The 53,249-nt window shown below is 34.5% G+C and overlaps 1 protein-coding gene across 1 annotated transcript; it reads right to left on the reverse strand.

The window, feature by feature from the left end:
• Positions 1 to 18,529: 18,529 nt before the first annotated feature.
• LOC138696932 (ras-related protein M-Ras-like) lies at positions 18,530 to 47,530 on the reverse strand. The gene is made up of 5 exons (XM_069822435.1): positions 47,348 to 47,530; positions 35,557 to 35,842; positions 30,390 to 30,543; positions 29,029 to 29,191; positions 18,530 to 20,569 (listed from the first exon to the last, which is right to left on the reverse strand). The coding sequence occupies exons 2-5, from the start codon at positions 35,741 to 35,743 to the stop codon at positions 20,480 to 20,482; spliced, it is 594 nt and encodes a 197-aa protein (XP_069678536.1). The 5' UTR covers positions 35,744 to 35,842; positions 47,348 to 47,530; the 3' UTR covers positions 18,530 to 20,479.
• Between the last annotated feature and the right edge of the window lie 5,719 nt (positions 47,531 to 53,249).

Below are 53,249 nucleotides of genomic sequence, written 5' to 3' on the forward strand. Positions count from 1 at the left end.
CCTCTCAAATGCAAGTCCAATAGAATGGTCTGAACTGTTAGTTACAAATTAGTAAGTGTGCTTCACTAGGTGCATTCTCCAGTCTTTGTGACCAAACTCTCCTTTGTTAGATTTCAGTGTGTTGTGAACAAACCTTGAAATAATCTACATCACATTCATGCAGGTATATGTGGTGTTATTAACTTTTAGTACATAAAAACCTGATCTCTAGTCATAACACTAATGATGAACTACAGTTCGACACACAATTTACATAATATAATAATATTCATGGCAAATACTGTAGTTAGTATATCAATATTTTTGTATCTGAAAATCGCTCTGGGGTAGAAATATATATGAGACCACAAACATAGACCTACTGTTATTTACCATATCTTATAACTGTGTAAATGAGGTAGATTAATGCATATGATCAGTGCTTTTCTTTCGGAGAAAAAAGTGGTGGAACTCTGTGTAGCAGATGGGGAGAGTATTACTCTCCAGTGCACTGGAATTTTGTCGTTTCTAATCTCCTTTTCGTCCAACTTTGAGATGCTTTCAAGGCCTAAGGGGATTTCAAAGAAAAATTATATTAAAAACATAATTATTAACACTTATCTCAGTTCCATTACGAAAAACACAACGAAAAGGTGCTGGAACACCTTTCCAACATGTTCTGCAGAAAAAAAGCACTGAATATGACAATTTATGACGATCTTCAGTCACTGTAGCAAATATTATTTACTGATGATCAGATATGTATATAAAAGCAATATTTGATAACGAAATATTTTTAACACACTATAATTTACTAGGTAGGCTACATTTATCTTTCTAAGTAATGAAGTTTTACCATATACATAATATAATTAAACCGGCATTTTATGGTAGACTGTATATGCAAATAATTTACAAATATTACATTTTTACTTACCTGAAGCAAGTTAATAAATGACTAAGATAGTGTGAAACAACGTACCTGCTTTTTACTATCATTTAGTGAACTTACACTTATTCAGGTATAACTTTCGACATTAAGCTGAAGATGAAAAATTAATTAAGTATAATTTAAGACTTTCATGAAGCCTCTGGGTTTTGTATCATATCATAAGTAAAGATACAGTTAACATTTCAGAGCACCATTAGGATGAAGAAATAGATAAACACCACTTAAACAACTGCATCGCTGTCAAACAGGAAAATTCTAAGACCTCAAAGTATTGGAGAGCAAGACTGCTAATGACTTCAGTGTTAGATGCAGCACATTAGACAACAACATTTCGGAGCTACATATTGCACCCACCACCTTGGAAAGCAAGGAAAGAAGAAGCTATTTGTTGCAGCTAGTTTTCATGACAGAAAAAAGTGGATATACCTACTGGAGGAGAGAAACTGGCCACCCTACCCCATTATCTCCTGGTCTAGTTGTCTCATAAGTGGTGCTTTTTGGTATCACTTGTGACATTCAGACCTGTCTTCAGACAGTTAACTAAACAACAACCATGGAAGGAATGATGCATCTTCCATAGCCCTGCATGCATTTTTTTGGTCCTCATAGAAGCCAATAGCAATGTTTCGGTATGATCCCTAATTGGATGCCTCAAAAGCCAAAGCCATCAAAAGGAAAAAAAGAGAAAATGAGGTTTTATTAGATTGTTCTTTCAAAAATCCTATTAAGATAAAAAAAATAACTAATCAGTTATTCATATGTGAAAATAACTGAAGTAACTTATATATAATTAAATAAGTGTCAAGTAATAAATGTTAACTAATACAAGCAAAAACATAAAAAATTACTGACTTATTGTTTTTGTCCACCGAACTTTTTTCAAACATCTTTCTGGCAAGTCTAATTGTAGGTCTTCTACACACAATTGTCATTGATATCATCACTGTCGTCACATCTCTATTGGGGGTCTGCAGAAAGTACTGGTAGTGGTCATTTACAGAATAAACAGAATAAACTTAATGTTGTGATATTCCATTTGCTATTTCAGTTTTTCTATTTGTCATTATATCTCTTGTTGTTCTCAGTTTCGTTTTTATTAATTCATTTCATATTTTCTCTGTATTTAATATTAATATATGTAATATTTTTGTTTTCTCTGTCATTTTAAAAGTTGGGTGATATAAGTGTGTGTATGTGTTTCCAATGCCTACCCACTTCACTTGTGTGATTCGGGTTCCGTGTATTGCGGATAGATGGCAGGACTGTGATTTTCAAGTTGCACACCACTTCAACAGACCACGCATTATGTGTATCTGTGGAGAATTATGTCGTGTACTAGGGTGAGTGTACGTGTAAGTGTAGTGTATGAAATGGGTGAGAATGATAATGAAGATGAGGAATGGAGAAGGGGAAGCCTACTCCTGCAAATAGCACCAAGGGGGCTGCCAGGCTTAATGTCACCATCTGGCAGATGAATCATTATAAACAGTAATATATGCCTTCTCTTCATATGCACTCTAGAGAGATTTGGGATTTAATCCAGACATATTGTGTACCACCATCTCTCCTAATCCTGAGGTAGAAATTTTACACGAAAATTTCTAACCTCGCTGGGAATCGAACCTGGGCCAGTTAGTCTGGAGGTAGACACGCTAACACAGCTAACTCGGTGGCCAAGTGAACTAAGTAAATAAATAAAATACATGCCAAAAAATTTCAAATTAATTCCAGTGTATATTAGTTCATTTGAAAGTTGGCTGGAGTTATAGATTACGATGACTGCAGAAACATTTGAATCAAATACATGAGTCTCAACACAAGAGTACAATATTTTCTTAACTTGCTTTGAATGACCATTGAAATTTTGATTTTTTCAGAAACAACTAATTTGAGCTGCTCTCTTCCAGTCAAACATGTTACTACTGATTTAATTGAATATGCCACTGAAGAAATGTGTTCTAAAAAATCCCTCAAGCTCAATATGTCAGAACTGGACATTAATTTAGTGACACACTGATTGGCTTCTGAGCCATCCAATTAATAGACAATAACATTGGTAGCTTTTTTTCTTTCACAACCCTACATAATTTCTTAGCTCTGTAGGAGGCAAAATTTATGGTCAGTGTGAATAAAATGTGTTAAGTGCATTATTACTTTTTAGACATTGTTAGATGACCCTATTTTTGGATTGATTTTTGACAACAGTCATACAATCAATGTACCATTTCACTCTTATGTTTACTTATTGGGATTAGTTGATAAACTGCTGTTCAATTCGACAATGAAGATTAAAATTAGATTTACTAAAAATTAAGGAATCTATAGTTACAACATGTGTGCGCTAAGCCATCGCAATGATAATTCTTCTCAGCAGGGGCAACTACTCCTTATGAACTATGAACTGTAGCTCAATAATTATTTTGATTTAACTGAATAACACTTTTCCTCCAAACTGTGGGTCTATAAACAAAATGGGGCAAATATTTGAAGCAATCTCTTCTTAACTAGCTATGCTCATTTGAGAATTTGATTGCATCTGCAAGTATTGAGACATCACCTCTCTTTTCTTCTGAGTACAAATTGTATCACCCAACTTTGCTGTTTTTGCAACTGATGCTGAACTCTAGCCATGATTCAGTGTTCCAACCAGTCCTTTTTTTTTAGTGAGCCATGATTGTGGATTTTAAAAATGTCACGAAGAAACTGCACATTCCCCAATGCAATGAACAGTACTTATCAATTAGTACTGATAACCTATGCAATACTTTCGTTAAAGTCCTGATTCTAATTCTTCTAAATAATGGTAAAACAGTTGATCCCAAACTTCTTGAAGGCACAATCCACTTTTGGGCAAGTCTTAAGGGGAAACTACTCCTACTACCAAACAATGATAATTTTACTCAAAATTAGTGGATACCACCCAAAGGATAACTAAAATAAAAGAATATGGTGCAACAATGACACAAAATATTACATGAAAATTTAATTTGCTGATATTTTCGAATAGATTGAGTAGTAATAGTTCGCAAGGCCAATATGTTAATATAATAACCAGGGGTAAAATCGAAGGATTCATAAAGAAACTTGATTTCTGATAGAAATCACTTGACAAGAAGGACTGTGATGCATTCCAGAGTATTAAAGAACTCGTGGAAAATTTAGCTACGTGTGATATGATAAATACCGAGTTTGTTTTTGCGAACATGCAATTAAGTTCGCACAGTTCTGAAAACACCTTGTTGAATATTTTCCGAAAGACATTCGAAACAATACGTCACAGATGGTTACTAAATCCATTTTTAGACAAATGCGTTCAAACGGCTGAAATTAAAATATTATATATATATATATATATATATATAACATGAAGGGAAACTAATTTAAATTTGTACATACCTACCTATTGATAGAATGTTGAAAGTAGGCTTTTCACAGATTGTGGGCCAGCTTTGAATCAAAAGAATGCATGAAAACCCCGAGCTTGCAAAAGAAGGTCTGAAATCTTTAATAACATTTACAACTTCATATTTATGAAAATAAATTTCTCGTCTTTGATTGCCATCAAAATAAAGACGAGAAATAACATAGAATTTGAAAACAGAGTTCAGATTTGAGAGCTACTTTCTAAAAATAGGCACATTTGTCGTATTAATAAAATCATTTTTTACTTTAGTATGTAATTACTGAGACTTTTTTATTTTTATGTTAAATGTTTTTTTCTGATCACATGGTAAGTGTATATTAATAAGGTGCTTTTTTGTTTCATTTTGTAAATCATTTCGCGGATCACCCTCAGCTCTTTACGCGACCCTCAGTTTGGGAACCACTGTGGTAAAGTTATCCCTAATACAAGCAATTGGAAGCCCCAGGCAAGGTTAAGGCTCTCATTTTTGCAGACAATCAGAATCATTAACAGTAGGAATGTCAGTCTTACGTGCTTGCTGCTTTACCCCCCAAGGAAACACCTCTGGCAATAATTTCTACTACACTGAGTGAACTTCAGAGTCATAGTGCAGACAGGAGGATTAAATAAACGAAGACCCCAACAGATATCAAACCCACGGCCTTCTGAACTGCAGCGCAATGCTGAACCACGAAGCTACTATGTTTCTCAATTCTCCTAAATACCATTCTGAAATGTATTTGGTTCCATGGGTTTTGAATAAGAGACTGTGTACTAGACCTCTGCATTCTCATGAAAATGACTGACTGAAGCTCAACGATCAGTCTTCGATTGTAAAGAAGGCACCCAGGAAATTATTCACTCGAGCATATGCAGTTGAGAATTTATAACCTTTCGGTTAAAACATTTACTTGGTCGGTTGCAAGTGCTCGAGATTGTTGCACTACATCAGCTTTTAAAATGCCTGATACCCAAAACAGCCTACCTAAGAAGTTTACCATTTGTTTTTATTTCAGATAGCACGAAAAGTTGGAAGTATTTGAACATTTAAATAATGAACCATAATTTTAAATAACACAGTTCTTTAAATGAAATAATACTTTATGTTATCAATAATGTTATTTAGCATCCTTCTTGTCAAACTCATCATAAAAGTAATGAAAATGTTTAATGTAGCTTAGTAAATAAATATGTTGTTGTTTTCTAATGCCAGGCATTTGACAATAAAGTCATTTGACCTCTTGCACTCCAATATTTTTCAAAGATATTGTCATAGTTAGCCACTGACGCACAGATTTTGAGATGTTCTGAATCCATTTCTTGATTTGAGTTGCACAATGGACAGTTAGGAGACTGATATATTCCAATTCTATGCAGATGCTTGGCCAAACAGTCATGGCCTGTTGCCAATCTAAATGCAGCTACAGACGATTTTCGTGGTAAATCGGGAATCAACTGTGGATTATGATGCAGAGAGTTCCATTTTTTCCCTTGGGATTGTATTATCAAATTTTTGTTTGTTGAAGTCTAAGGATGTAGATTTAATAAATGTTTTCACAGAGGAATACGTAGAGTTAGTAACAGGTCTGTAAGTAGCACTGCTGCCCTTCTTTGCTAAAGCATCCGCATTCTAGTTTCCCAGGATTCCACAATGGGATCCATTGAAATACAATTCTTTTATAGAGTGTTATTAGTTGAGAGAGCATTTTATTTATTTCTGCTATTTGAGATGGTGTGTCTCTAGAGACTATTGATAGAATAGCTGCTTTGGAGTCTGACAATATAACGGCATTTTGAAATTTATTGATGTGGCAATGAAGATTCCTGAGACTTTCACTTATTGCAGTGATTTCTCCATCAAAACTTGTTGTTCCATATCCAAGAGATCTATAAAGTGAGAAGAGACAGCACGTAACACCTGCACCTGCACCTTGTTCCCTGGAGATCAAGGATCCATTGGTGTATAAATGAAGCCAATTTTGTGGAGGGTACCTAATATTAATTGTCTCTAAAGACAATTGTTTCATAAATATATGATTGCATAAAAAGAACAGAGATTTTGTGATGTGTCTCAAATTTCTTCAAAAGCAGACATAATCTATTTCAATCACAGTATTTAATAAAAATAAACCAAGTCTACATGTTCATTTTGCTTAAAATGTTTACAACAGTATATATTAAGAGATGCTTAATAGCAGACAAGGATTGATTGATGTTGGAGCTAGTTATGGTAAGGTAGATGCAGATTCTATTATTCCACATCCAACAACCATATCATGAAATATCAAGGATGAAGTAAACAAAATTCGTGCTGAAGTTATTCCAAAATTAAAAGAATCAATAGAAAAATCGCCATTTGGTTTTAAAATGAATAATTTTCGTTCAGTCTTATCTAGAATTTCCTTCTTGGTTCCTTTAATCCTAGATCATATATGTAACAGATAGGTCATCGCTATGTTAAAATTGGCAGCACTTTGAAGAGAACAACCGCCAGAATAGCCACCCGTCCACTGTAAACGAACAAGAGATGGCAATACAGTCGCTAATGCAATTCAAATGGGAATTATGACGTGACTCCTTATGTGTAACAACTAGATGGCAGCATAGTAAACCTGACAAAAGTTGTTAACGTCAAAGCCTATAAGGCCGACCTATCTGGGATATAATAAATGATCTAGGCTTTAATGTACTCTGGACATGTGGCAGCCAGCCTGCTGCATATAGTATGGAGCGACTAACTGACCACATGTATATCATGACACTAGGTTGGTCTTTTTATTGGAATGCAGAGCTCTAATGTGTACCTGTATTTTATGAGTAGTACAATGTGCATAAAGTAATTCCTCTACATTTAGCACTTAAAGGATTAAAACACGAAATAAATACAACTACAACATATTTAGAAAAAGATCAAATGTACATCATATCATATACCTTTTCATTTCATACGTAAACAAGGATCAGTGTATTCAGATATACACTGGCAGAAATGGAAAGTGTTACACCATGAACACCTTGACCAAATGCTACCAAACTGATACTCCAGTATTTCCATGCCTGTGGGATATATTGATTAAAATTTCATCCTTATGCGAGCTTATTTTCATTCCTACAGATGACGTATGGTGTGAGTATGTGATCGCTATTGAGTGTCTAACGTTACTGTACCTTTTCAGGTAGAAATCACAACACAGCATATCCTGAGGTTGTGCTTATCGCCATCTTTCGGACTTTGTGAAAGGTCGTATCATTGGTATGAGGGACATGGGAGCATCATACCGACAGATCGCGCAGACAGTTGGCTGTAGTGCAATGACTGCAGAGTGGTGACGAGATAGACTCAGGACAACAGTGTGGCAAGAAGAGCAGGCACGGGTCCTTCCAGGACTACACCACGAGAAGATCGTGAGATTCTTCGACTGGCTCTGACGAATAGATGGATGAGACAGGTAACAGGCAGAGTGTCACCATGAACTGTCGGGAACAGATTACTGGAAGCTGGGTTGAGATCTCGAGTTGCCATGCGTTGTTTACCACAGACAACAGAGACTTGCATGGTGTAGAGCCAAAGTCAACTGGGACATTGAGTGGCATTCTGTGGTGTTCAACAATGAGTCTTGCTTCTGTTTGTGTCGGTAAAATCGACACCAATGTGTCCATAGACGACCTGTGAAAGATCACAGGAATCAGCGATTAATACAAGAGTATATTCATGGCTGTGGGGGTCACATCTCATACTGATGTTGATGATGGACATCAGTTCTGAATGGACTCAAAGTTTAATCACTTAATACCCGTTATGTGATGAACATGTCCACAAAGTTTAATAAATATCAGAGTGGTACGCCATGGTGTAACACTTTCCACTTCTGCCAGTGTACTTTCTCATTACTCGTAAGTTACAGAAATAGTACTTATTAGGAGGAGAGGAAAGCACACTTGGCAAACCAAAGTGGCATGTATAAATTGTACACAAAATGTACTATACTTGCCAGTACATTACCCTCTTAATGCTTGCATATAATTTTTACATGCTTGTGAATGACCGACCATGTGTCACCAAATTTGACAGCACCTTTGATAGTCATATTTCTATATTTCATCGTGACACTTTGGTTTGCTGAACAAAATCAATGTATGTACTGCACTTCTTTTGCATTTAAGGTGTTCTGTTTTCAGATGTATTTGAAATTTGTAATTATTACTATGGACTATACTTTAAATTCACATTAGGCCAATTATAATTTCAGTTTAATAAAAAGCATACGGAATTCAGGTTGAAAACGACTTGGCAAGTTGACCTAAAACACATCAAATTTAGACGTAAATAAGATTTTTAATTGCAAAATTAAAAAAAATGAAATAAACATATATCAGGATTACGCATGACTGCGAATGTTGGAAAAAGTGTCTTATGCAATCCAGAAAATAACGAATAATATCATGATGACATCTTTGATGTAGGGAAACGTTTTATCAATCAAGTATTTATTTTCAATTCTGTACTTACTAAAGCAATAAATCTCTGAATTTCACGTACATAGATATGAGCTATACTCCAGGGTTCATATTTTACTGCAAAGGTTTGTCAAAATACATGTATAATTTCTTTTAGTAACAAATTTTGGTGGCTAGGATATTTTTCAATGAAAAATGTATTGTTATAAGATATTCTTTAACCAAGTATGAGAAAACATGAAAAACAAAATAATATTATTATTAACTGAAAGCAGTAATCATTTAGAGTAGATCCTGTAAAATTTACGTAGAAAATTTTAATTAATTACATTCCTCAAAGTAAATAACAAATCAGATACGTAAATATACGGAAAATGTGCTAGGGTAAAAAAAATAAACGAAAGAAGTAAATGCAATTGGATTTTACTTCTTTAGAAAATTCGTCCTGAGTCGTGCCTGATGATTTTAATACTTTTATGTGCTCCAGTAGCAAATTCTTTACAATATGTAGCTTATTAATCAGATTCTTACATGGTGGGCATATGAAACGTAACAGTAATATAAATGTTTACAGAACATTCACTTTAGGTCTGGACCTAGAGAATGGGTAGAATCACAATGATGTCATGCTATCTCAAGGCCACAGAATGCACGTGTATGTTGCACAGTTGAGTTCCATAGTTGTCTTCATCATGTAGTGTGCAGTATGGTAAGTCTCTTAAAAATCAAGACATGTTGTTACCTTTAGTATTCGTTCTTTGAAATATAATTTCTGTGTATGTGTGTGTATTAAATTAGACTGTTCGACCGTTAAAATGCCAGCTGAAAAATTCACACTAGAACAAAGAACTTTGATGTATAACATCACACATGTGAAAACTGACTCATGTCGAGATGTATGTAGACAATTTAGATAAATATTCCCTGGCATTCCAGTTTCAAATAGACAACTTGCGCTTAAATTAAGTGAAATGAGATTGCTAAATACAGTAGACACTCGATTTAATGGACTAATAGGGGGCTAAGGGGTGTCAGTTAAATCGCGAATTTTTTAAAGGGTAATATTTTACAATACAATAATGAAATTTTAACAGTACAGTACAATGTATTACTAATTTAATATGAAACACTATACAGTATTAGGGTGCGATTATTAATACAGTACAGTAATAAAAAAAACACTTTACAGATCGTTTTAGTTAGTCACTGATGGTCCAAAAGAATATGCTTACAAGCACTTATTTATTGATAGAAGGTTGCTGTGAACTAGTAGGCTGAATGAAGAAAGCATCCAAATGCATGCTGTTTCTTTGTTACTAAAGATCGAAGCTGCCTAAAATAGTCTAGAAATAGAGATTTTAAAATATGTCCGTTAAATCAAAAATCAGTTGAATTGAGGTCTGTTAAATCGAGAGTCTATTGTACTGGACTTACTAAGGGTTCTAATGAAACAAAAACTCGATGAAATTGGTCCATTATTGGAACATTCTCCAAAGAAATCTCTAAACTGTGTTTCAAAATCATCAACCCATACAGCGGCTAAACTTTTAAGACTGAAACCATATAGAGTGGCTATAGTCCAAGAATTTGAACTTGTACCAGGTATTTCAGAATCCAATCAAAGAAATTTAAGGAGCTATGGAGGGATCCTAGGCAAGTATTTTGAAATAGGGAACTAGGGATCTGCGGGTTCACACTTGAACATAATGGTGTGTATGCCATTGGCTGAACTTGCACGTTACACAGTAGTACATTTGGAAATGTGTCAGATACAATATTTCTATGTCTCTGTGTTACAAACAGTGAACAATTAGATGGTTTCTGTCAGAGGATGAAATTGAATGTTCAAAGTCCAGCAGGTCTTTTTTTAAATTAAGGTATGTAACTTTAAACTTGTGTTGTAACATTAAAAAGCCAGCTGTAATTATTTTAAAATAATGACAGTAATTGTTTAGAAGGCTGAAAAAAGAGTGTAGTTCGAGAAATGCATATCCACAACTCTGGGGAAGTTACGAATTTCATACAACTTAAACATTAAAATGAAACAAAAATGCATGAAAATAAGGGTCATGAACTCGACCTTTGCAAAAAAGGCCAAAGCATTTTATTTTTTTATTTTAGTAGGTTATTTTACGATGCTTTATCAACACCTTAGGTTATTTAGCGTCTGAATGAGATGAAAGTGATAATTCTGGTGAAATGAATCCAAGGTCCAACACCGAAAGTTACCCGGCATTTGCTCATATTGGGTTGAGGGAAAACTCCAGAAAAAACCTCAACTAGGTAACTTGCCCCGACCGGGAATCAAACCCGGGCCACCTGGTTTCGTGGCCAGACGCGTTAACCGTTACTCCACATGTGTGGACGCCAGAGTGTTTCTAACAAATACCAGAGTTCTATAGAAGTCCAATACAACTGATTTGATCTCAAGTAAACTGTACCATACTGAATTAATGGCTATTATCTGTGCATTTTGAACTGGCGGCTCAAGGTCACGTACAAAAGTACAAACCACGCACGAGTCACTGAACTGTAAACTGTGAACTGAAGCACTGGTTGTCCTAGCTGACTCTGAGAAAAATGATTCAGGATTGGCATAAGCACAAGTGGCAGATGCAGTCCATTACTTGACCTTGAGCTGTCAGTTCGAAATGCATAGATAATAGTACTGTACAGTATACTCTTGCCGAAAGCATACTAAATAAATACTACAATAAATATTTCGATGGTTCAGAAAAGAAAGTATTCAGATCTCTCATCAGAGATATTGGAATTTAAAAAAAACTACCATGGTAGGACTTAAATGGATTACTTTTTGGCTTGAGGTCAGGCACGTTAATCTGTTACACTACAGCTTCATGCTGACAATTCTCTTCTAAAATAGGTATAGTAATGAAAATGAATGAGGATGAAACAAAAAGCAGCGCAGTGGCGTACTGTCTCATTATTTGCCAGCAATTTTGCAGATTCTGTAAAAGCTAAATTTTGAAAAAATGGTTGATTATTGCGTAACAGCTGGGCATCATCCAATCCTTAACAAGATCCGAAACCATCCTACATAAGTCCATACCCTATTTTATTTTAATACTGGATGAGTATCAAATGTAAACAACTTTAACAGCTGATAACTCAGATGTTTTTCGTCAGAGTCCCTGGGATCCTTCTCTCAAATTGCTTGTCTACAACGCTTCTATAACCAGATAAATTTCACAGGCTTGAATTCTGAAACATCCTGTATTACACAGGTCAGTACTCATTATGAAATAAATTTAATTGTATTCATGCTATTTACTATTAATAAAAGTTGTGTGTGTGTTGAAGTACACCAGAGGTTACAGATTGAAATTGCCACTGTCTATGCCACACATCACTCGCCATGCAGGCATGTATTTTATTGGTACAGACTCGAGCTGAAAACTCTGTGTAATGCAAATATTGTAAACTGAAGAAGTATATTTTAATACATGATTCTGTTTTTCGAATTTATTAATAACAAATTAGAATACCTAATTGCTTTTCCAACTCTTACAAGGATTAGAATATAAATCTCATGAATATGGAATGGCAGTGCCACAGCATTCAGTACTGATGTATATTTAGAACATGCAAATCTGTTCTACAGCACAATGCAAACCAAGATAGATTGATTTTGCAAGCAATAATTTATTCACGTTATTTTTTTATTATATTAAAGCTAATACAATATTTCTTATTAAGTTTAATGCGTAAGCATTTCATATTCATCTGAATGTTCTAGTGTTTGTTTTCATTTTCTATACACAATTAACTTTTAACAGTAAAGTCGATATTATGTACACATTTTTTTTTACATTTCAAGGAGTTTTAATTTCCTCGTAATTTCTCTAGGGATCAGTAACTCAATTAAAACTTTTGTTTCAATTTATATTAAGTAATATAAAGACTTAATTTATACATAATGTATTTCAATATTAATATCACATAAAAAGAGAACAATAAAAATATAAATAAGCATATACTGGTATGTAATAAAATTTACGCAAAGAAATATCTAAACAGCTATATCTGCATAAAAATTACTTACATTCTTTTGTAAACTGTTAATCCGAAATTGCAGTATAAATATAAATTTGGCGCATATATTCTTGCAGTTACATTTTCCAGTTTGTTTGACAATCTGAAAATCGGTCTATTTTATAATAAACCTATGTACAATAACCTATTTCTTATCGACTCCAATGTTAATTTTTTACACAATATGCACTTGTTCCTTTCACCTGAGTTTCCTAATTCAAATAGCGTCTGTACAAAATTAAGACTTTTTAATTTTTCATTTATAGCAAGTTTGAAATATGGAAGTGAGATATGGATTCTGAATAAAGAAAAAACGTCAAAATCTCGAAACAATAACAATACACTTCCCAAAACCACTTTAACATTCACTCATCTAGATGATCAAAGAAATATCAACATCCGAAAAATAATTACAAATTAAACACAAGAGGTGTAATTGCAATAGGTTCCAACATTCTGACACAAACAAATAACTTATGTTATCTTATCTTTCCTAAAAATTACAACAAACGAGGTTATACAGAATTCCTCTTTATGAAATTTTTCTTAGTAGGTTATTTTACGACACTTTATCAACATCTTAGGTTATTTAGTGTCTGAATGAGACGAAGGTGATAATGCCAACGAAATGAATCCGGGGTCCAACACTGAAAGTTACCCAGCATTTGCTTTTATGAAAATTCATTCCCATTTTGGAGTCATATTTAATTCCTTCCACAGAAGTTATCAAAATTCCATGCAGATTTTACTTTTTATTAATAAATCGTATTATAATTTTTAATCTGTGAAAATGTTACTTATATTTATTATATTTCCAGTGCTTATTCAGTCTTATGCCAACTACACTGTAATTCATAAGCAAACATTCCACAGAAAAATAAATATAAGTATCTCAAGAGTTGGCAAGAAGCATAAATTTTCATAGGCCTACATGACATATGACAGTTTTTTTCCAGATATTTTTCAATGCAAAATGCATTAATTATCATACATGACATATTATGACACAGTTTTTTTTCCAAATATTTTTCAATGCTTTATGAGATTGTAGAGATAAATTTAACGCAGACAATCTAGGACTGTTGGTCACTAAATAACATGATACAATGGTCAAATTAAATGTTTAATTTATATGTAGGTAAAATAAAATAGGACGTTAATCTGAAGCTTATGTAAAATAAATATAATAGAAAAATCGTAATTCTCCAGAAGAATTGTGGCATGAACGATTTCAATATAAAGAAATGCATTTTCATCTAACTTTTATATTGTTAAAAGTTGCATAAAATTCTCATTTATACAGTAAATCTAGTTGTGAGAAGCATAATAAAATGGGGAGTGATTAATGATTATCCTGCCACTGATTATTTTATCTGCTGACACATCAAAGCACGCCATCTGCCTAATTGTATCTTCTGAAAGATGACAATTATGATTAACATAGTACAAAAAGACCCAACGACATATTCAAGCAACACAAATAAAATTTCTTAGGTTATTATTAGAATATACAAGACTAGATAAGAACAGAAATAAAGATGTAAGAAACCAATTTAACATATTTGCAATAAATGACAAAATAGAACAGTACAGAAATAACTGGAAGGATCATCTTGAAAGAATGGATAAATACAGAATGCCAAAATTTCTGTTCTCTTTTACACCTATAGGATGAAGATACCTTGGGCGACATAGACAAAGATGGAATTGAGGCCGGAACAGATCGAATGGTTTAATCCACGAAAGAAAAAAGAAGACAATAGTGCAAATGAAACAGAATTATAGTATGGAAAGCTAAAGCACCTGAGAAAACTTCTTGAATGTTTCCATTCCTAACAAATTCCATTTAAACTTGCTATGAACTTAAGCCACAGTCTGCCAAGTTGAAAGCTGATGAAATAATTATTCAGATAATGATGTATCAGTTATAGATATTACATCATTTAGAGTATTGTCCAATTGCATTCAACTAGCTATTTATCATGGTTTATTGTATCTTTTATGAGTAATTAAACTGCTTTCTTATACTCCCCCAGACTGAATGAATTCTTCTGTTGGTACTATTAAGTACAGTAAATTAACTTTCATTCCATGAGGTTAATTTTCGTCCCTGAAAAAAAAAATAAAGTAGTATAGTTTATCAATAGCAAATCTGTTAAATGAATTAAAAAAAAAGAGACACAAAGAGAGGAGAAGAACCTACACCTCCACAATTCCACAATAAATTCATGGTTCTTAAAATTAACTTTCGTTTCTTTCTTCACTGATAAATTGACAAGCTCTATTAGACAAACTTGAGGTTGGAGAACGTAATCTTGGTTTTCATACTCAGATTAGGATGTTGTGGCATGGTCCAGCCTTGCTTTATTATATCACACTTCTTGTCATATTTAAGTCCACCAAATGGCTGTTTCCACAAACTTTCCTGCACACAGTTACAGTCTGAGAAATTAAGGATGTTTGAAGAACCTGTTATTTCCTCCATATTAGCCCAGCAATTCAGTAATTATATAATGCTAATTTATATACACACCAATGAATTAGTTCAAAGTCTAGATTCCAATATTAAAACATTTTGCATAAAAATTAATTAAAATGTTCGCTGTACATTATGTTTGATAAAATATCAATTTCAACAATGTAGCCTGACGCAAATAAAAACTTCAAGGTAATTATAGACAACATACATTTACAGCATCTCCCTAAACATCCCACTACTGCTGGCTCCTTGCTTCCTGTGGGTGGCACTGCATGTCCAAACAAAATAGAGAATACCGAGGGTGCACATGCACTCGTAATCAATAGCTCACACATGTTACAACTGCAAAGTGTATGTCTAAGTTTCATTACAAGAACGAACTATATCAGAGACTGTGAGTGAGTGAAGATACTACACTGATTTTTAATTGTAAAAAAAAAAAAAAAAGTCTTATTTGAAAGTGTAAGTGGCATTTACAGCAGTTATATGTACACCTCGTCACTGGGTAACACATGTACGCTGATTACAGTAGTTAATAATGATGAGAAATTAACTCCAGAACTTATTAGCAACAAAAAGGGAGGAGGGAAAGATTCCATGAATGTAGTGATTGTGATTTGTTTTAAGTTATTATAGTGTGATGTTTGGTAAAGGACATAAAATCGCAATAATCGCATGAAAAGTTGTCACTTACCTAACTGAAAGTAAATTCAGGCTTAATATAAATATAATATAAATTAAATTACTCATTATAATGTGTCATATATTTCAAATATAGTTATTGTATTACTTTGGTTTAAAATATGCTGCTAAACAAATCCATAAAATTGTATATGTTTTTGCATAATCAAAGAACAGTACAATCTTTCATGTGGTCGAATTTGAATATTATAGTAATTATGAAGACTTTTGCCACAAAATTCTCTAGTATTAATTTATATAACAATTCTAATGTTCATTGTAGGTAATGGTCGGACAGACAGACATAGTTTTTTCACTAAGTTCTGAATATTCTTAGAAATATTTTTATAACTTTTATTTAGCTTCATAGTAGCTATTAAATTATTTACAACATTATATCAGATACAGTTTTTGTACAAAATTTAACGCAACAAAATTTGTATACACTTATCATCCTTTCAACTACCGGAAGTACTGCACAATAGATTTATAATTAGTACAATAACTGAAGTCAATAGACTTCACTAGTGTCAACTGCAAAACAAGAATGAACTACAAGAAAATATTAGACAGAAGTTATAAAAATGTTCAGATGAACATGCTATCATTCAAATGAGATTATTTAAATTTTAAGTCCATCTTATAGCAGTCTTGTAACGAATATGTAGTTTGTTTATAACAATCAGCTTTTAGACATGATATGGTATAACACGCAGCTATTTTGCTATAGGATTTCTAGGAATTGAATTCGAAACTGAAGTGGCAGGAGCTATTGCTTCCTCCCTTGTCTCTTGTACCTATCTGTACCCATCTGTATATCCCATACCAATGAAAACAACAAACCAGTGCCACCACCTCTATCAGCACTCTAAAACAATTTTTTTTAAATACATTAAATTAACTTTCAACTCAGTGCAGCATGCATTTTAGGCAGTTTTGGTCTCTCTTTTTAGGTCACGAATCCTTTCAGTCATATGACATTTCGGTTAATACGACATTACGGTACGATAATCGGGTAATGAGATGTATTGGTCTCACGAACATAACTCTCATGCAATTGTATTGGCTGTATTCCCAGCAATGTACATCATTCACATTCGGTTTAGAATCACTTTCTCATTCTGTCACTACTTTTACAAAATCCTGAGTTATTACAGAATTACTATAGTGAAAATGGGCACAAATAATTCAGTCCACAAAGAATAAACCAATGCTTACATTAAATTAGTTTGTTAATTTCACACGTACAACAAACAGAAAACCCATTGTTACTGGCGTTGTGAGGACAGGAAAATGTACAGCAAGATGTACTACTGGTATGAGTCTTCACAACATAGAAATATTCGTCATCCTTCACTCTGGAAATTTAAAGATAAGCTCAAAGCAGACCAGCAAGACCAGCTTCTTGGAGGACAAAGGAATGTGAGACCAGTCCTAAACAACCAGGAGCGACTACTAGCTGTAGTGCAAAGATATGAAAAGTATAAAGATGGCGGACAGATGGATATTTACCTAAGAACTGTAGTGTATACATTGAAATTTAATCCTAGCGAGAACATTGAAGAAACTGTTAGTGAAGGCGATCACGAATAACTTGTGCTTATGCCACGAAAATTTTATGTATTCATACCACAAAAATAAAATCCATTACAAACATTTTGTCTTCTTTCATTCTGACCGAAGAAATTTGTTATAGATTTCAGTGACCCAAATGATTGACCGAAAAATCGTGACCCAAATGTGCTGAGTAACCGAAATAAAACTTTGAGCAAAAAAATGTGACCCGAATGTCGGAGACCAATGTGTCTGTGACTCATACATACAATGACTGAAAAACATTGACCAAAGTTGCTGCGGATTGCAGCATGGATTGTCTATAAAAAAAGCCAAAAACAAAAACAAGTAATAACTTTAATCGATGTTTATCATGATTTCATCAGGATCAATAAAATACCGGTATTATATATCAAGATTATTCTATCAACTTATCTTAAAGCAGATCTATCAAATAACAGCAAGCTTTAACAAAGCAGAATATAATGGCCAACTTCAACATAAATTTTAGTAGATTTCCACAGAATTAAAGAGATTAAGAAAAATACTTTTTAAAGTAAGAAATTAATTATACTATGAACGAATTTCTAATTTTCATAAAGGGTGGGAGTGATTTATCATAAAAACAATTTTTTACATACCTAAACATTCTTATTTTTTCGGAACTCCACTTACGGTTTTGGTAAACCATAAACAATTATTGTTGTTTTTGGATTCCTATTATCAGAAAGGATACCGCCCTCCATAGTTTCAGGAAAATGAGGAAAGGAATACAATTTATAGACAAGAAAGCTAGCCACATGACCCGTATCTGAAAGGAACAAGAAAAATTCTGTGAATTAGTTATGCTGGGTTTGTTATTCTATGATTGTCCTGTTGGATGTACGTCAGAAGCAATGTGTGCTCAGCCAACTTGTCCAGTATACGTTAGGAGATAATGAATTACATCTGATATGAATGTAAACTCTCCTGCAGGAAATGTATGTTTTATTACTGCTTATCTGTGCCTTGTAATAAGCTGTCATTACAAACAGGCCTTTTTTTATAATCCTTGACCAAATGTATCTTTCTTGCTCTTGAACAAAACTATACAACTACAAACAGACAATTCTTACAAATCCATATTCAACAAGTTAGAACATTCAACTTTCCATATCATTCTAATCAAATGTTATATTAACAAAAAGATATTAAAATATATTATGTAATACATTAATATATAAACGATTCTCTGGGAACTAAAAGTCATGACAAATTTGTGCTATAAGAAATGTTACAATATTTTTTTCTTATTTTTGAAAGCACCTGAAGGATACAGAATAAAAACAATCAAGTTTCTTAGGTTAAGATTTTTGCTTATAAAAAGGTATTATGTTATTATTCTCTGTAACTGTATGCTTTGTTTTCAAATACTTTCCGTAATTAATATGCAACCTTTTATGTAAAAAAATTAAAGCATTAATAACACGTCCTTGTCAGATGTGTTTCCTCTGAAACCTACAATTAATGACTTTTCGTTGTCGACATGTACATAGGCACTTATGCCAATTACTCCATTTCAGCACTGTTATTAAATATCCTATCATCTCTGAATTTTTAAATATATATGATGTGAAAGTCATAAAGGGAAAGTTTGTATAGAATGAGGAACTTCCCTTAAATGTAATCAAAATGTTAAAATGTAGATCTTATTTGAAAACAATTACAAAGTAGTATGAAATCTAACTTTCAACCTATACCTATCAAAAGACTGAACAAGTATCATCAGAGCTACACTATCCTGCTTTTGCGTACTCCTACTTCCAAGCAATGGATGATTATAAATTTAAACACCATCAGCATCATAATATCAGGACGAAGTCTGATCTTCTCACAAATGCATCATAAAGCTATTATGCATTAGATGACTTACTTCTAGATAGAAGGTCTGGATCTTTATACAACTTGATTGTTTTTCCTAACTGACCTTCATTTGTTTTCATCACAGAGACAAATGCTAATTGGGTGTATATAAATCAAACCCAACTTAAAAATTAGCACATTCTGGAGACTTAAAACGACTCATGTGTCAATATTCATGATTAAAGCTTTGTGATTCTTCAATTAATAACAATATAAATATCTTTTATAAACAGAATAATTAAAGTATGGCAGGTCTTTCTTTAAAGCAGTATTAATCTAGTAATGTCCATTTTAAAGTATACATAAGAAATCAGACATCGATACACATATTATACTAAACAAACATAAAACGGAGAAGCAGTGTTTGTGCACATCTAAACCAAAACACACATATAAGAGTGTATGTCTTCTGTTGTGATACCATGTAACCAATTCAAATACCATCAGCACAATATTTATTGTCACATGTAAAAGCAATCTAAACCACCCTTCAAATAGAAATTATCATTCTCAATGGTAAATATTGCAACCACTTCCCTTTGCCACTGCTGTCCATCCATACGAAACTCTGACGGACATCTCTCGCTTCACATGAGTGACATTCTCCAGTGTACTACTAATACTTCACACTAAAAGCTATCAAAGTTAACGAATATCATCTCTGGTTATAAAGGACTTTTTGAGATGAACTCTCGTTAACTCACCTGACACGCCCCAGTGTAATACTAATACCTCACACTAACAGCCATCAAGGTTAATGAACATCATCTCTAGTTATAATGAACTGGTGAGATGAACTGTTGTTGACTTAAGTGACATGCTCTGGTGCAATATTAACACCTTACATTAACAGCCATCAAAGTTAACGAACATCATCTCTAGTTATAATGACTTTGTGAGATGAACTATCATTAAATGTGCGTTTACATTTCAAAAATTAATACCATGTTAAAATTAGACATTTAAAAAAGAACGTGAGCACTGTTTGTTTACCCCATGTATCGTCCACACTGCAACATTAAAGCAGCATGCATTTGATGGGACGTCTTCTTTTTCTCCTATTCTTTTCCAGTTCTGCTGGGGGTTGATTGCGAATTATACGCACAACCTGCAATGAGACATTTTTACTACAACTGTTACAATAATTTATAAATACAGTCAATTCTGGATATAGTGAAATCAGTTGTAGTGAACATTCAGCTATAGCGAAACTACATAATTGGTCCTGAATCATATAAATTAAAAAGTACATTAATATTTTCGTTTATAGTGAATACTCACTTCAGTTATAGTGAACATAAAAACTAGAACTTACATGAAAATGTTATAATTTCAAAATGACAAAAACAGTAATTTACGAAAACCCTTTCTCATATAAACTTCCAAAAGTATGTTTACATCAAACCTGCTACTCCTTAAGTCAGGCCTGCAGAACTGTAGCTCTTGAGAGCAACTGCTATATTCCCCTTTCTTACCCCCACCCACCTTTTCTACTAGTGCAGTCATGACGTTCTAGTTACGCTTGGCTGCATTAACATTCATTCGCGGCGGCAGGTATACAATTCGCTATCAAGAATTACAAATGAACAGATAATAAAATTTTTAGGAACATACCTTTAGAAAATAAGAGAAAAATGAATGAGGGAAATAAATAAATTAAAAGACATGTAAAATAAATTTTAAAATGTATGTATGCATATAATGTAAAAAGTTCTCCCTATGTATATAATTATCGCCCTATTACTAGTAAAGCCGATTAAATCCACTTTTTGTGTAAAATAAGTTAAGTATAGTCCCCGACATGTCTTTCCGTGCTCTGTATTTTACTAAAATGAAATAAGTCCGAAATTTTGCTTGCAGGTAACAAACCAATTACTTTATTTGAAGAATTTATTATGATTTTTCGTGCATTAATAAAGTTTTAATTCCTGTTTTTACAAAACTTGTATTACTGGTCTTAACTGGTTTTACTAGTAATAGGACGATAATTAAATTGTACATTGATAAGTGAGTGATAGCTATATGACCGGATGTCAATGCTGTCATTCAACATTGTAATGTACTCCAGCCAAATAAATAAATACATAAGTAAATAAGTAAGAAAGTAAATAAATAAATAAGTAAAAAAAGTACATAAGTAGGCCTAAATAAGTAAGAAAATAAGTAAATAAGTAAACAAACAAATAATACGCGTACTGCAGTTTAAAGAGAACTGGAACATGGCAAAATCTAAACCCGTGAAGGAATACTACTTCCAAAGGAAATGGGAATATGATTATTTTGTTCTTGAAGACGAAAGAATTGTTTGTTTACTGTGTCCCATCCAATTTATTTCCACTCGTCATTTCAATATTAAACCACATTTCAACAAAGTCCATATTAAGAATTATGGTATGCACAGACTTTCGGGTAAGTTCATTATTACGAACTGTATACTGATTATTTATTTATATACTGTAAAATTAAGGACATCACTCGTTGTGTTCATTTTGAATTGAAATTAATAGTGACTTTCAAGGTTCATTACTTAAATGCTATAAATTTATGTTTCCGTCGGTGATGATAGGAGGAGAGTTTTCGAAAATCTAAAACAGGTTAGATGCAAAGAAATCTCAAAGAAACTACCGACAGGAAATCTAGCATAATTGTAAACCTTGAAACGAGATAACAAATTATAAAAACAATGAATTTATTACAATCCTTTTTGAAAATTATATGCCGCCACTGATGGACCTTTGACGACAAGAGAAGGTAAATAAGCCTACGCGGAAGTCGATCATCCCCAATAGAAGTGGAGTGAGGCTGACGTCATATTTCCCCTCCTTACGAGTTCTGCAGGCCTGCCTTAAGTGAATTGAAAGGCAGAGAAAGGATTTGTTCAGCTTTCTGGATAACTTGAAATATGTTGAAGAAAATAGTGTACGCAGTGAAGAATAAAGGAAGGGTTAGTTCTGACTCCTTTAAAAGAAGTTATTAAAAGAATAGGAAAATAAAGTGTTTTCTTCTGTAAAAGGGAGCAGAGTGATGACCAAAGGGTAAGTTGAACCTTCCCTTCCACATCTTTGTAAAAGTGAAAAGGGAAAATTCCAAGGCTGAGTACACAGTAAATGGGAGGAGGTGCGAAGTCAGTCAGTGCCTATTGTATACATGGTCAGATTAGATTTAAGTTTTGAACTGTGAACATCAGGATGTTGAAGCATGAAGTGTTTACATTGGGAGATAAAGTGAACATTATTACTGATATTGAATGTGGTCTATCCCAATTGGACATTAATACTGTATGTATAGCACTGTCAGTAGTATAGAAACAGACACTTCAGCTTTAGTGAACTTAGGATATAGTGAACAAAATGTGCTGGTGTGCAGAAGTTCACTATAACCAGAGTTGATTGTAAACATCATATAATCAACAAGCTATATGGGCTGCTTGGTCGCCAAGTGGTGAAAGTCAGAAATTATTGAAATTGAGAGTAATGCCATCGTATTCTCCACATCGAGAAGTATTAATTTCACAAGTGAAGTAAGTCCACATACATAAATCTACAAACAAGAATGCATTATAAGTTTAAGCATAAAATTATTTTCGTCGCATGTTTTGTGTTTAGTGAAGTAAGTATGGTACCCCTCCTGCACAGTTCTAAACTAGTAACGTGTGAAAAGGATTCACGACATTTTTATATTGGTTTTGTTGAAACTTTTGCAGCTGTTGCAGACAGCACTGTAGAAATACAAAGGGCAGTCACTAGGTTCGTTCCAACAAGCGGTTCATGGATCAGTTCATGTACGGTTCCTATATTATCTTATACGCATGCGCTAGTTGAGCATCTGCTATGGGATTGAAACTGGACTGGACGCTGTTGGAACGCTTTCGTTATGTACTAAATCCAGAGATGCTATAACTGTGATCATCTTTGCTAAGAACGGGATGCTTAATTATTATCGTTTCGCAGCTAATTCTAATAGCAGAAAATAGAATTTCGATCATTTTCTATAAAAAGATGAAAAAAAATATGGAAGGCAAGAATTCCGCTAATTCAATGTCGTGTACTAGGGAATTCTCATCTAAAAATAGTTTTCTTTTTAATTATTAATTTATGTACGTTACTTATTATAGTTTTAATCAAAGTAATTAACTATTTCAATACCCAAATAATTTCCATTCCCTTTCTTTTTGGCGAAAATTTAAATTAAATCTGTAGTTTTATTATTCGTCTGCACTGTCACTTTTCATCTTAACCTCACTGATGTGAACAGTCGATTATGTCTTTCTTCAGTATCCAGGAGACGTTGGTGAGCTTATGCGCATGCACGTCTTGCGTACTCTTTCATACATGCCTCAACCCGCTGACTACTTCTGACTGTTCCAAACCCATGTCAAAAATTTGTTGGAATGCCTGACTGCAGTACATGTTTCCGGTTCAGGACTGGTTCGGATTGTGTTGGAACGTTTTTTCTGTACTGTGCATGCTCACGATAGTTACAGACGGTTCCTGACTGTTGTTGGAACGAACCTATTATTGACCAGACTTACTTGTGCAGAGAGGCTGGTGATGATGCAAATAGACAATTATGCCATAGACTGTTCAACATACTCCCTACTTAGGTCCACAAACCATTGCTAATGATCTGAAAGCTTGCTAATGGCAGCAGCCAACAATTCTTTACAGAAAGCTTGAACACTCAGGCAGATGGCAGTTTTAAGTTTGTCAGGTGTTGAAAATCTTCGACCATAAAAAGTTTCCATCATTTATCAAAAGAGAGCACGACAGAAGGAGCCAGATGAGTAGAATATGCAGGATGTTGTAGGACAGTGAATCCCAAAGACAGAAAATGTCAAACTGTGCACATGCTTATGTGCAGTCTGGAATTGTCATGGAGGAGCAGGACATAATATGCCCATTTTCCTTTTCACTTCAGCTGTATTGGTAACAAAGGAGTGTTAGGGTTTTGCAGTATGATTCGCTGTTGATGGATTGTTTGGGATGAAGCCACTCAATGAGCAAAATCCTCTCCATGTCCGAAAAAACCATAGCCATCCTATTCCCCATGGAAGGTGTCATATGGAATTTCTATAGTCTAGGATTGCCATAATTTTTTCCACTATTTTCAATGGCTTTTCAACTCAGGCAGGCAATAATGAAACCATGACTCATCACCAGCCACAAGCCTGGCGAAAAATTTGTCATGATTCTCACTGTGTAGAGACAGGATTTCCTGCCAATTCTCCACCCTACTGGCCTTCTGTCCAGGAATCAGAGCTCATGGTACCTAATGTGCGCATATCTTTTTCAATTTCAGGTCCTCATCGGGTACTGTATAAACTGTTCCATGCAGTCAGAGATGTTTGTTGCACTATCTCGTCTATTATATAGCTGTCTACAATAACAATATGTTTCACGCAATCAATTATGGGCGGTGGTACACGAAATGACATAATCCTACTGGTCTATAGTCCACATGTTGCCTGCACCTGCCATCTTGTCGCTATTAGTAGAATAAAAGTATACTGTAGTATAAGACTCTTCACACAAACTGTCACAATTATTTTAACATGTTGCTCATGCCTGCCATCTTGTCGCTATTAGTAGTATAAGTATATTGTAGTACAGTAGAATTCCTTGTATCCGGCAACTGTGGGACAAAGCCAGTGCCGGATAACTGATTTTGCCGGATAATTGGAAAATACGTTTATAAGTTATGTAAAAACACACTGTATTGCACAAACATCCTTTTCCATGTTAAAATTTAGTAACGTACATTCATCAGTTCATATTTATAATAAGGTAAAAAATACTAAAAGTTTTCGTAACATTATGACAATTTTAAATGGCGGTCATGTGAGTCATGTGACGTGAAGAGCAATGTAGCCAACATCGCAACTGAAGTAGCGCTCAATGATATCGTCTCTGCACATTGTTTGCAAGGTCCAAGTGACAGGTTACTGATGCTATCCTCTACTCCAGGGACATAATGTTTTCATGTGTGAACAGTGTAAAGAGTAAACATAATATGCAGCATGTGCGATCTACAAAAACACATCTTCATCAGACTCTTCTCTTTCACATGAATGACTTTTTCTTTTGGCCTAGCCAAAAGTGCCGTTGTTTTGGTACTGCCGGTTATTTGGGTGCCGGACACAAGGGATTTTACTGTATATGGCTCATCATACAAACTGTCACAATTATTTTAAAATGTTGTCTGTGCCTGCCATCTTGTTGCTATTAGTAGTACAAGTATATTGTAGTATAAGACTCATCATACAAACTGTCACAATTATTTTAACATGTTGAGTGCATCTGCCATCTTATCACTATTACTAGTATAAGTATATTGTAGTATAAGATTCGTCATACAAACTGTCACAATTGTTTTAACTCATCTGAATATTAAGAAAAATGACCTGAGTTTCACTCAACACCGACTGCACTTGCACTTTATACTGTTTCTATATATTTGTTTGACATGATAAAAATAAATGATATATCAGTTGCTAAAAGTAAAAAAATAGACAAAATATACCAGTATATGATCATGATACAATTTATTTAATTTTCCATACTATAGTTTCAAAAAGAGAGAATTGCCAAAACTGTTTACGAAGTAGCAGTATTGATTAATACAACATGCATTGATGAATCAGCACAGAGCTGCAAAGAAAAAGTAATGCCTTGTGTGTAACAAGCTTGCAATCTTCTGTTGCACCTTTTGCACCTCTGGGGTTGCGCAGCACATTACTTTTGACTTGAACATGACTCGCACTTTTCCAGCTGCAGTAGAAAAGTTGTGCAACAAAAGTGGCAACATGTGACTGTGCAGTAAGTCATAGAACAATTCATGGCCTTATGAATAAATTCCGCGATACAGGAAGTGTTACAGATAAGAAATGAAGAAGATGATGGATTGTGCTCAGAGAGGAAAATTTGGAGGACAATGGACATTGCTTGGAGAATTCCCTTAAAAATCTCTTCTTCTTTCGCAGTAATCAAGAATATCTTACAGTACAATGTGAACTGCTACAGGTCTATTGCAGTTAAAACCTTACATACAGTAAAATCACTCTTATTTGGCACCAAAGGGACCAGGCTAGTTCCGGATACGAGATTTTGCTGGATAATTAAATAAATATCAGTATATACAAAAAAAATTCTATTTCATGATGACAAATGTTGAAACTGAAGCCATATGAAGCTTATTTCTCTATCACTTGCTCATAACTGAATAAACATAAAAACTGTGTGGATTTTCCTTATTAAAGCACATCACACAACACAAATAATACACTAATTTTAGGTTCGAATATTCACTGCAAATTAAAGTTCATGAGAACTTCCTACTGTGGCAACACTGAGGCCCAAACATAATTAAATAAACATAAAAACTGCGTGGATTTTCTTTATTAAAACACATCACACAACAAAAATAATACATTAAGTTTAGGTTCGAATACCTGTATTTACTGAAAACGAAAGATTGTGCGAACTCCTAATGTGGCAACACTGACGGTCCGAATATAATTAAATAAACATAAAAACAGTGTGGTTTTTCTTTACTAAAACACATCACACAAGACAAATATTGTAATACACTAATTTTAGGTTCGAATATTCACTGAAAACGAAAGTTCGTGCGAACTTCCTAATGTGGCAAAATTGATGGCCCAGACTGTGGCAATGTGGCATTTTAAACTTTTTTTTTTTTGGCCTAGCCAAAAGTGCGTTGTTTTGGTATATTGCTGGTTATTTGGGTGCCAATTATGAGGGATTTTACTGTATACAGTGGTACAAGCACTATGATTCAATGAATCCTGATTCCTGTAATCAGGCGTGAATATTGTAAGTGGATTTTAAATGGAGTGCATTATGACAAAATTGACCCTATTCTTCTCTGCTTTTGGTCGAGGCTTAATTTCATCTCAATCTAATTCTTTGTAACTTTCATCTCTAAGAAACTCTTAAAGACAAGTACAAAAAAAATCACATATCCTTGACAAACATCGTCTCCATTTTTTCAAGAGGAACTGCAACAAGTGATGGGTCACTCTTAAACAGGTGTGACAAATGTTTGGAACAAGAAGGCAGACAGCTATGCAATTCCATTCGTAATTTGGATGAGTATGTGACTTTTTAACTACTTACATTTGGTAATATTTTATACATTAATAGTCTGTAGTGTGTGAAATTACCAATACTGCATGGTACATGACCAGAACAAGATTGCTACATAAGCAGAATGTAAGTTCAAGTTGAAGGAGAGGAAGTTTCTCACTATTTACTCATCTGATATGTATTTTACAGTGAATGAATGATCTCAGAATCAGACAAAGTAATCCTCAGATTCATTAAGGCCTTCAAAGTAATCACTGCTATCTCATACATTTTATTTGAAACATGCTGTACAACCAACCAAACACAATGACTAACTACCAAGTAGGAAATTATAATTTTTTAATTAATATTTATCTATACAGTTTCGTTACTGTAGGTTCATGGCATAATTTTTTTTAATAACGCGAAAAAGTTACGTAATTCATATTACACACACAACGAGCCACTTCAAAGTAAGTAGTTTTTTTAACCAGACACACCAAAAAAAGATATTTGTATAACTGGTTTTCGTCAACAAGAGTGAACTACTGGTACATTTACATTACACGAAAAATTAATTGCAACATCAATAAGGATACATTTCATAAAACAGTTTCCATGCATATTTTCAAAACTTCATAAAATAATTTTTATACATATCTTCAATCTTCCTTAAATGCCATGTCATGCATAAAGAATATACAGGATGGATCGCACGAATGTACCTAATTTCAACTGTATGTGACTGGTGAACGGTTGAAGATAGAACCTTACAGTAACGTTTATATGAAAGGAAAACTCAACAAGTTTCGAATCCTGTCGGTAGATGGTGCACAGACACGGTTTCTTTACATAGATTGTATCGATTGTCAAAATGGCGACACCGCAGATGAAAGTGCAAACTGTGTTGTGGTATGCAGAATTTAAATCAATTGTTAGAGTTCAAAGGGAGTATCGGTGAGTGTTTAAATATGATGCTCCAACTGCTAAAAGCATTATGAAGTGGTACAATACATTTTTAGTTACAGGATCGGTGTTGAAGACGTATAGTGGTGGTCGTAGAACATAAGACGAAATGGTTGCAAATGTTCAAGCCGCGTATTACTTTAGACAACGTGTTCCCTGGCCATTGGATTGGTAGGGGAGGACCGATTGCTTGGCCCCCGAGATCTCCGGATTTAACACTGCTCGATTTCTTTCTCTGGGGCTACGTCAAAGATAAAGTGTACGCCATCCCAGTCAGAGACCTTCGTGATCTTCGGGAGTGCATCAAAGAAGCTTGGCAAGAAATTATTCATCACCTCGATATCATCACAGTGACAGCTGGAGCTCACGTAGAGATATGGTGATGTGCATATCGAAACTTGTTGAGTTTTCCTTTCATATAAACATTACTGTAGGTTACCGTTTACCAGTCACATACAATTGAAATTAGGTACACTCAAGTGGTCCACCCTGTATACTGACAGAAAACTGTATATACCTCGTGGAAGGCTGCATCCACATTAAGAGGTGGATCTTTGGCACTGGTCTCTATATAAGGAATTCCTAACTTGTGAGCCAACTCCCGTCCAGATTCTTCTGTCACTTTCCGAAGATGCACCAGATCAACTTTGTTGGCCACCAGCAGCATTGGGTACAAATCCCTACAGTACAAATATGACATAGTCTTGATACGTTTTCAAACTGCAAAGTACAAATAATACCAAGTGCTAAACTGTATCTTTAAATAAATGTCCTTATGAAATTGACAATTTATGACAAAAAGAAATATTATTAGTGATTTCCTTAACAAATAAAAAACACACATTTAAAATCTACAGAAAACCCACAACAACAACACACATACACAACACATCCAATCACCCAACATAACACAAACAAGCTGCATTCTGAACAATGGTACACAGACTACTCAACATACCAATGAACCAACATAATTATAAAGAAGAGCTAAACACAATTAAATAGATAGCACAAGAAAATGGATACAATCCCAATATAATAGACAACATAATACGAAAGACAAAACATAATCACAAAAAACATAAGAATACAACACAAACACAACAACACAAAAAATACATCACACTAACATACGAAAACAAAAACACACACAAGAATGCAACCTCATTCAAGAAATTAAATTACAACATCGCATACAGAACAAATAATACTCTGCAAAAACATCTCAACACACACACGATACAAACAAATACAACCACACAGATGTATACAAACTCAAATGTAACACCTGCAACAACTTCTACATAGGACAGACAGGCAGATCATTTCAAACATGTTACAAAGAACACATCACAGCCATAACAAAACACTTCCACATATGCAGAACACATCACAAATGCTAAGCACAGCTACAGAGACATCTACAGAGACATGGAAATTCTACACATCAAGCCAAAAAGCCAGAAACTAAACACACTAGAACAATACGAAATATACAAACACACAAAAACACATCCAAATGAAATTCTCAACACACGACTCAGTTTCAGAACACACACACACTCTTTGACTTCACATTACACTACACAAACACACCCCCACAGGAAACAAAACAAGAGGCACCAAGACCAGCAACAACCAGTTTTGATGATGGCCGAAAGCAGGTCGAAACATGTTAACAAGATAACAAAAATTTAACACGTGAAAAGTCATATAATACGTTTTCCAAAATAAAAAAACTAGGACAAATAAACAACATCAATGGTTGCTTCAAAACCTTTCAATTAATTCCCTTTTTGGTACAGAACATCTAATGAAAGAGCACAAGCAACCACTCTGGAGACTACCTAATCATGTGCAGCACTAATATGTACCTACCTGTCCTTAACTCTGAGGATCTGTGTGTGGAAGTTGATGATATTCTCATAGCTCTGCTTGTCTGTGACTGAATATACCAATAGGAAACCATCACCTTTCCTCATATACTGCTCCCTCATTGCACTGAATTCCTCCTGGCCAGCAGTGTCCAGTACTGTTAATACAAAGGCAAGCTAAAGTGTTTACGAAATGTATTAACATTTAGTATCAATTGATTAGCGTTTTCTCATTCCATATTTTTAAATTCATATATTCTACTTTGTGTGAACAAGCAAATCTGTTTTACTTATAACTATGCTCTCTGTAATAATTTGTTCAGAACAGAACTTCTGTTATCCACACATTAATTGTATCTGCATCGGCATGTCATGACAGCAGTCACCAACATGTCATAGCTTTCAAGGATGGCAATTAATAGCATGTTGTCTTTATGTAAGTCGCTATTCATTGTTAAAGGTGCAATTTCATAAAGGCGATTCTGATTAACCATGCAGCAGTGTTATTAACATTTAATAAAGTAACAATTTAATTAGTATAAGTGATGTTTATTGTGATGCCAAGAGATAATAAACAGTTTACAACAAAGAATTTTTATGTATGACACATATCTGAAAACAAGTTCCTGCACGTCAGGTACTGTCAGCCATATTAGATGTGCCATTTTAAGTTATTGGTTGAAAGTTCAAATGCGAATGGTCACACAAAGTGTTCTGACATTTATTCTGTAACTAATAGGCCTACGTAAGTTTTGGCTTATTATTATTTAAGGTGATGGGTCAGTGAAAACAGTGAAAAAATCTTCAAAAAATTAAAATTTAGTTGATTTCCCCAAGAAATAGTTTTAAAGATTCACCTTTCATAATTTGCAGTTTGTTCACCCCTATGTCACTTAAGCCATAACATGTGGAGCTGGCAGTTTTAAGGCAAATACATATTTTATTGTGATCAGCATGCCTTTATTTATTGATTATTTTCTAAACTTTCTGATTTTTGCCACACTTTACACTTCAAAATACCATATTTTCCGAAATATACAAGTAAAAAATAAGGATGCGCGGCTTATTCGAAATGAAGTTGGCAACACTGTCTGATTTTTCTCCCACGCAATTCCTAAGGTAGTAACACAGCCTATTATCTTCCTGTGCAGAGATTTCAATTGTTAACATTGTTAAATGGCGAAAACATCGAAGAATGAAGTTAATAGTGGTAACAGGTATTTATTATAACCAGGGAACGGATTTATATGGACTAAAAATATATGAAATATGTAAATATATATGTAGTTATTTTTACCAAAATATGGAATTAAATATGGATTTTTACAAAAATATGGAATTAAATATGGACTTAAAATTATAAAAAAAAAGACTATGTACGTTAAATATTGGTACATTTTAATCAAACTAAACAAAAAATATAATGGACGTACCTTATCTTCCAATGTAGTTTCAACAAAACACAATTTTTATTGTCTGTTACCATAACAATAGGTTACAAACATTTCTTTCAAGTGCTGAAAAGTGAATCTTCTTCTATTGTCTCTGAGGATAGATTTATACTGACTAAAAGAGCGTTCGACGTCACAAGAAGTAACTGGTACATAATTCAATTTCACAATGTCTGCTGGGGATAAGTCCAAGTTAATCTTCACTGTTGTTCACTCATCACAGCAACAACCTTTTGTAGTTCTTCATATCCAGGGTTTTTTGAAAGTACAGTGTCCACCTTAGCTCTTACTGCATCTGCAACTTTACCTCTACCACGATTCAGTTGTTCCACAGTACTATTTATAATTTCAAAACTTTCAGATAGTGAAAGGTGCCTATTTTGGAGACTTTTGAGCGTTTTTATGATGCATGAAAATGTATGCTGAATGTGAGCTAAGTCATTCTTCACACTTATGTCACAGGTAACTGTTTTCGCAGTATCAATTGAGACTGCATCTTCAGAGTCCAATGCAAGGAGAACATTGTTAATAGAGTCTATATGTTCGGCATAATATTCAACTGCTTCTAGCCATGTACCCCATCTAGTTAAAATTGGCTTTGGTGGCAATGGAATTTCAGGGTACATTTCTTTCAACACGTTAACTCTACTGGGAGCTTTGAGAAATACTTTTTTCACTGATGAAATCAACAAATCTACTTTAGGGAAATTGTCTCTGACCACTTCTGCCACACGATGAAATGCATGCGCCACACAAGTAAAATGAGTCAATTTAGGATATACAACAGATAATGCTTGTCCAGCTTTGACCATATAAGGGGCAGCATCGCTAATAAAGAATAACACATTATCGTACATAATACCCTTTGGCCACAGGATACCCATAGCTTCGTTGAACAGTTTAACTATAGTTTTGTTATTGCACTTTTCTAGAACATCACAATGTAAAAGAATTCGTTCAGAATATTGTTCACTTAACAAACCGATAACTACATTACCAACAAGTCTACCTTCTTTGTCGGGAGTCTCATCAATGGAAACCCAAATTGAACTATCTTTAATTTCATCTCTTATCTTCTGTATTGTCTCATCGTAGATGGATGGAGCATACGTCTTCCTAAATGTTGACTCATCCGGGATTGTATGTTGAGTATATTTTTCAAGGAATTCCCTGAAGACCTTATTCTTTAGTTTGTAGAGAGGAATATCAGCAGAGATGAGAGAACGGCACAGGTCGATGTTAAACTCAGATCTTACATTCGATGTTGTTGGTTGTGTTAAAAAAAACAATTGTCTCTGCTTGGAATTTAGTTGTTTGTTGGCCTGATGTTTACTAGTTGTAATGTGTTGTTGCACCAGGAACTTTTGTGTAGATGATACTGCACACTGACACAAATTACAAAATAATATTTTATTGTCAGTTGATAAACCATCTTCTTTAAATTCTGAAATGTAACTTGTTAGTTTTGATTTTAAATTGACTGAATGACGTACTTTTGGCATATTTACCGTCTTTATAGTATGATTTACAAAACTGAACCTATGTGTACTCTGACTGGCATTTAACTGTTGAGCTGCACAACTGAAGTCTGTTAAAAATTTTAAATTAAATTAATACAGTTTTGTAACTTACTTTCCCATTGTTGATAGGACTGCTAATTTTCAAATAACTCTGATGTTAAAGGGATTACTGAACATGTGTTTAAATCTCTATTGTTGAAATGTATTTTTAAAAGTTAATGGAATTTTGTTTTGTTTTATTGTTAAACCTAATATAATATGGACTGTTTTATATGAAATATGGAAAATATATGGAAATTAACGAAAATATGTACTAAACTCTAAAATATGGAAAAATATGGAAAATAAAAGTAGGATTTTTCAACCCTACACATTGTGAAACATAAAGATAATGCAAAATATAAATTATATTAGCTTTATAAGTAAATATGTATTTACATATAAATCCTTTCCCTGATTATAACAAAACACGTAATATCATACAAAATAAAGGGATTTAATTTACCGACGCGTGCTAATAATGTTTCAGGATATCGTTTAAATGGCCGACTAAGACAACTGATATGTGTGCAGTGCGTGCGCATAGGATAGGTTTGAAATGCGTCCTGTTACAGGATATTTATTGTTAACTGAACTGTACTTATGCTTAATTGTGTTTAATTTGTCATGAATACATTTTGTTCAATTCCTCCCCCCCCCTCCCCACTTTCAAAAGTGAAGTGTGTGGCTTATTTGAGGGTGCAGGGTATTCAGGAAAATAGAGTACCTCCTATAGTTAATATAATTTTTCTTAAAATGGCCTGAAATTTTGCATAGAAAGTCATAAATATGTTATAAATAAACTGGCGTATCCTTTTTATTGCACCAATTAAAATGTTGTGACTGTCAGTTGTTGAAGTTGTAAAAAAAAATAGAAACTACAAATTAAAATGTTTTTTCTTCTGAAAACCTTTCTTTCTAAATGCAAAACGCATTGTCAGTTTCTTTACTAATGTATTTGGATTAGAAGAAAATTTTTTTGAGAAAAAATAATTTGAATTATGAAAACTAGAGCAATATTAATACACTGTACAATAAAAAAATTAACTATTGAGAATACAGAATGAAAATTTGTGTGGTGCATGCCCATATGACTTATACGAGTATGTGACAAAAATTTCAGTTTCATACGACCGAAAATATAGAAGTTACAAATTTCTGAGATCTATCGCCTTAAGAGTAATTTTCAAGAAATTTGAGGAATGAATCATTTCTAGTTCTACCCTAAGAAAGAAGTCAGTGAAAAACAGTAATAATGGAAACTATTCTTAAAGTGTCTGCTACTGGTGTTCTTACCTTTCCTGAATAAAAAATTCTTATTTTATATAAACATTCAGTAGGAAAATATTTTAAGGCAAAAATTGTTCCAAGGCAAACACTGAACCCGGAACCTTTGGCTGAGCATGCCAATGCTCTAATGACTGAGCTACTCAGGAACTCTACCAGATCTCAGTTCAATTATTCCCTTTTTATTCACACACCTCAAGCAGGATGACAAGACATCACAGACCCAACACTGAGTACACACTTTCTGTAGGACTTAATTTTGTGGTTTTCTGTTAACGAACAATAATGTATAATTATACAAATCTGGCTTTCAGGTACAGCTATTTAAGTCAGCTTTACAGGGAGCTATACCTGAGAGCCAGATTTGTATAATTCAGTAGGAGAGTTTGTAAGCTGTCTCATTAGCTCACTTCGTAGAGTACAATGACTGTGGAACCGGGTTTGAAACCTGGTGATGGAGTTGTATTTGAGTGGACAGAGTCAAGATCCCTGAGACTTTATCGATGTTCTCTCATTTCCTCCATCATTCCATTGTCATTCTCCATTTAAATATTCATTATCATCAATACAAAAGCATGAACAAAAATGCTGTCAATGTTATGTAATATTCTAATATACAGATGGTATCAATCTAAGGAGGCAAAGTAAACTTTTGGGGGTTGAAAGAGCACTACAGTGGGACTTCGTCAAAACCTTAAGCCTACATGGATAACTCGACAGATGTTACCACATAAACTTCAACAATCATTTCTAAGTATAAGAGTGGTAAGGCACAATTAGCCATTCAAGGCTGCAGTGTTAGCCTTTGGGTGACTTCTTTAGAAAGTAAATGGTTATGGGAACATAACAGAAACCAGCACGTTTCTTAACATACCATCCAAAATGCACCACTGTCCATCTACTTCTGTATGCTGTATGTAACTGTCTTCTATGGTAGGGTCATAGTCAGTAACAAACAGCTTCTGGAAGAACTGAATGGTGAGGGCGCTCTTGCCGACCCCCCCGTCCCCCACCACCACCAGCTTATATGTCAGCAGGTTGTCATTTGGGGGTCGGGACATGGCAGCAGCCCTACGCCTACCTATTGTGCACGCGGTGGATGCAGCTGCAAAGCTGCATGGGCCGCCACACACAACAACTCAGCTACTTCACGCTTTCACCTGTAAAGAACAACTTATGTTAGTATCTGGCAGTGTATAATTCTGTGTCATCATAAATGAAACCAATAAGCCTCAAATTTTAAAAAAATTACATAATACAAGGACTTTTCAAAAAGTTTCCGCACTTCTGTCATATTATTTTATTTCTTTGCAGCATACACAAACAAACTACATTATTTTTTCACATAATCACCCAACTTTTTAATATATTTCTCCCAGCGTCCTTCTAACTTCTTAATGCCATCACAATAAAAAGTCTTTGGTTGCGCACATAGCCACTGATGCACTGCTGACTTTACGTCTTCATCACATGCAAATCTCCTCACCCCCTAGAGACTCCTTAAGTGGCTGAAAAAGATGAAAATCAGATGGTGCCAAATCTGAACTATAGGCTGGATGTTCCATGATTTCCCACTTCAGTTTTCTTATGGGTGTAACATGTGGACCGCAGAATGTGGACGGGAGTTGTCATGCAACAACAGGACGCCATCTAACAGTCTCCCTCTTCGTTTAGAGTGGACATGTTTCAGTTCCGTCTGAAGCAAATGAGAATAGGATGCACTTGTGATGGTTACTCCCCGTTCCTGGTATATTTCAAGAACAGGCCCTGGAGAATCCCAGAAGACAGTCGATATCACCTTGCCTGCCAATGGTTGCGTCTTGAATTTTTTGGAGACAGGAGATGCCGGATGCTTCCACTGCATGCTTTTCCTCTTGCTTTCAGGTTCATAATGGTGAACCCACGTTTCATCACCTGTCACAATCTTCTGCAGAAAGTTGTCACTTTCTTCACGATAATGTGTCAAATGGTAGGAATACATGTCTATGGAGTTGCGCTTACGCTCATCTGTCAGTTGCTTTGGAACCCACCTGGCAGAGACTTTCTGGAATCCAAGATTATCGTGGACCAGAGAATACGCAGATCCAATGCTGATATTCAGTTTTTGTGCAACTTCCTCTATCATCACCTTCAGTCTTCCAGGATCATATCCCTAGCTTGTTCTTCATTTTCAACAGTTGAGGCTGTCACCGGATAACCTGAGCACTCAGAATCAGTCACACTTGCTCTGCCATTTTCTAATGTTTCTGTCCACTCGTATACAATTCTATGCAAGAGAGCATTGTCACCATACTGAGCACATATTCTTTGATGGATCTGTGAACCTGTTACACCTTCTGCCCACAAAAACCGTATCACTGAACGTTGTTCGACTTTGGTGCAATTTGCAAGTTTCGCTACCTTGTTCAACCTTGCGTTACAACCATCAAACTAACTGCTAAGGCAAGAGACTTGCTATGATGACTCGTCATACTACACCCTACCACATCCGCCAACCCCACCCTTCTCCGTCTTTCCGTCTCCACTGCAGAATTCACAGCGTGGAAACTTTTTGAAAAGTCCTCATATTATTAATATGATGCTAAAACCTTTCATATATCATCCCTCAAATTGTGTGTGTTGTGTACAAAGTTGCAGTAAAGATAAAAATAGAGATGCAGTATACTGTAGGCACATTTAAAACAACAGATCTCTGTGCATTAAATCCTTGGTTTGCTCAGAATAAGAGGGCAGTAGGCTATGAATGCATTAAAAAATTATGGCAAAACATGCACTGGCACTTTTGACAATATCTACCACAATATTTATGGTAGCCATACATACATTTTACTACTGAATCTCGAAAGAAAGCGAAATTGAATGACATACAGTTCACTTGTCCTAAACAATTTGTTCAATTATTGCAACAACTCGAAAATATGCTGAAATGTAATATCATAGATACAATTTTCTAGTAAACTAATGGTCCTAAATTTTTATCAGATCTTACATATACATACAGCTATATGAAACTCACTTTTTACTTCATTTCAGAAAGGTCTCTGGGTTTTGTGATGTTTTAGAACATTAGTTTGGTAAAAATAATATTCACAGCATGTAATAAAATTATGCAACTTGCATAATTTTAAAGTTACAAAAATAAAAACTGAGTTTCACTATCAAAAGTCAATATGTAAGATCTGATAAAAATGTAGGATCAATGGCATCATTAGTTTACCAGGAAAATGTACCTATGTGATCTTATGTTTAAGTATATTTTCGATTTGTTGCAACAATTAAATACATTGCAAACAACAAATGAATAATCTAAATTAAGTGAACTATAAGTCATTCAATTCAATTCAGCATTCTTTCAAGATGGAGTGATAAAATTTATGTAGGTCTATTATCATAAATCTTATGATAGAATTGTCAAAAGTGTTACTGTATGTTTTGCCATAATTTTTGTACGAGTTCATAGCCTGCTGCTCTTAGTGAGGGTTATAGGTTTCTTGCATGGCACAACAGAATTCAAATTCAAATCATTTTTTTTAGTATAAATTTATTCGAAATTAGTGTTTTTGTAGAGAAATGTTTTTAAGGAATTTTAATTTAACCTTTGTATCCTTATGAGGGGTGTGTAATCACACCCCAGCTTTAGTTATTGAACAATAATATCATCACATGTGATTTCAGCAACACTTATTAATTATTTTGTGTCAGAAAAACATTATTACGTTATTTCCAATTGTTATCACTCCAATTTTGTCAACAATGTGCCCACAAATAAATTAAATTATGCTTGGAGTGCATGTACACCCCTCTCAGAAACCCATGTTGTAATTTTGGCGACACTGTAATTCTAATTTTCTTGCCTTCTATATAGTTATTCTGGACCAACCTCATAGGCTAGTGGTCAGAGCTTCTGACTACAGTTCATGATGTCCCGGGTTCGATTGCCAGTTAGAACACAGGAATTTTTCCATAAAGGGAAATGTTCCCGTGTTCGTTCATGGTTTGAAAATTAGGTTAGGCTCAGGTTTACGACCTCTACGGCACTTCATAATCATCCTATCATAATATCATCGGGGCAGCGTAACTCCGTCTTCCAGGTGCCCCAACCTCAGCAGCGGGTTACAAATAAGCCATTGCCAAGATACACTATAAATGTCAAGTGACCTATTTGTTTTCTTGAATGTATTATTATTATTATTATTATTATTATTATTATTATTATCTACTACTGCAACTATTATTATTACTCTTGTAAATATAGACCCAAGTTTTATTTATTTATTCAATTATTTCACGGCACTATATCAGCTACTGGGTCATTTAGCATCGATGACTTTGTGATAGAGAAATGTTATTTGGCAAGATGGAGCCGATGATTCATCACAGATTACCTGAGGAACTTCCTTTCGGAACTCTGGAAAGATCCTCCTTTGTCTCAGATGAAACGGGGAGCTTATAACTTTGTCTACTGTCAATCTACTTTGAAAAGTGCGAGCATATGTGTGTGTGTGTGTGTGTGTGTGTGTGTGTGTGTAACAGTGGGTTACTTTTTAAAATTGGATCATCAATAATTTAATTCTTAACTTCTTTAAATCATGCAACAATGTATAAATCTACATCTCCCCTCTCGAAGATTTGGTGTGTAACCCTCGTTAGCTTTTATGGCACAGGGACAGGAAGGTTAAAATGCCCAAAATATATATTTATTGGAAGTTACATAAATATGCATATGAATTAATACAATACGCATTTTGAATTTCTGGTTTAAAAAGTGAGGCTGTACTGTTCTTTTAAACCAAAGTAACTTTTATTTTGTATTACAATTCTAGAATTTATTTCCATATGATACTATTTTATTTAGTCAACTGTCCAAAGACAAGTTTGAACCTCAAAATTGACACCAATAAGGTTCACTCATGAGCCAATTAAGCCAGGAGATAATGTGGTAGGGTGGCCAGTTCCTTTCCCCTACATTGCATACATCGCTGACTAGTTAACATATTACACTAATCAGTGGGCCCTGGTTCAAATCCTGGTTGGAACAAGTTACCTGACAGGTTTTTTCGGGATTTTCCCTCAGCTTATTAAGAACAAATGCTACGTAACTTTCAGTGCTACTCCTTGGACTCATTTCGCTGGGTTTTATCATCTTCATATCATTCAGACGCTAGATAACCATAACAGTTGATAAAGCACCGTAAAATAAACACACAGAAAATACCCTAATCAGACTTGAGATGTAAAAAAACAACATAATATGTTATCACAATGCTCAAATATTTAAATTATTTTATGAATTCAAATATGTAATTTATTAATATAAATCAATGTTTCATCAGTGAGTGTCTGTGCATGCAGTCTTTATAAATATTTCGTTTTATCCTCGTTAATGAGTTCCCTATAAGTTATTAAAATTATCCTTCGTATTTATTAAATAATGTGCCCCTTGTTTCACTTCCAGAATCTTCAATTGCTTTCTCAAGTGCAACATTAAATAGAAGGCAAACTAAAGCATCAACTTATCAAGGCCTTTCCATATAACAAATTCATCTAACATGTATCCTCACTCTGCAAATACATTACTGAGCGTGACTTTAGTTTGATTAATCAATTTGATGGGAATTTCCAGATCCTCCACTGCTTTAAATAATTGATCTCTCTCCATACCATCATACGCAGCTCGAAAATCAATGAACATGTGGAGTGTACTAATCTTGTACTCTCGTGCTTTTTTGTAGTATTTGCTTCAGTGCATGTATTTGATCAATAATTGACTTTCCTGTTTCAAAGCCACATTGATAGTGACCACTTGGCTTTCTACATATGGGAGTATTTTCCTATATAGTAAGAGAAGTAAAGGAGAGAATATTTCCCTACTATATATTAAGGGGAATCTCTCTGTTGTTCTGAGAATTTAATGGGTCTCCTTTCCTGTGCATGAGACAGATTATGCTTTCCTTTAATACATGGGGTATTTTATCTGAAGATCATGCATTGGCTATAATTTTATGTAATTTAACTAAAATGGCAGGTTCTGTTGCTATAAGGGGTTCAGCATTTACAGTGGTAGCCAGAATGTTATATCTCCCTAAAAATGTATAAACATCTAGAAAAGTTTTTGAAAATAATGCAAAGATCTATTCTTAAATTCCACAGAGACAAATGGAAGTAGATTTTTATTCACAAATGAGGGTGAATTAAATATTGTACATGGAACATAGGGCAAATCCAGAAATGCATATAGTATTAGTTGGGAGGCCGGAGGGAAAAAGACCTTTGGGGAGGCCGAGACGTAGATGAGAGGATAATATTAAAATAGATTTGAGGGAGGTGGGATATGATGATAGAGACTGGATTAAGCTTGCATAGGATAGGGTCGGATGGCAGGCTTATGTGAGGGTGACAATGAACCTGTGGGTTCCTTAAAAGCCATTTGTACGTAAGTAAGTATATGAAACATATTAGGTTTTAATTAATGTTTTCACATTTTTTAAAACTAGACACTTTTAAAAATACATCTTAATTATATATACTTTTAATTCTTAAAAAATTATTTTCATACTAAGTAATATGCCTATGGTATATATATTTTTAATCTCATTACGATGGTCCAAATATTATGTCAAGATCTCAATTAACAAAGTTCACAACAATTAAGATACTTCTCTCCACTTTACTTCAATCTATCCCTAAGGGGGAGGGGGAACTTAAAAATCTTGTTTATATTGCTAGGCGTATTTCGTTGGACCACATTTAGAATTCTAACAAGTTTGCACTCTTTCTAGTATCAGATTTATTAAGTTTTGTACATAATTCTTATCTAGAAAACCCCAAGATACTTCCAGTTATGTTTACAGATTTAGAAAGTTTGAGATGTAGTATTTATACATAACTATTTCAAGGACTTCCCACATATTTTCTATAAGACAAAAATCAGAGCTTTTAGCTGGTCAGGAAAGTAGCAGAACACTATTAAACCATACCTTACTTTTACGTGTGGCAGTGTGCATTGATCTACTCACTTCAAAACTTTTCAGAGGGCAATTATTTCGAGAAAAATGAATAAATTAGATATAGAGAATACGTATTCTACCAGATGTTTCATAAAAATGTAACAACTTAAGATGGCAGAAAATGAAATTAGATGACAAATACTTTCAGCACAGAGAAAGCTAAACAAAGCTGGAATAATGGAGGTTACGTAATTCTGGTAGTACCACAGTCTACTATATACAGTCACGAAGCTTGGGATGATTTTTTGCAAATCTCGCAATAGTTGCTAGCCGCTTGGAGCGCTTGAGTACTAGGAACAATAGACTGTGCCACAGCCATCATGATCTAATACATGCCATAAGACAGACCATGTAACTCACTTAACCCAATCATCAAGGGTGGCGTTTCAACCATATAAATTAGTTAGAATGCATAAACAGTAACATATGTTTCTCTAAAATGCAGTGTAATTCCATTAATAAAATTTAAAACAAAGATTATGAGACACTTCAGACATAATTCACTTGCGAGTTAAGATGTAATATTATTTATGGTGTGACAATTACGTTGTTCATATGTGTAATACCTGCCTTTATTTCGATTAAATATTGCGAAATTCTTGTACATTCATTTATGCATGATTCAATAATTTTCAATTGCACTGCACGGATATTTAGATATGTTGAAATTATACGTTATGTTAACTGTACCAGTTGCCCCTTTCTGTCTAAATTTAGTGATCTCCAATGCCTTGCCATTCATATGAAAATTATAGGTTATGTTTACTATATTCAACTTATATTCATATATTCGCAATCATACATTATAATTAAGCATAATGTCATGTATGATACCCCGGACATTAAATTTGTCTGTATTTTAATACTACAATTGAATACTGAATTATTGTATTTATCTACTACTTAAGAGACGAAGTAACACAATTGTATGTACACTAATTTCATAGGAGTGGGATGGTAAATGTTTTGTCTAAAATTAAGGAAGGTAGATGTGCTAAATTGAAATCACAATATAAATTCTTTTTTATTAAACCTCAAAATAGCTTCCATTCTAAACTTGGAATGTTGACGCGAACAGATTAAGTTAACATGTATTCTCTTCACATTAAAATAACACAGTTTTGTAATTATTTCTGCAACATATTATGCAACAAGAAATAAATGGAACTTATGGTCACATTGCACTAAATAAAGCTTAGCAATGATAAGCAATAAAGTTATAATATAATATTTCACTGAGCTCCATACACTGAAATAGAAAACCCAAACAAACATTATGGCCTGGTCTAGATCGAAAAAGCATTGACTGTGCCGTATTTTGCATTTTTGTGAAAAGCTATGTAAACTGCAAAATGTTCGTTATCGGTTGTAATAAATGTAAATGGCTAAAATACAATAATTTGAATAATAATATGGGACAAGGAGACGTTTGTAGTACTATAAATTGTAAGAAAAATAGGTTAGTACTATAAATTGTAAGAAAAATAGGTTAGAGTTATCCTTCTTCCGAAAGATCCAGGAAAGTGAGTTTATAGAATATAATATATATTTTATGAAAATAATATATATGAACCTTATGTATTTCAATAGTGGAAGGAAGGTGTTAAGTTTTTCAAAAGAACACGAAATCGAAAGTACAACACATTTTATGGTCTGCTAGGGAAAGAGTCTGTGATGAGGCGATAGCAGCGATCCTGGTGGTGAGCAACTATCTATGGATGCATATTTCAACTGTCTATGTTTGCATATTTAGTAAGTATTAAGCTTAGTGACTGTAGATACTAGACTGTGGTAGTACTCTTCAAAATTTGTAATTTTATTTGTCAATATAGTTCAAATTGATTCAAACTGAATATTTAATTAATAAGTTAGCATACGAAAACAAAATAATAATGGGAGAATTTAAAAATACCAGTCGCACTTTTTCAGCCTGCTTTCAAAAAATCTGAAAGTTACAATTTATAAAACAGTTATATTATCGGTTTTTCTGTATGGTTGTGAAACCTGGACTCTCACTTTGAGAGAGGAATAGAGGTTAAGGGTCTTTTGCTTAGGAAAATATTTGGGACTAGGAGGGATGAAGTTACAGGAGAATGGAGAAAGTTAAACACAGAACTGCATGCATTTTATTCTACATCTGACATAATTAGGGACATTAAATCCAGACGTTTCAGATGGGCAGGGCATGTAGCACGTATGAGTGAATCCAGAAATGTATGTAGAGTCTTAGTTGGGAGGCCGGAGGGAATAAGACCTTTGAGGAGGCCGAGACATAGATGAGAGAATAATATTAAAATGGATTTGAGGGATGTGGAATATGATGGTAGGGACTAGATTAATCTTGCTCAGGATAGGGACTGACGGCAGACTTATGTGAGGGCAGCAATGAACCTCCGGTTCCTTAAAAGCCATAAGTAAATAAGTAAGTACGCACTTTCAATAGACAATATGTTGTTGTTGTTTAGTCAATTGTCCAAAGACAGCTCTTAACCTCACAAGTGATACCAAGAAGGCACTACTTATGAAGCAACTAAGCCAGAAGACAATGGAGTAGGGTGGTCAGTTCCTTTTCCCCCTCCATTGCACACATTGCCGACTAGCTACATATTACACTAATAAGACTTCAGATTCATATAAACAATTGTTTTTCCTCTGACACATATCGTCAAGTGAGATGTACCGCCCAATATGCGAGAATGTAAATTAAAATATTCCATGCATTTGACAGATTATGGTACTAGAAAAAAAATACTGAATCCTGTGGCTATTTAAAATAATAAATTAACTGGAATTAGTCTACAATTAATATATTGTTATATACCTACACAGTTTTCCTAGAAATGGTGTATCGATTATTACATTTCAAACAGTATTATTTAATAAATTAGATTCATTAATTATTTTCTGAATTTCCTTCAATGTAGGCAGGCCTATAATGATATTTTTCAAGCCAACTGTGATCTTTTCAATTTCACTTGTTATTTAACGATGCTGTATCATCTACTGGATTATTTAGTGCTGATGAAATTTGTGATTGCGACATTGTATTTCGCGAGATGAGGCCGAGGATTAAGCAAAGACTACCTGACATTCGTCTTACACCTCGGAAAAAAACCCAACCAGGTAATCAGCCCAAGAGGGAATCGAACCCACACCCGAGAGCACTCCTTATCAGAAGGCAAACATACTACCACCTTAGCTATGCTAGTGGCCTGTGATCTTATATACATATTTAAAACAAACACAGCTCATGTAAAATATTTAAAATACTTTACAGAAACTGGAATTACGAATTTCTAATCTGAAGCACACCAACTATCCTGAGAAGTCTGCAATGGGAAGTTCATGCACGATTCCTGATGGTCAGCCAATAGGACTAACACTGTACTTAACCTATCACAAGATTTTTTGGTAAGCAACCGACTTGCAGTCGAGATAGGCTTTAGAACAAGAAATACAGTGTGGAACAGCACGTTATTAAGTTATATAACAGATTGCTCGGCCTTATAGGCCTTGACAGCAACAACTTTTATCAATTTCACTATGCTGTTATCTAGCTACTGCATAAGCAGACACATTATAACTCTCATTGAATTGCATGGAGCAACTGTACTTCCATCTAGCAGTCATTCTAAATCGACGGTGGCGATCCTGGTGGTTGTTCTTTTCTACATGTAACTGTTTTTAACATAGGGATGACCAATCTGTTATATTTGTGACAGGGGTTTTAAGTGATTCGTTTGCTCGTAACGTTTAATGTGGACAATATGATGATGATACATCCATCCATCCATCCATCCATTACTACGTAGTATAGGTGAATAGTTCTTTGTTATTCTGTGAAAAGTATTGAGTGCAGGAAAGTAAAGTTCATTTTATATCATGAAGTGCAGTTTCACAGAAATAACTTTGCCGACAAACCTTCTATTGCCCCCTCCTAACTGTTGTCATAAATATATATCTTTCTTACTGTGACGGTAATCTTGTCTTCGCCTGTTAGTAACCTATCACAACCTTCATTTCGAAAAATTGACAGATTCCCTTCTTATACACATGGAAGGAGATTTGCCACATCTTTTCCGAATTCTAAGAATCCAGTCAGCACGAGAATATCACTGAATGTGGCAACTGTGAGCATGAGATTTGAGAGAAAGGATGGAATGATCAGAAGTGTTTGTGTAGGAAATCGTAAATCTGTTAAGTGGGTTTTCAAAGAAGTCACCGAACTGTATACTATGATAGTAAATGTAATTTAAAATCACGTGCTTTGGACTTTATACACCTATTATACGCAGTACGTAATTGCTGAAGAAAAACTAGCGCCTCCTTTGGTCTTCTGTAGAGATAATATTCATCTTATTGTTCAATAAAGTAACTTAATGATATAAATCTTCAACTGAATATCCTGGAAGACATTTAGTTAATTGATAATAACTTACCAGAAAATAATTCATCCTGTTGGGCAAACTTTAATTTTTTTAATTAAGTGTAAGTTAATCCTATAATTATCGGCATGCAGATAAAACATAGTTCGTAGTTAACAAAAAAAAATTGATTTTAAGCGTCCAAAATTCCAATTCTACATCAGTACAGTATATGGTACTGTTCAGAAAGAGTAAAGACTAATCACTATAAATCGGTGAATGAAAGACGAGTATTTTCCCTGAACCAAAAATACAATAGGCTACGAATGAATAAAAATTTGTAGTATTTTACTGTGAATCAAATTATTTTTGGTAAACGGTTTACGTACACATTACCGCGGATTACTACAGTTATTCCAAAACTTTTAACGTGAAGTAATATTTTTCATTAGTAAGTATGTCTTTACTAATTCTCTCTATTAATAATGCCAATATTACATACTAGCACACACAGTACCAATGTCCAAATTAAAACACAATGGATGTCAGATGTCACTTAAGAAATACCTTTCAACCATATTAGCAACAGCTCAACCTGAAAATATTACTAAATCCAGCATTATATATGCATTTCAATTACACGTTAAGCAGATCATAACCAACTGTCAGCATTTTGATATATTACAATTCCATCACACGCATGGCGCGACACTCTCGGAGGGGGTAAAAGGGAGGGGAGGACACTTATAAGCCTTTATTCCATTAAAAAGGTATATTTATAAGATTATTCCTTTAAAGTTGTATTACTGTAATATCTGCAATTTAAAATTGAAAACACATTACACTGTTTTAAATCAATTAATTTTCAACAGAAAAAAATAACGTTTAAGATCTAGTAATATCTTAAATAGACACTTCAAAAAGAACATAGCAACAAAATCCATGTCTTTGACGACCATAAATTAGAATACCATTACAATGTATTGTAAAAAGACCCCTAACGCAAAAATTAACCAAATGTCAAGAATATTAACAATAACACCCGCTGTCAAATTGAAACGATGAAACTCTCACTGATCATTCAAAACAAGCACGTACTAAAATCGCATGCCTATACCACACACCCAAATGGAAGATTGGACCCTTTCCTACAAATGAAAATATAATCTGAACATCTTTAAACTCACATGAAATAGAATAAAGTAATACCAACACAAGCTTCGAACATTTACACAATATGTTACAGTAAAGAGACAAAAAATAGGTGTTTTAAAAAAATTGTCGCATTATTTACCTAAACATCTTTCGCCACTCCCCCGTCTTTCACCGAAAGAAGATGGATGGATACTGCGTATTACGGGTAAGATTCCATAGGTGGCAGCATCGTTGAAAGAATTTCAGGCTGATGGGGATCTTGCACGTGCGGGAAATTCAATAGCAGGAAGTGCACGAACATTATACTTACGCGTGACAAGCATAAAATGAATTGGTCAAACCAGAGCCTTCTTTAGTTACTAAAGAAGGCTCTGGTCAAACTCATGTAAGAGTAAAGGCTGGTTCACAATAAACCGGGAACGAGAACCAGAATGAAAACGAGAAGCAGATGACGTAAATATGAAAACTTTTGATTCACAATAAAACGAAAACGTAGACGATTATGCATATCGATATGCATGTCAATGACGATATGTATAGTCGATATTACGCATTCTGATGTTATTTGTGTATAATTGACCAATATCGTTCTCTCATGTATACAAGGCAGCCAACATAAACACAGGTTAACCAACTTCGAAATTTCAACTGAAACATTTCATTAGGTACGGTACTATAGATATGCCCATGCATCTTTATTATCACAACCTATTTTAAGTCTACCATAACGTAAAATAATTAGAGAAGAAACATTTGTAATAGAACAAAAATGAACACAACAGTAGTTATTGAATTGAAGCATGAATATGTAGTGTGTAATACAACCAATACAGTAATAAAATATGATTCACTTACGATAGGTGTTCAAAGATGCAGCTATTGAAAGCCACGTATTCTTCTTCTTTTTCTCATCTTTATACGAGGCGCGCCGCTTATCGTAAACGTGAGGATTTTCCTCAGATACTCAATATTAGAATGTCATCAAATAAAAGTTGCTCCTTGATGCACAGCACAGAACAAAATAATGTTAGGTTATGTCACGGTATTCTTACTATTAAATATACTACGACAAAATAGCTTTTAGATGGCAATAGAATGAATCTAGTGGGCTGTGATCGGAAACGTGAGCGCCAAAGTTGAAACTTGGCCAACTCTCCCGGGCTCCGGCAAGCTTGTCGTTAATTGTAAATGCTCACATTTAAATGTACACATTTTAACAATTTTACCGTTTTCGTTTTCGTTCCGATTCTCGTTTCCGGTTTATTGTGAACCAGCCTTAACTTGTGGGAGAGGACGGGCCGTACGATAAACACGAGGGATGCACAAGGTTTTAGTTACAACATTTATGGTAGAGCTTTAATTTAAATTATATTTCCATAAACACGCAAAACAAAAGGACACACATTGCATAACTTTATCATACACACATTTTAACAAACAAGCAATTGTAATGTTGAAATAATTCACTATAACAAATCAAATTTTGCTACTTATATGATGTTGCTTTCAAACAGTATTTTATTTTTTTACGGTCATAAATTTCATTCTCTGTATGACTAACATAATATCACCGTCTTCTGTGGCCTAATTAACAAAACTACAGTACATTGGTCTGAAGTGACAACCACATTTCCTAAACATAATAATTATCCCTTCTCAAAGTTCAATTTATTCAGGTACAGTACAGAAGACGGTGATATTATGTTAGTCATACAGAGAATGAAATTTATGACCGTAAAAATGCTGCTTGAAAACATCATATAAACTAACAAGTAGATTTGTTACATTGAAGTATTTCAACATTACAATTCCTAGTTTGTTAAAATGTGTATATGATAATGTTATGCAATTTTGTATTATTTTATTTTGTGTGTTTTTGGAAAATATAATGTTAATTAATGTTAATTAATATAATTAATTGTAATTAAAACTCTGTGCATCTCTCGTGTTTATCGTACGGCTCGACCTCCCCCACACGTTACCTGCACTTTGTTTACGTTTTTACTGTGTCTAAACGAGACGCTCTACTGTACACGTAAACACTGTGACAAACAACCTCGACACTAACGTCAGACAACTGTTCACTATGACTGCGCACAGTACTCTGCTGGCTTAGGTTCGGTTCCTACAGCGCGCAACGGGACGGCTGACAGGTCATTTTGCGTTCTTAACAAAATGTACAGACCGATTATTTAGTCCTGACAGCTCAGCGACGCGAAAGAGGGGAAGTAATAGGAGTAGTGGGGAGAGCTCCGGAGTAGAGATGAGGGCGAGCGGTCGGTAAAGGAATGCAGTACAGCTTAATATTGTACTACAAACATACCGCATGACATCCTATCGCTCCGAAGGCAAGCGAGTAAATAACCCAAACACCCCTTGGCGTAACTAAATGGACTCGCCTGACCCAGTCGCATATATCCGGCGACTGTCAGAACTAAATAATCGTACTCTACCTACGAGAGTAACTCACATTCTAAGCTCCGTTTTGAATCAACCTACTGCCGCGTGAAGGTATCCCAATCTCGCCGTCTACCTTGGAGGATCGAGTCAAAATGATTCGCGACAGTAAAAGTGGTTTGTCCGAAAGAAAATTAGCGGGAGAATTTAAATGTGCCAAAACTCAAGTTAATTCAGCTTTAAAACCAAAAGAAAATATAACCGAGTAGAATTTTACTGAAAGACTGCGAGTGGACTTCTGAATATGTCGAAAGATAGTTTAGAGAATGTAATAGGCCTAATGTAAACAACATGTAATGAAATGGCGTAGAATTCAATTTATGATTGTCTAAAGCAGATTTAATGGCTTAGTAAATAAAATCCTGTACACAAATTATTATCATTAATATATTTCAAGTTGTTTCATTTTATATACCTACGCACAGTAGTTCAACTTATTACTGGTGTAAAAATGCCTCTTCTATTAAGCAACCATCCTTCTAAACGACCAATTTCACATGCAACTATCACTGGTCGTCTAATACAGGTTTCACTGCACTGTATCTTACACTTCTTTTTTATTAACCTTCCATAGAATCATAAATATATTGTAAACTCACACGTCAGATTGTTTCTGTGTATCTTTACCATAAACATACTGTACTCTGAACATAACACAAATCTCAGATTTATTTTGCATACCAATCATATACAGTAACTCGCCAAATTATTTAAATAAGTTCAACTTCTCACCCAGTCCTACAACGGTCATGAGATTATTAATCATTAAAACTAATGTTTATGCTTTAGTTGTTGTGATGTTTACGTGCGCAGTTGGACGTACAGCGATACAGTTTAGCTTATTTCAAAACTACGAGATGCCAGAGTTCACAAATCGTTAATACTTAGACATGATCCAGGCCGCGGAAGAAATTCGGAACAGTGAAGAACTACTGGCCAGGGTTCGTCATAATTGGACTAGAAGATGTGAAAGCTGCACGCACGCTGATGGTGGACATTTTGAATAGTGCCTGTAAGATGTGAGTGGAATGTGGTTTACAGAGTTTATTACTCTTTATTTCATTATTAATGCCCAGAATTAGTGATTCGTAAAACAACAGACTGTAATGTTAATTACATCTCGTTCACAAAGTTACATCAGTTTTATTTTTTCATTAATTGTAATTGAAACTTCAATCCTAAGTGTTTTCATTAATTTGGATATAATTTCTTGATTTTCACGTTATTTCTTGTTATTTCTGTAAGTATTTCTTGCTTACATTAAAATTATTACTCCATACTTAGTACTGAATTGTTAATGTATTGCATTGTAAGTTGATAATAAAATTGTGCATTCATTGTTGAACTGCACACGGACACGAGCTATTTTGTTCATTCGGGTTATTAATTTACATTTTCTGACATTAAATTACACAAACTAAACAAATAACAGTTACGTTCCTATCCGGAGTTTACGTAGGTAATTTTTGTGCGAAGATTTATCCCCAGAGTATCTCGCGAAGTAGGCTACTGCACCGAAGCTCAGTACATTTGTTTGCTGCCGTCCTCCCCTTACCTGCTGAAAGATACACGGCGAAAGGTAATTGAACTTAACTCACCCCCTTCAAGTCGCTGACCGCTGACTTATGCGGCGTTGAGACATCTTGCAATTGGCGTCAGCGCTTTCGTCGCACTATCCGTAAGTCCTACAATTTTTTTTATTTGACAAAACTTACTCTAAATAATGAGTTCTATGGCTCCTGTCAATTAATGTACTACCTTACCTTCCACTCTGTATTTATATGCGACATTCTCTTCAGTATTGGCTCGACAGAGCGCAAAAATTACAGTTCCTAAGGAAATACCAAATGGTATTACTTACTGATAAAATAAGAGGCCTACAAAATTTTGTAGTCTCTCGATTATATCAGCAAGATTTCTTAGCAGGATAAAATGATTTTACCGTCTACAATTCAAGCTCTGCATGCAGCAGCTATGCCAAAATGCTATGTCTATTGTTAGAAAGCATAGCAAACCTGATTTTTTTAACTTTCACCTACAATCCACAATGACCTGAAAGAGCTATTACTTTACTCCCATATGAAAAAACCCACTGGTCGTCCTGACATTGTTACTTGCGTTTTCGCGTTGAAACTCAAAAACTAAGGCGGATGGGTTCAAGAAAAAGCATTCGGCATTTAAAAAAATCATTCAGAAGGAGTATGTTTCATTATTATGGAAGCAAATAACTTTCAAAATGTCTGGTATTCTTCACTGAAAATAAATCTGAAAAATTTTTATTTGAACTTAGTTTGCAGCATTTGCTGAACACGCCACTAGTAAATATTTAATTTCAGTGTCGATATTTATTGTTATAAGGTAATCTCTGCTTCGTCGGTCGAAAACAGATGAGTGAAGACGAGTAACTTTTCCTGTTTTTACTGATAGAAGTAATAACTGACTTTCAGGTGACAAGTGCAAGCACAGATTAGTATATGAATGCGCCTATGCAATAATTCCATGATAATATTGATAAAAGTGATTTGGCAAGTAAAAAAGAAAACTGAATAACATTATTTATACACAGCTTCTGAATATTAGAGGGGCGTTCATCTTGGATGAAATGTACAAGGTGTCTGATTTAAGCCGTTCATTTTTATTTAGGCAGCCCAAATATCAGTCCAGATATGTGGGAGGTATTTAAAGGTTTCGCAGGCGGAATCAGGAGTATGTATTAGCGCCCATGTGAATGTCTTTGTATGAGAATGTTATGTTAAACATGTGCAGACAATCTGTTAATCACTACCACAGTCATTATGTTCGAGGACTGGGCGCATATTGTCGCTGTGGTGCACTAGAGCGGATGAATGGCGCCGCGGTACGGTGCTGTGTCAGTTATTCTCTCGTCTCAGCACGAGGCAGTTGTGTGCTGTATAGTATCAACTACCATCTTTGTTGTGAAGGTGATTTGATGCGCGCATAGGAACTCGAAAATGTTGCGGTTTGAGCAACGGGTAAACATCAAAGTTCTGCCAAAAATTAGGCATATACGTTAGCGAAACGTTTTAGATGATGAAGCAAGTTTACGGTGACGACACCTTGGGCCGCAGTGCTGTGTTTAAGTGGCACCAACGTTTTCTTTCGTAGGAAAGAGATAGTTTGGGGGATGATGAGAGCACTGGTCGGCCACAAACAATCCGAACTGAACGCAATATCGAAGAAGTTGCAATGTTGGTGAGTGCCAACCGCTCCCGGTCGGTAGACGATCTCTCAACAGCAGTAGGGTTCTTCCATAGAACGTGCCACAAAATTCTATATGACGACCTGAACAAGTCTCTTGTTACCCAGCACAGTGTGCCACGCTTCCTAACGCAAGATCAACGTGACGATCGCATGATGATTTGCGGTGACCTGATCAGTAATGCTGACGATGATCCGGCGTTTCTTAACAGGATCATAACAACAGACGAAACATGATGTTTTCTTTTTGATCCGCAACTGAAGCGACAATCGCCAGTGGAAATCGCATTATCGCCACAACGGAAAAACCAGCGACAAGACAGGTGAAAAGACAAGGTGATGCTTGAACTGTTTTTTTTACTCAT

Source organism: Periplaneta americana, chromosome 1 (genome assembly GCF_040183065.1).
Source record: "Periplaneta americana isolate PAMFEO1 chromosome 1, P.americana_PAMFEO1_priV1, whole genome shotgun sequence".
Classification (NCBI taxonomy): Eukaryota; Metazoa; Arthropoda; class Insecta; order Blattodea; family Blattidae; genus Periplaneta; species Periplaneta americana.

Bases quoted from the DNA above. Each gene is read 5' to 3' on its own strand.
- LOC138696932 (XM_069822435.1), bottom strand. From the start codon at position 35,743: ATGTCCCGACCCCCAAATGACAACCTGCTGACATATAAGCTGGTGGTG. The intron at 30,544-35,556 runs GTATGTTAAGAA...TTGTATTAACAG, and splicing joins ACAGTGGTGCATTTTGGATG to TACTGGACACTGCTGGCCAG. The intron at 20,570-29,028 runs GTATATACAGTT...GTCTCATTGCAG, and splicing joins TGGATGCAGCCTTCCACGAG to GTTGTGCGTATAATTCGCAA.